We start from the raw sequence: 64,866 nt of genomic DNA, 5'->3' as shown, positions 1-64,866 counted from the left end.
GGGACAGCATGACGGGGTGGAATAGGCCGTGAAGCCTCCTCCCTACCACACCCTACCCACAGAAAATGACAGTGGAGAGGGTCCTCCAAGCTCCCTAGAGCAGCTGCATGGGATGAAGCCAATCAGGGCCCAGCAGGCCTGTATAAAGGGAGCTGCAGGGCCAACAGGAGTTCAGTCTGCTGTGGACTGGAAGAGGAAGAGGTGGTTCTGGCAGGCTGTAAGGGTCAAGGCAGGTAGTTGCTGCTAGGAACGAGGGGAACAAGGAAGGTGCTGCTGGATGGCTGCAGGGACTCAACAAAGATAAGGGTTGTGGGGAATTGACAGTTATTTAAAGGGATGTGGCTGCTACTTAGAGGATTTCTGGGTTGGGGCCTGGAGTAGTGGGTGGGCCTAGGTTCTCCCCCACAATAACCACTGCGGACGTGGCTGTACCATGAGAGAAGGGAGTTTTAGACAGGCTCAGGGAAGGGACTGAACATAGAACTGTTACCCTACTCCTAGAAGGGGGCTAGACAGAGACTGACTCAGCTAGAGGGCCAGAAGACTAAAGGTCAGGTGAAGAGTCATAGACTTGTATGACTGGAAGGGATCTTGAGAGGTCATCTAGTCCAGTCCCCTGCACTCATGGCAGGCCTAAGTATTTTATAGACCATCCCTGACAGATGTTTGTCTAACCTGCTCTTAAAAATCTCCAATGATGGAGATTCTACCATCTCCCTAGGCAATTTATTCAGTGCTTAACCACCCTGACAGTTAGGAAGTTTTTCCTAATGTCTAAGCTAAACTGCCCTTGCTGCAATTTAAGCCCATTGCTTCTTGTCCTATCCTCAGAAGTTAAGGAGAACAATTTTTCTCTCTCTTCCTTGTAACAAACCTTTTAGGTACTTGGGAGGAAGTCCTGGGGGTACTGCTCCATCCCAGAACAGGAACCTTTGCACATAAGCTTGCTTAGTCAGGTACTCAGATAGGCCCTGCTGGTCAGACTGAGGATCAGGGAGGGCTGCAGAGACGTTGTCAATAGAGGGGTAAAATGATGGGGCTTGTTGGATTGTGAAGGGATTGAGCCCAAAGAGCTGCAGGATGTTTTGGAAGATTTTGGGATCGGACCGGTTGGACAGTATACCCAAGGAGGGGTTTGTTTTATTTAGTTTCGTACATGGACTATGTGTAATTTGGATGGAGGGTTGAGTCACTAAAGGCTTGCCTGATGACTGCAGCGGCTGATGCCGGGAGAGGGGGGGACTGAGAGCAGAGGAAAGCGGGAGGAAAAAAAACTGCAGACATACTCGACTGGAAAGGGTGCTTGCAAGAGGTGGGTGTGACACCACTATAGACAGATTAATCTCTACTGTAACAAAGTCCCCAAAGTCAGTGTATTCAGACCAGAGATGCATTCTGTTTGTTTGTTTTGTTATTGCAGGAAGAATGAGGGACTGTGATAAGGAGGCCATGTAGCTGTGTTGGGGCACATGATTTTGAGGGTGGGGAGTAGAGAAGCAAGGGGGACTGGAAATTTGGCTTCTGATCTCCATTCTGTGTTACTTTGTGACCTTTATCAAGTCATTGAGTCTCTCTGTGTCCCTGTTTCCCCCCATCTGTAAATTTGGGCTAATACTTGTGATCTCCCCCCCCCCCCCCCCCCGGGGGGGGGTTGGGACATTTAATCAGTTAATATTTATGAAGCGTTTTAAATGTTTGGATGGAAGGTGTTTTAGAAATACTATATATTACTATTACTTGAGATTAGACAGATACAAAGTTCTAACCTATGTAAGTATAGTGGGTGATTTACCCAGGATGGAGCACTAACTAGCCAGTCAGGATTTGCATTTTCCAAATAACACATTACTAGGTGCAAGGTCATTCCAGGATATCCATTTGCCCGTGGTACTTTGTGAGATGTCATGAGAGAATAAATATGTGACAGATATTAGTCATGTTTCTTAATGCACTTTTGGTAGGTGCTTGGATATTATGGTGATGAGCATGGTATAAGAACCTATATAAGACAGAACAGAATCTGGTTTGATGCAGTGCCAATGTATTGCAACAGAATGAGATTCTGAAACAGCAGCATCTCACTGCATTATCATGTGGATCTTTTGACACACAATCAGTACGGTGTGTTACATTTTGAAGTCCTGTTGTAGATCTACTTGTGTGAATGTTTGAGGCTGCACTATGATTATCTTGGTGTGATCAGGTTTTGAGATGGTGCTACCTTGTTGTATCTCATAACAATGTTTTGAGGCATCCTGCTGCAACACAACGGTAGCATTTTGAGGCAGTGGGAGTCATTGCTTTGTTACAGCATGATGATAGTCTTAGGTGGGTATGGTGGTGTAACTGTTTTGAGGTGGTGGCCTCACATTGGATCACAAGAATATGACCTTTGGAGGCAATGACATGGCATGAGATCATGACACCATGGTGTGGTGACTTTCTGAGACAGCACCAACAGCATGAAAGCAGTTTTGAGACGTTTGGTGCAGGGTGGTGCTTGGGTTAAAGATTAAATTTGTGGGCCCACATCTCAAACTGTAGTGCAGCCAGGCCAGACCCAGTCACTCGCTGTGTGGGGGATCCAACAGTTCCAACTTTGCCCCCTCATAAGGAAAAAGCTGTGGAGAGAGACTGGGAATTTGTCTGGCCTTATGTAGTTGAGCCAATCAGAACGGACTCAGGTGAGTGACAGCCAATCTTTCCATTCAGCAACAAAGGGACCCCGGCACCAAAGGCAGACGATTGTCTGCGAGAGGACGTATTTCTCAACCAATCAAGTTTAGGGATAGGAAAGAGGGCGGCCTCTTACCACTCAGAATACAGGCTGAAGCAGGACAAAGCACAGAGTGGCGGCTCTTCGCCCAATGGCGGATGGGATCGCGTTTGAACCGTCCAATGAGATAGCCGGAGGGCGGCACGTCTTTTTGCGGGTATAAAACCAGCTGCTGGGGCAGGGGCTGGCGGCGGCTGGCATTTGTTGGCGGCGGCGGGGAGTGGAAATTATCTCCTGCCGGCCTCTCGCTCCGGAGCTTTCGCCTGTCTCTCCCCGCCATGACGACCACCACCACCTACAAGGGCGTGGACCCCAACGGCAGGAACAGCTCCAGGTCGGTGATGGGGGTCAGTGCGTGCCCCGGAGCCGTGGGGGAGCGGTGCGGGGCCCGGGGCTCCAGGGGGAGGCGGGGGCAGGGGCAGGGGCAGGGGCAGGGCTGACTGGTCTCTGGGACCGTTCACCGGGGGGAGGGGGGGGAAGACCAGTGGCTGGGCCGCCGGAGTGAGCCAGCGGGGGCCGGGCGCTAAGGGACCCCCCCGTCCCTGGGGTAATGGTGAGGGGCTCCCTCTCCCGAAGGATGGGGTGCATCCGGGGTTCAGGGGGAGGCAGGATGCTTTAAAGCCCCGTCCCCGGGGCAGGAGCTGGGGTGGGGGGGGAGATCTGGTTCAGCCGTGCGGGTGCCTGGGCTGCTCTCCCGGGGCTGGCAGGCGGCGGGGATACGGCCGCACCCAGCCGGCATGTGCTGCCCGTGGGATTCGCTCTTTCTCGCTGCGAAGCCCTGACGCAGTTGCCTGGGGACGAGCAGCAGCAGGGCTGGGAGCGCGGCAGACCCGCCCCGGGCTGCTGCGGGCGGCTGTGGCTGCTCGCCGAACAAAGGAAGGAAGCTCGCTGCCCAGCCACGCAGCCGGATTCGCCTCTCAGTCCCTCCCCAAAACCCCGGCACCGTCCTCCCTGCAGTCCCTTGTGCCGCTTGGCCTTTGCTATTCGTATCTTGTTCCTTACTCTAGCGGAGCTGCCCCGGGAGGGCTTCCCATACTGGGTGGGGCTGGAGCAGGCTCTATTGTCTCTTGTCTGTAGCCTCTCTACCTGTTAACCTTAGCGGGGGGCAGTGGTACACTTGTAACTCATCACGCATTCATTCATCTAAGAGGCTGCTCCTATTCGGAGACAGTTGCTGCAACTTTATGGAAGATTTGATCCTGCCAGGGTTTAAGGTGTCTATGTTGTTAAGCTCATTGTGTACCGTTATTTCAAATGGATTACGGGCAGATAGATCTCAAAGAGCGTGATCCAGTGCTGGGGGAAAGTGAAGGCACTACACTGCACATCCTTTCTCCACTGATCACAACCTGCAGTGTTGCATTGGCTATTCTTGGAGGGGGGGGGATTCCCACATAGGGAGCCATTTTGAGGGGGCAGCAAACAAGGGCTATGAGACTGCTGTAGAAAAAGAAAGGGATAAGGGGACAAGAGAGAGCATGCTACTAGATCAGGGAAGCCATGGTTTGTCTAGAAACAAAGAACTTAATGCATAGCATTCTATAAGAATCCTCTCAAACTAAATTGAACTCATGGATTTCAGTGGTGCAGTGTAAGATGAGGCAGTGTATAAATCATGCTATTCTGGGCAGGGTGGAACTGAGGCAGATGTTTTTTGGTAAGTCATTGTTTTAAACATGCAGAAATTTCCTGTTGAGGATTTGGGAATTTAAAAGGTCTCTCTGTTGCAAGAGCTTTTTCTTCATGGCGCTTATGTTGGTTTCGCAGCCTGTTACACATTTCATTGGATTTCATGCAAAGAGGGAGCAGTGCCTTTCTGAAAGTGTGGCTGTCAGCTGTTGCAGGGCAAATGTAAAATCCTGGGATTTGGGTGACCACTAAAAAGCATTTCAGTTCACCCTTAGCTGGGTGACTGAATAGAATATCAGACCTTATATGGAAGCTACGCTTAGCAGTTCGCTTGGCTACCCTTTTGTATTTCTGCTTGATTCACCAGGATGTCTTAAGTCTGTTTGACATCAGTCTGCGGAGGAAATGATTGTCACTGCCCTGTAAAGTGGGGGGGATATGGGTTGTGGATGCAAGCCCTTGTTTGAACACTCTGCTCTAAGAACTAATAAACGTGGCAACTGATGATATGGAAGACAATAAAGGAAGTTTTCACATTTGAACACTTTCCCTAGAAGGATAATTTCTCTCTATCAAATATAGGAGTCCATTAAAAATCATCTATTGAATATCTGAACAGTTATACCAAACTACATACCTCACAAAGGGGGAGTAGGAAATCATAAAGGTATATGTGCATTCTTAAAAGCTGTTACTTTTGATCTACTTGGTAGTTTGTGGATTCCCCTACTGTATGTTCCGTTTGTAGGGGAGAATTGGATGCTGTACAGAATCCCCCACCATACACTAAGGAGCAGTGCAAATGTTAGGTTTTCCCTGCTAAAGATTTCTTACAAATAAGTTTAAAAACTCAGTTCAGTTCTAGGATATTAAACAAATGAATTTTTAGGTGTTGTGTTGCTTGCTCTTATACTGTATTTGAGATTAGCAGGGTAAAGAAGTGATTGATGTCTTGTGTTCTGCCTTTAGTGTCGTAGGCTTAAGGCCTGGAAAGATCAGAATTAATTCCTGGCAGTGAACAGCCATATCTGAGTCAAAGGCTCACTATTCCAGCTGTGTTTGAATTTGTGTTTGAATTTTTGCATAGTGAGACTCTACAGACCTCTTTCTACTGTAGGCTAAGGACCAAAAGTTTAGGAAACTGCACTAAAAAGGATTGGGATGCTGTCCACTTCACTATCGTAGAATCATAGACTGTCCATTTTTCATAACTTGGATCTGAACTTTATATGAAAGCAACTTCATTTGATACCCTGAATCAACAACTTTGTCAGTATTTTGAACTTCAACTGAGTGCTGTTCATGTTTCTTATGTAGCCTCATAAGTGGTGGTAATCTTGAGATTTCTTTGGTTTCCTCAGCTGTTACTTTTGATGAGCTAAAGGGATGCTATGCTGAAGAAAATAAGCTTTGAATTCCTTCAGCCATGAAAGTGTTGAGCTTTCTTGCTTTCACTTCTTGACTTCCAGGAGGAGGTACCAAACAGGCTTCTTCATGTGTCTTCCTGATCAAGATCTCACTGCTAGATTTTATTTATTTTATTTTTTTTTAGCTCTATAGACATGCCAGGACTCTTTTGCTTTGCAGCTAAACTCTGCCCCTTAATAATCCCTGCTCAATACAGATGGCACTCAGGCAATTTTTACTTTAAAGCTTTTTGGTTCATCTCTTTAATTCAGGAACCTGCTGCATGTTTGGGTTTTAAAAAAGTTGGAACAGTTACAAATAGTCTGGAATCTAGACATGATCAGTCATGCAAATAGTACAGTGGTTCATGAGTCAAATGTTGGTCTCTGCCACATTGCTTATTTCAAGATTAATTTCGATGGGGTGTTCTAATGAATTTGGCTGTTTAGTAGTTGAAAGATTGGACTCTAAGATAAATAGAAGGCTTTTTTGGCTCTGAGTTTGAAAAATGTAGCATCTTTCACTGATCCTGGGACACAAGGATAAATGGAGCTGGCTGTTCTGTTTTTCCTTGTTTGGCTGTCTTTAATATTTAGTGTTGTAAATTGTACAGTATCTCTACAGTCCTCCGATTAGCTACCAAAAATATGAATAGCAGTGACAGAACAAATGTGTCTGTGCTGTCCTGAAGTATGTTGTAGGTCCAGGAGTGAACTACAAGTGTAACCCATTCTTGGTGCCAGTCTGGTGCTTGGCTTCTGAGTGCCAACAAGTACAGTGCTGGTCAGTGTTATTCACCTGTTCATTGTGAAGACTAATTGCCTTATGAGTAGCTTTTAGACCATTATGAAACTGGGCTGAATTTAACCCTTTGTTTAACCCACGTGATTCTATTACATTACTGTTCCCAGAGCCATCAATCCCTTTGCTTACCCAACCACCTTTTGTATAATACTTCAGTAACAGTGGTGGTAAAACTCTTGAAATATAAGATTGTCACACTGAATCTTTCTCCAGGGTATTGCGCCCTCCAGGTGGAGGTTCCAATTTCAACTTGAGCTTTGATTTGCCAAAAGAGCAGCCTGTGCGAAGGAACAAAATGGCATCCAACATCTTTGGTCTTCCTGAAGAGAATCCAGTTTCTAGGGATGGCTCAACAGGTACAGCTTCACTTTGGTTTCAGTGTCTATTCTAGTGACTATATTCTAATTTTGTAATGCTTTATGGAAAAGGCTGTGGGTGACCCCTGGAACTGTGGAGCAGAATCATTAGCATCCTGTAGTGGATGCAACTGATGACTCCTAGTACAGAGGAAAGATGGCTTAGTAGTTAAACCACTGGCCTGGAATTTGGGCAATGTGGATTAATCTCCCATCTCTGCCACACATTTTCTGTGTGATCTTGGACCTTAGTTTCTCTGTGTAAATGGGGAAAAAGTAGTACTACTTTCATGATGGTGAGACACTGAGGATAGATTCACTAATGTTCGTGAGGCATTTTAATACTGCAGTGATGAGAAGCCTAGATGCCTAGGATGAAATCTTGGCCTGCTAGGATTTTGCTAGTTCATCAGAAATAAAGCTTTGGATAACTGTGCCAGTCTGCTTTCTTGTAGGCTGACTTTACATCCTAACTAAGACAAACTTCTGCTTTCAGGGGCCATGCCCAGAGGTGTCAGAGAAGATTCTGAACCGTCTGGACCCCAAAGGAAAAGCTCTTCTGATGCAAACTGTGGGGACTCTGTAGATCCAAAGGTCAGTGACTATCAAAAGCTTGTGCTGTGCTTGTGGCTGCTTAACCACTGCTAGTAAGGTTGTATGGTAGGAAAAGGGCTTAAAGGCAGGTAGGTGGCTTTATTGTGGCCTCTTACTTTCTACTTGGAGAAAATATGAAATCTCCCTGCATCTCTAACATGCTGTGGGCTTTCAAACTAAATACAGAGTTCGAGATTATTTTTAAACTGGGTGCTCAGTAAAACTTTCTGGCTTGTCCCATCCTAAAATCCGGTAATGGTGAGGAAATCCGTGCCTTAGCCACAAGTTCAATATCATTACCAGCATTTTTGCTTGTAAAGTTCAAGCTGCAGGGCTCTTTAATCGGCAGGGGGAAGGGGTGACAAGTGTTGGGGATGCCAGCTTTGTGCTGGAGTGTAAAACAAGTAGCCTGGATGCTTGTGTAATGAGTTCCATGGCTGTCATCTACAGGGAGCAGCAGATGCACTAGCCTCTGTATGTGGTCTGGCTTCTTGGGGCCGGGGGGACGACAACAAAACCATGCTACTAGCACAGGTTTTTGCTTAGTATGTGATTCCAAATCCTGGAGAAATAAGATATAGAATAGTAGCTTCTCTGCAGATAGCAAAATTGGGGAGGCTAAAGCAGACTTCACATCTGTGATTCAATTCTAAAAACTAGTCCTTTCACAATCTAAAATTCAGTAATTTTCAAGAAAAGATAAACTGGGTAAAGTATAGCCCCCAGGTATGATGATAGGACAACAGATAAGTGTCTGGAGACCTTCTGTTACTCCTATTTAAATAAAAAGAGAAGGAGTACTTGTGGCACCTTCGAGACTAACAAATTTATTTGAGCATAAGCTTTCGTGAGCTACAGCTAGTCTCGAAGGTGCCACAAGTACTCCTTCTCTTTTTGCAAATACAGATTTTAAATGGCATCTAAGTCACAAAGACAGATTAAAGTTGGCTTTTTTTGATCCACAACAAGATTTATGTGTGTAGGAAATGTCTTGCTTGCTAAATTGGAACATAGCAGCTGTAAATTTCATCTAGTGATTACAGCAGAAAACCAAAGTAAGCTGTTTGGTTTAATTCTATTAGCTGTTTAATTGTATTACATATTCTGTAGCCTGCAGAGGTTGACTTTGTGAACATAATTCCTCACACACAATCCTTCACTTGCACAGTAGCTGTATCTGCAAACAGTTTAAACTTGTCTAGTATAGTCCAGTCCAGAATTTAAGAGGTACATAGACATGCTTCAGCCTGTCTCATATAATTATGTTGAGATCAGTGGAGCTGTGTCAGCTTACACCTTAGCAACACGCACACAATTCTGATAAGACTCATTAGCTCACTGTGTTAAAGGGTTGATCTGCATCAAGGAAATGACTTAGTAGTGCCAGCAACAGTTTAATTTTGGGCCCCAACCTGGTGTTAAACTATCTCCTAAAGCAAGTAAGGAAATTTTCAATGCTGTTACAGAAAATGTAATTGGGACTGAGTGGAAGGTGAGCCACCTTTTGAGAGAGCCAGTGTCAGGAGGGGTAAGCTTCCTAAAGCAGAGGGGGACAAACTGAAAATAATTACCCACAATATATTTAAAACTAACTTCATTGCTTTATGGCTGTAAAATGTAACTTGTGTAAAGTTATCAAAGTAAACTCTTTCTAATGAAAGATGTTAGATGAACAGTATTGCACTAGTGCTCTAGCCATCTGGTTCTTGCACACATGGGCACAAGACAAGTTTCTTCATGTCATTGTAATCCTGGCCTTTAGAGTGAGTAGCATCTATGCCCATTCAATCCTTACCACTATGCTCTTATAAACAGACATGTCTGTATTTAAAAACACAGAAATATCTAATTCGTTTCCCTGATCGGTTAGCAAAATGTCATTCTAGACATTTGGTTGAATTGATCACCTCCGTAGATGTAAAAAGAAAAGGAGTACTTGTGGCACCTTAGAGACTAACCAATTTATTTGAGCATGAGCTTTCGTGAACTACAGCTCACTTCATCGGATGCATACCGTGGAAACTGCAGCAGACTTTATATACACACAGAGATCATGAAACAATACCTCCTCCCACCCCACTGTCCTGCTGGTAATAGCTTGTCTAAAGTGATCAAGCTGGGCCATTTCCAGCACAAATCCAGGTTTTCTCACCACCACCCCCCCACACACACACACACACTCGCTCTCCTGCTGGTAATAGCCCATCCAAAGTGACCACTCTCCCTACAATGTGCATGGTAATCAAGGTGGGCCATGTCCAGCACAAATCCAGGCTTTCTCACCCCTCCCCCCCTTTTCCCGGGGACGGACGGACGGACACACTCACTCACTCTCCTGCTGGCAATAGCTCATCCAAACTGACCACTCTCCAAGTTTAAATCCAAGTTTAACCAGAACGTCTCGGGGGGGGGGGGAGGAAAAAACAAGGGGAAATAGGCTACCTTGCATAATGACTTAGCCACTCCCAATTTCCCCTTGTTTTTTCCTACCCCCCCAGACGTTCTGGTTAAATTTGGATTTAAACTTGAAGAGTGGTCAGTTTGGATGAGCTATTGCCAGCAGGAGAGTGAGTTTGTGTGTGTGTGTCCCCGGGAAAAGGGGGGGGGGAGGGTGAGAGAGCCTGGATTTGTGCAGGAAATGGCCCACCTTGATTATCATGCACATTGTGTAGAGAGTTGTCACTTTGGATGGGCTATTACCAGCAGGAGAGTGAGTTTGTGTGTGGGGGGGTGGAGGGTGAGAGAACCTGGAATTGTGCTGGAAATGGCCCAACTTGATGATCACTTTAGATAAGCTATTACCAGCAGGACAGTGGGGTGGGAGGAGGTATTGTTTCATGATCTCTGTGTGTGTATATAAAGTCTGCTGCAGTTTCCACGATATGCATCCGATGAAGTGAGCTGTAGCTCACGAAAGCTCATGCTCAAATAAATTGGTTAGTCTCTAAGGTGCCACAAGTACTCCTTTTCTTTTTGCAAATACAGACTAACACGGCTGTTACTCTGAAACCTCCATAGGTGTGACTGGCAATGTTTCTTCTGATCAGCAGAATACATGCATTGTCCACGGTGCCGCCTTGACATCTGATTGCTTCCTGTTTCTGCATTCCCACAACTCAGAGGGCTCTGCTAGGCATAGAGAAGCATGCTAGACTAGCTTTGTTTAGTAGTCGTTGCTAGGTGGGGCCTGGGTGTTCAGTGCCGCACACTGTATCTAATATTGAAAATGCATTGCAAAGTACAGGAAATAATATGTGTTGTCTCTTGTAGGATGGGGAAAGCGGTGAAACTTTTGGTGAGTAACTCTGTCCCTTTCTGGTGTCTAACCTGTAAGAAGTCTTTCAGGAACAAATGAAGTTCTGGTGCATTTGAGGTGTTGGAAGGAGATATCTAATATAATCCAGCCTGCGGTTACCTCTTGGGTCCTTCAAAAGGGTGGTTACTTGAATATTTCCAATATTTGATTAGATGTAGATAGAGTCTAATTGCAGAATGCCTCCTCCCCACCCCCCCTTTTTTTTTTTTAACCCATTGGATTTGGGGTCACAGCCTGTTCTTTTGCCAGCAGTAAAGTTAGAGCCAAGAAGTCTGCATTTGGGACTAATATTACAAGGGAAATAGAGTTGAGGAGGGACAATCCCTAGGTCTATTAACTGCTGCACTGCACCATTTTAAGTTTAATACCTACATTTTATTTAACCTAAATCAAATAAATCTTTAATGTGTGACTATAGGAGTTATGAAGTTTTCTAAGACTTATCATTAGCTTCCTTAATTATCGGGGATGCCACAAATGGATCATTAGTACTAGGATTTTAAAATCAACGAAGATGAAGCTTTGTAAATGACTTTTAGTTTCTGAACATTTTGCTGACACTTCAAAGATACTGAGTTCAGACACCATGTAAATATTAAGTTCTGGGTTTAGTTTTATTTAGCGTAAATTCAAAATAAAGTGAGATGAAATGTGACTGTCTTGCTGATCTTTGTAGCTATTTGTCCAGTATATGCCGTTATACAGGCAAAAGTGGTCTCTTAGCTGTTGAGCCAGGTGCACAATATGGATTTGCTTGCAGCAAATCTCCTAAATGGAGACAGAGTGAAGGTAATTGCCAGTGTCCCAAGTTGGCAGCAATCACAAGAAGCAAAATCCATCTGTTTAGTGCAAAATGCAACTTGCAAATCTGTTCCAAAGTGAATATGCAGCTCCTAACACTGTCCTCTGATCAGACAGGATTTGCACACTTGAAATTGAACACTTTAAAGAGCCACACTTGAACATGAGTCAGTTTCCTGCTTCCAGAAAAAACTTTCAGAGCACGCATAAGGTTCATATTTTTGTCAAAGCTGAGCTTTCTTCACTAAGCCAAATGGATACTCAGTAACAATTGGGATTTGTGCATGATTCCTTAGGGCAATGGTGTCTACCCCATGCCCATTAAGGCTCTTAATTATGGCCCTTGAGGAGGGTGACTGTTAAGTGGAATTGGTATTCGATTATAAATTGAAAGTGCTATTAATATTCATGTAATCTTTTAACAAGCCCCTTGAAATCCTGGGCTCACTCTCTTTTCATGTGTATTCATGAAACTTTTAATCTGATTTCAAGTTTATAAAGCTAATAGTTTTTTCTCTTGGTCTAGCACTCTACTTTATTTGGACTATCATCTGAATAGCCTTGCTATTCATGTACTGAGGGCATGCTTCCTCCTGAAGCTGATTTATAGTGCCTTTTCTCCACCTGGAGGTAACTGAAAGCCTTGTGGTCTGTCATTAGGGGCACTGGCAGCTTGAATCTGTTCCTCAGTGACCAAATAGATTTAGCTTCAACTCTGTTAATCGATCTTTTCACTCAGTATCGTTTTGGCAGGGACATAGTCTTAAATGCTTTACACAAAACCTCTCCAGGATTGGGCAAGCCTAATGTCCTTTGAAAAAGCCAGATGGTACTCAAGTAGGTACTCAAGTAGGAAACTTGCCTTTCCTTGGTGGATATAAATGGTTACCATCAAATTAAACAATACTTGTAATTGTTTTCTATAACCTGATAAGTTTTCTGTATTTTAAATTTTGTGTATTGGATGACACTTGGTAATTATTTTCACAGATCTACCAGTATAGTCAGTTTCCATTTCCATGTGGTCCTTTCACACCAACAGATTTCTTTAAACATAGAGAAATGATTGCCAAAAAATAACACATTGGCAGGAAGACTCAAAAACAAGTATAGTTGTAAAGTGATTCTTAACTCTTTATTTTTAATGTCTTTACCAACTAGTTTTGCTGAGCAGGAGTTTATTATTAGCAAAATAGCCCATGTAAATATGGAAAAGCATTCATACCTTCACCTAGACCCTGGAGGAAAAGACTATTCATGATTGAAGTCTAATGCCTTTCCTACCTTCGTAAATTTACACTAGAAATAGCCCATTTCCTGATTTAGAACAAATATTCATTTCTTTTTACCCCAGTACTTCCCTCCGTGCTACTTTTCACACCTGTAAGCTTTAGCTTCAGGATAAAGATCAGCAAACCTGTTAATAGATACATTTCCCGAAGAAAAATCTTTCCTCTTTGTTCTTAAGTAGCAGCTATGGGCTGGGCTTGACATCTGATAGCCATATAGCTAGTGTTGCTGTGGGAAGAGTATCTAATGCCCCTGACTCAACTATGCAGCTTTCCTTAATGTTTTCCTATGAGCCATTACTAATGTGGTTTAATTAGCATTGCAGTGCAACCAACACCATTACTAGCAGAAAATTTGACTAGTACAAAATATTAATTTTGTAGCTCTGCTTGTAATTGAAACGCCAGGGCTACTGGAATAGTTACTTCCAATTGCACTGGATAGTCAGTCAACCCATTTCTCACTTCTTGGTTCAGTTCTTGTAGGTGGCCATGTCCGTGAAGTAAACAGCTATTTAAGCGGCAAGTGAACTGGAGTTGGTTTTCCTGATGCAACATTAGTGGAAATGTTTTGGTTTAATAAACTATTGTGACTGGCCAGAATAAGTTGTGAAGACACAGGCAAACCACTCACACTTAAACCTAATGCCATTGACGTGAGTTGTAGAGGTTCTTACACTCTTCCAAAGCAAGAGCAGAAATGCTAGGGAGGCATCTCACAAAGTCCCTTGTGAACCCTGGCAAATCACTCAATTTCTCCTCTTCTTCCCCCCACCAGTTTGCTGTGGATACCCCGAAGCAAATAGAGTATGGTCAGAACTGCACAGCAGTGTCACTGAGCTATCTCACAATGTCTTTTGATATTCCTATCATGTGAAATGTTACATCAGTCATGTAGGTGAATGTTCCATGTCCCACGTTGCTCATACTTCCAGTCTTGTTCTGATATTTATTGTATTATCTGTCTTTGGTTTCTGAATGGCTCATGGAGGAGTGAGTTTAGACACCTCTGAAGGGGAAAGCTTTCTCTCTGCATTTAAAGTTCCCCATCTCAGTTTGGGGTGGTGCTAGAGGCGCTAAATCCTAATGGGTAAGTGTCTCTTAAAGGATACTCTCTAAAATGGATCATATTCAAATCTAGACCCTCCCCAAACCATTCTTTTTACTCTTCTGAATTAAGACAAGCTGCTTTATGATGAACAGTGCTGCTGTGAGTGCTTAGTAAATCTTCAGTTTTTGCTTACATGGAGTAGACCCTGGTTTTACATTGATCAGGTTGCATGCATATCTTCAGGACAAAATCGAATGGGGTCCTCAAGGAAAAACATGTTTTCAAAGGGGTATAATCTGTCTGCATCATGGCTCCTAGAACTGGGTTCATAGGATTCATTTACTCTTTGCTGCAAGTGCAGACAAGAGAGCATTCAGTTCTCAACATGAATTGTTAGTCTGTCATAATATTTCTCAGTTCTGCTGAGTAGTGTGGCAGGTTGGTAGCATGAGTCAGCCTGAGGCTTCCAAAGAACTTAGAAGTCTGCTGCCTGGTTTAAATGTGCCTATGAGCTAATGGCTCTGGAAGTAAATCATTATATTGTAGATTCCCTTTCCATTTTAACATCCACATTTGCTCTTTCAAATAAATTTGTCTTACTGATATTTTAACTAGGGCTATTTTCTGACAATGTCAGGAAGAAACTGTCAGGGTCTACTTAAGCCAGTGGCTCCAAACTGGTCAGTGAACTGTCAGTGGCCTGGAGAGCTGCTGGATCTCACTTCTAGCTGATACATCAGTGTAAACCACTTATCCACAAGCAGTGGCTCCAGCTGCCATAGGAGCGTTGATGAGACTTAGATATAAGATATGATCAAGACTGGAAAAGCTTGAGAACACCATTGCAATAAATAGCGCTTGACTTTCCTGTACATACTATTGTATGTAGTGCACTGGTCTGAAATAGTGGCTTTCTGATCCCTTTCAAGATTCTGCTGCTTCAAAGGAATATGGATGTAATCTGTAATTCTGCAGGATTTTGTAAAGTGTGGTATCCATTTATCCAGTCAGTTTCAAATCATACATTGTTACTGCGGATTTTACTATATAAGAGAAGCTTAATCTCTTTGCAAAAAGAAAAGGAGTACTTGTGGCACCTTAGAGACTAACCAATTTATTTGAGCATAAGCTTTCGTGAGAGCTGTAGCTCACGAAAGCTTATGCTCAAATAAATTGGTTAGTCTCTAAGGTGTCACAAGTACTCCTTTTCTTTTTGTGAATACAGACTAACACAGCTGTTACTCTTAATCTCTGCTGGATCATTGGGACTTTTTATATATTTCTGACATAAGAATTAATTCTTTTCCCTGTGTCTCATATAGGTGAGGTTTGCTTCAAGATGTTTAAAATGCCCTGCTCAAAGCTGTGCTCTTGATTAAAATTTGCTGATCAAATACCTTTCATTTAGTCTACTGATCTGAGTAATAATCTTTGTCCAGCAGGAATCTTTCATCTAAACAAGACTTGATTGACTTGTCAAAAGGAGTGGGGGTGGGGGGGAGGTGTGGTTCGTGGTTTTTTTTTTTGTTTGTTTGTTTTTTGTTTTTTGCTACCACTGATGCTTATTGCCACTCAACCTTGACCTATTCTGTTTAGTAACAGCAAAGCCCACAATCCTCTTCATACTTCCAAAAATACTGAAATAAACTAAGTAATCAAGACTAGACCTCTAAATAACTGATAAATTGGGGGAAGAAGGGGGATGCATTTTCTGTTAGCTTTTTTCTGGACTTCATGGTACACATGGCTGGATTTTGATCAAACATGTGACATCCTTCCTCTCTCGCTCCTGTTTGTAGGAAAACTTATTGTAGATTAACTATGTGAATTGTCCTAAGAGAGCAGAGGGTCTGATGTTCTGGGACAACTGCATGGAAGCTGTCCCAGGCTGCAGCAGAAACTGATCTAGGTGCATCCCTCCTTGCACAAAGATTCACTTAATTAAAACTCCTCTTCCCCAGAAATGGCTATGAATGAGACAAGCTGCATAACTGACTCTAATGAATAGAAAACTCAGTAGAGTTGATACCCTAGCAAGCAGCACTTTAATGAATGTGCTACATGTGTAGAGTTCCTGCATGTGTGTTCCTGTTTAGGGTCTTTTAACAGCATTAGAACTAGATGAAATGGCCCACTCTTTTCAAGCAGGCCCACACACTTTAATGTGAATTTTTGGAGGCTTGTAGACAAGTGTAAACAAAGACCACAGAGGTTTAGGAAGGGATTAGGCATTTTATCTCACTCAGCCTAGATTCTGTGGCTCCAGTTTGTGTATTATGCTGTGAATGTAGCATTTAAAACTGTTAAATGCAGAACTCGGGTTCAGACCTGCATTAGTATTCAACGCATGCTGAGACTTTTCACTAGAAGCCGTTAACAGGTTTGATGATCCATAACATGCATGACCACAGGGGTGCTGAAACAATTTGTATAGTGAGCATGCTGAGATTCATTGAACCAAACTGTAAACCCCATATCTAATGGAATCCACTTCCGGCTGGGCGTGCAGCAGCACCCCTAGTTACAGCACCTATGCATGATCATACTAACAGGTTACTACTTGCCATGAATTGCGGGCAAGTACTGTTTTGATGGCAATGGAACTAAATTGGCCCCTAAATGACTATAGTCAAGTGTACGATGTGACCGTAGTCTCTCAAGAAGATGTACGTGTTACCCACCAAAAAGTTAATGCTGTCTTGCCAGCAGATGTTGAAGCAGAACGTGGGGGAGAGGTGTACCCTAGTGGAGGGGGGAGTACCTGAGAGAGCAGGAGATTTCCCTTTCTTCTTTTCCATATCAAACACCCTAAAATCTTTTCTTCTAGAAAACATTGAGGCTGATGTAGAAGCTGCTCCAGGCCAGAGTGAAGAAAAAACCCTGCCTGCTGCACCTGTTCCTAGCCCAGTAGCACCAGTACCTGCACCATCCAGGAGAAATCCACCTGGTGGAAAGTCCAGCCTAATCCTCGGTTAAACCCGTTCCTTTCTGACTGTTTTGAACTCGTGTCTGTTTCTTTTCCCCCATGCTTGTGAACTGCACAACTTGAGCCTGACTGTACATCTCGAATTTCTTTCATTAAAAAGAAGCACTTTATGTACTGCCTTTTTTTTTTGTTTTTTAAAAAACAAGTTTTTTTTCATTTCTGTTTGGTCTCCCCTGGATCTACTGGAAATGACGTGTTTTCTAGTAGTAAACATGAGGGAAAGCTTTGAGGGATAGTAATTGGCTCTAAGTGTGCTTAGAGGGTTTTTGTACGGAGATTTTTAGAACCTCTTATAGTCAGCCTTTACAAGGGTTTAGAATTCTAGTTGACCAGGCCAGCAAACAATGAACGAGAGCAGACCCCCTTCACCGCACACAACTGTTGGTTATCCAAAACTTAATTGACTTCCATGTGGTAAATGTCTAAGAACAGTACAGAAGTGTGATCTAGTGTATGCCATGCTGCCTTTAATAAGGAGTATCTTAGAGTTGGACCATTATGAAATCGGGCATGTGCCATATTTAGGGCTGAGATGCCTGTCCTAATACTGGGGAGGGGTTTGGGTGTACAGCAGAAACTTAATCCAGTAAAGGTAGAATGAGGTGTGGATCATACCAAGTAAAAATTACAGGGGCATTTTATTATAAATGACTCAATGCTGTGCATGATCATGCTGGTGCTTGACCATGAGGTGAAAATCTCATCCTTTTAAAATGTGTGTTGTAACTTCACAAAGCTGGACTGTTGCTTAAAAGTAAATAATATAGAAGTTTTGAAGCAGTGTTTCCTGTGTGGGTTTTATTTCTATGTTCTCTCTACTACTGGTACAGCATATCTGATCATTCCTTTGAAATGCTTCCCTCTATTGTTATAGCAATAGTTTAATTAACCTCCATGTAAATAAACAAAAACACATGCAGGTTGTAAATCAAGGAACATCTCACCAGAGTTCAGATAGAAATGGTAGAAGGGTCATCTCTGATCACCCTTGTACTCCACCTACTTAGTATCCTGTCAACTAGGGCTAGCCCATGATCTGAAGCACAATGGCTTACATTCCCTTTAAAAAGTAACTAGATGTGTAATTCTCTCAGAAGGGTACTAAGAGCTTAGTCAAATGACAACTTGTGGCAATGAGTTCCACGGGCTAATTACTTCTCTGCAGCCATTTTCCTGTGGGAGGGGAGGGGAAGGGAAGTAAGTGGCTGATGGACCAATTTTATACCAATCACTATGGTCCAGAGGCAAGCATATCAAGACTTATTTTGTTGCTATTTTTTTCCTCTTATATATATGCTAACCTCTTAATTTTTTCAAATGGAACAGAGAAAAGGGGCTCTAGTATTCCTTGTCTAGCTTCATCACTTTGAAGTTCCTTTGCAGTGGTCAGATTTAGCACAAGCCTGCTCTTCCATCACTATACAGGCATGTGTTACACACAGAAAGAGCAAAACAAACATTAGTGTTAAAATCAGAACTTAATTGGCTTTTGGGACAGACTAGGAAAAGTCAAGTAATGATGTTGAGGCTCTTCAACAAGTGCTGTGGAAGGGCAGGTCAAACAGTGATGGGTTCAGCTTGTGTAGGTGAAAAGCTCTAGTTCTCTTCTCTACCAGGTGTGAGGCCTCCTGGAAGCCAGGCCTGAAACGGGTTAGGCCTAAAGTTCAGGCAGCTGCAGGAGCACAGGGCTGGTTGGTGGTTTAATGACTTCAGGAGAGGCATGGGCAAGAAAGCACTCCCACAACTGATCTGGCCAAGCCTGCTACCTCCCGAGCCCCACGTGCTAGCCCCCCAGCAGGACCTGGCCCGGCTGAGCACCCGGTCCCGGCTGAGCTTTGGCACGATCTGCAGGAGCGGATTGCAGCGATGGAGGATTTCCCCACTCGCTGCTCCGGAGCCCAGCCTCTTCCGTGAATCCATCCATCCATTGGGAACCCCGCCTGCGCGCCCCGCCGGCCGGGCTTCGCTGCAGCCCCCAGGGCCGCGAGCGCTCAGATCCCTGCCGCCGGCGGCCTGCCAGGGACGGATGAATATTCATAAAGACAAGCTCCGCCCAGTCCTATTGAATAACAGCCTCTGGGGGCTCTAGGAGGCGGCTGCTACCGCGTGGGTTCTAGTCTAGACCCGGCAGCCGGCCCCGAGCGCTATGGCTGGGTCGACCGCGTCCCGCCTCCGCGTGCTGGTGGACATGGACGGGGTGCTGGCGGACTTCGAGGGCGGCGTGCTGCGGCATTTCCTCGCCCGCTACCCTGGGGAGCCCCACGTGGAGCTGGCGGAACGGAGGGGCTTCTCGGTCCGGGACCAGTACCGCCGCCTGCGGGAGGACCTGGCGGTGAGAGGCCGGGGGCTGGAGCTGGGTCGCGGGCAGTGGGAGTGGGCAGAAGTATCCCCGCAGCGTGGCCCGTGGGGGCCCCAGCTGGCCGATGCGCTGCACTGCGCGGCGGGCCGGGGGCCGCGTGCCCCGTCTGGGCAGACGGGCTGCCGGGGCGGGGGAGTGGTAATGCGGGGTAGGTGTGTCACAGAGCAAGGGGGACAGTCCGATCCCAGCGGATCGGCTTTAGAGCAAACCCAGAAGGAGCGCAGCGTGAGTGTCGTTTGGGGCAACTGAGCGGTTCTCTCTGCTTTAGTGGAGAGCGAGAAATGCGCTGTTCCTAGACTACCGGTAAGGGCAAAATGGAGGCGACCCTGTAGTAGAGAGGATTGTTGAATGCTACCACTGTTAACCTTCAGTTGTAGCATAATCGGCTCACCGTGAGCGTGCCAGCCCCTTCCCAAGATGGGGGGGACAAGGACGGGACGAACAGTCTTGCCTCCTTACTCAGCCACAGCCAGTAAAAATATACTCCAGCTGAAAATCTGTCCACAATAGCATCATCATTGCGTTCATTCACCCACTCGGACAACCTGTTATTGCTACACAGCAGCGGTAATGAAACCATCCATCCAAGGATCTCTAAGTACGCTATAGAGGTTAGCTGAGTCTCGCACCAGACCTGGGATGGGGGTACTGGGGAGGGAACTGCAGTGCACAGAGCAGCTACGGGAAACAATGTATTAAAGCTGCAAATGAACCCAGATCTTTTAAGCTTCCAGTAGCCTAAACTATTGCCTTTGGTGGATTCCCCTAATGTCGGATACTGAATGAGAGTTTTCAGAGTAGCAGCCCTGTTAGTCTGTATCCGCAAGAAGAAAAGGCGGACTTGTAGCACCTCAGAGACTAGCAAATTTATCTGAGCATCAGCTTTCGTGAGTTACAGCCCACTTCAGCCCATGCATTCAGTGGAAAATGAGAGTTGTGGCTGTGTGTTTGTTTGTTTTTTAAGTAAACTGTAAACATTAAAGAATAAAACTACTAGGAGCATGGATTTGAAGCCTTCTTTTCTTTACAGAATATTTAATGCCCTCTACAGATAGTAAGAGGAGTGCTGGACCAAATCACATCCCATACCTTCCCTGAGACATCCACTGCTTCTATTTTTAAAGTCCCAAATAGGCTAGAAAACCACCCATGCCTGTAACTGGCAGTTAAAAGACCATTATTCATGTTCCTCTTTTTCTCTGTCACCAGAACTAGGTACTTGGATCACTCAATTCAGGTCTGATTTTTCATAGGTTTAATCTGATCAGGCTATTCACTTGTTTGTAGTTTGTGGCTATTTTTAACAGATTTAATAATTTTATGAAGATGATAAAAAAAATGGTACAGAGTTTAAGCGTAGAAGTTTCTGGTTATCAGGGAATAAGGTACCGATTATCAAGAGGTGCAAAATTCAATTTAGGATCGGATGGTGTAAGGAATACATAATCTGCAATATCCCCGATTGGGGGAAAAAGGTTAACGGGTCAAAGTACAGACACTGAGATATGGGGGTATGTTGTTCATATAATGGCTATGTTCAGGTGTGGAGCACGAGTGGCTACGATGATGAGGATGGATTTACCCTCATTTGGTGAGATTTAATGTTCAGTGAGTTTATGGTTCCAGTTCATATGGTCCAATGGAAAAAGTCTTTCGGTCCCTTTCTCATAGTTGATGCACAATGTCATACTAGAAACTTTTTGGCACCTTCCTTGTCCCCTACGTTTAAGTAAATAGGATCCCAACCCAATTGAAATGAAAATAGTTTGTTCTCTGAGTGAATCTGACCCTGGTATCCAAATGCTTTGGGGCAAACATTTTTCTTCTAGTAGGCTAAGTGCTCGTCCGTGTTGCTAGCCTATACATTATTATGTGGTGAGTCTGTAATCCACCTCATGGTGGCAAGATGGATTGTGGCCTTTTTGTGGGTCTGTCAGCCCGTTACTGATCCATACCAATACTGCCCATGCCCCCAAAACTCATTGGTGCCAGTGGGATACAGTCAGTCCCCTCTAGATCACTGGTTTGAATCCAGCTGAGGTCAGGATGAAAGAAAGCTGTTACCATCTGATTACTGTTAATTTTAATTGTGGTTGTTCTCAAAATGTGCTTGGTGTTGTACATGCATGTAAGAAGAAACTGTCTCTGCCCCAGGGCGGGTACCATGTCTTTGTATGTGTCTGTACCCCACCTAGCATGACTGGGGGTACTAGCTGCTACGCTGATTTAAATTATTTGATGATAGGCACGTGTCTTAGTTCCATATTTAAATAATCCATTCTGCCCCTTTACTGAATCCCATTTTGTACCTTTTGGTGTTTAAATGTCAGTGTTTGGTATTTTAATCCTTGCCTAATCAATAGGTATTTTATTAACTGTCCATTTGTTCTGAACTTTAACCATTGCCTACTACCAAGTTTTAGTTGTTAATTCTTGTTTTAATATTAAATGTTGTTTCCTTTCTATTAATGGTCATAATATAAGATGACCTAATTCCACTTTGTAAATGCTTTGTTTTTTAAAAGTTATTTGTGTTTAACTCCTTTCTCTTTACTGTACTTGACTGCCAAGTTGTCTGTGTGAAACGATCTGGGTTCTGCTTCTCAATTGACAAGTGTTCACAATACAACACCTGGATCCTAGCTTAGCCAGATTCAATAAAAGGATTTGACATCTGCAGACATAACAAGAATACCTAGAGTTGCAATAAGTATTTAAAAAAATAACTCAACAAACAACAACTTGGGGAAGCCAAGAGATGGGGGCAGTTTGCTGCAGGCCCCCAAACTGAGTTGTATTGTGACATGGCGCACCAGGACGCAATACCACTCACTAAAATTTGGTGATGGAAGAGCTGTCGGACCAAACCTGAGGAGCTGAGCTGCTGCTGCAGAGTGAGTGCAATGCAGGCAAGTGGCATGACAGGCTAGCCACTCCAAGTACAATCCTGTCTAAAACCCTAGGCATGTACTTGGGGCAGCTAGCCTGTCCCAACACTTATGCCACCGTAGCTACTATTTTTAGAACACCAGCTCAATCAGAGCTAGTGCATGTATGTCTCCTGGAGCTGGAAACTACACCCCAAGCTCCCATGTAAACCTACCCAAAGTGTGAGTGGGAGCTTAGTCCCCACATTCTATTCAATCCTTTAGACTATTGTGATTGCTAACGAGAGGGTGAAGAGTGGTGGTGGGTTTTGTGATGTGAGTAGCGTTCTGCTACAACCAGCATTGAGACTCCCCAAGTGATTTCACCCAGGTCACTGACCAACCACCCAGTCTTAAGTCAATTACCAAAAAAAAAAAAAAGAAAAAAAAGTTGAGTTGGATGCAGACCAGTTATTTCCAACTAAAAGGTGCATGAATGACCCTTTTAATTTTGTTTGCTGTGTTTTAAATGAGGAGGAAGCACATCACTAAATGAATGGAGGGTTGTACCCCCACCTCAGGCAGTGTAGCTTCTTCGTAGGGGACAAAGGTGCCTCTGAACCATATAGCAAACCATACAGTACAGCTGTATTAACTCACCTTTTCTGTGCCTTTGCCTCACTTCAGGCCCTTGCTACCCTTAAACGATTCTCCTCTGAAAGTGAACTTTCTCCTAGCTTATGATCACTCTTTTAAACCCTGCCTGGGTGTAGGTCAAAAGCTTCCTCTGTTCCTTTTAAAGGTCTGGTTTCCATTAACTGCAAAATGTCTTTGTCACATGTTATTCCCCCTCCTCCCCACATCATCACAGCTTGGGCAGCTGCATGAAAACACTGCCTCTTGCTCCTTTTGCTGAGGAATGAGCAGTAAATTTCCCCTCCCTCCCCCACCCTGAAAACTGTCAGTTGTGGAGCTGACTAGGAGAGTCCTGTTTCTGGCAGGGGAGGGACAGCATGGAATAGAAGCAGATAAAACTCTGATATTATTACAAGCAGGCTCATCCCTGTGCCTGGAACACAGGCACCAGGAGCAAGGGGGAAGCAGCTTGTGCTCCCATACTAATGGGCTGTGGGGGCCAGTGGAGTCCCCCCATGCAAATGAGGGCTGCTGTAACTTGTTCCCCTCCTTCAATGAGCAGGGGAGCAGAATCACCAGGCTGCTGGTCTGTCCTGGCCAGGACCTTCATTCATACCCCCTCCCTGCCTCCACTCTGTTCCAGAACAGTCCCTGCTCCTGTGGCTGCTGGAGATGGCTCTGCACCTGGTGTAAGAGTCTCTGAGCTGGGTGTTCTCCAGAGCGGCCTTCTACCTGCCTTGCAGCACTACTGTTCTCCAGCCTACCTAGCTAGCACAAAGGGGCCAGAGCACAGTGATAATTCTGTCACTTATTTACTTCCAGAAACGGACAAGAAAAGTCAGCATGGTCTCAACTATGCATGAGACTGGGAACAAGGACCTCACCAGACTCAGAGCCAGTTCTGCCATTTGCAGTGACCACAGACAAGTGCTTTTAATCTCCATTTCTTTATCTGGAACAGTCAGGATAAAATCTACCTTGCAGGGGCAGTGAGGATTAAGGACCAGGAAATGCCCTGCATTATTGAAATGTCTTTATGGCAGCAAGTCACAGGAGGAGGCTGCATTATATTAAAAACTACATTCATCATTGTTCTGCCTGGTCCCTTTCAGCCTCTAAAATCAGGCCCTTGGCTACAGGTATATGAAACAAACAGTTAGTGACAAGCCTCTCATCCCCGTTTCAGAAAAGCCTGTCATCTCTGTTGTCTTTCAAATCTGAACCAGTCACTTTGTTCCAGGTGGGTGGTGACTGGCCTATGGTGGGTCTCTGCCAGTGCACAGGTGCCCCTCCCAAAACCCACTACCACAATTAGTTTTAAGTGGCACCTTTATTGTCAGGGTCAGGTGAGATGGGGTTGGCAAAGCTTGTGCAGTTGCTCTCACTGCTGAACTGGTTCTGTGGATGAGGGACTCCAGTCCCTAGCACTGAATTGCACAGGACTGCTAGAAACACCCCACTCTATTGCTGAACTTTCTAGAGACTAATTTCCCAGCCTTCACACTGCCTACGCTGACCCTCACGGTACAAGTAACTATCTAAGCTTTGAATTTCCTGGCTTTGGTCATTTTGCCACTAACTTAAACATCTTAAAATAGAATTTGCACTGATGTTATCACCATGGGGAAACTGTTACACTGAAGCCAGAATCTGCTCTTAAGACATTTTAATCTTGTTGCCTGAGGCTTTAGAGAGCACATATACAACAGCATGGAGAGCAACACAGCAACCCTCCCTCCAGTATGCTTCAGTTGTGGTCTGGCAGGATCAGTGGCAAGGCATGAGGATGACTGAGTCTCTGTGTCCCAGTCTGTCCTTGACCCCTCTGCTGAGGGTGCCAGTTATCATAGTGTGGTGTTCTGGGGTGTTCGTCTGGTGGCACATTTGTTTGTTTTTGTAATGAGGTGGATATATATCTACTGGGAACTGGAATGAGATCCAACTCCTCACTTCACACAGGCCACCAGATGGTAACAACTTCCAGTCTTTATCTGCTTGGCCTGGATTTGTCCTGGCAACCAGTAGGTGAGACTGTGTAACCCATTACCTCAGCCACTTGATCTCCCTCTGAAATGTGGACAAAATAGATCCTTTTGACGTTTAATAACACCCCTGGGGTAAATTCAATAGCTATTATGCAGAAACCTACAATAAAAAAAATTGCTAATTCTCCTCATCTCTCTTCCAGGCTAAGGTAGCCAGTGTCTATGAGTCACCTGGCTTCTTTCTGGGGTTGGAGCCGATTCCAGGAGCCATTGAAGCCATGCAGGAAATGATCCATATGCAGGAGTAAGGACACTTTGCAGTACACAGCTCTTTTCTATTCTCCATGTTTGATGATTACTAATCAGGGCTGTTTCTTTTTAGCACTGAAGTTTTTATTTGCACGAGCCCCCTGATGAAGTATGAGCACTGCATCCTGGAGAAGGTTGGAGATCTCCCCCTACCCTCGCTTTAAGACTGCTATTGCAGAATCTAGCCTCTTTCAACTGTTAGTACATGCCCAAGTACCATACCAATGTGAACAAAGCCAAGCTGCAGCCTGTGAAGTCTGTAGGGCCCAGCATGCAAAAATACTCCATGTGAGTGGCAGCTTTTCAGACTGAGAGGAAGTATAAAAGGCCAGGAGCAGTACTGTGTCATGCCTTTTGCAAGGCATCTGAGTCTTACGCAATGGAAGCCAGAATATAAAACTTAAAAACCAAACCAGACAAACAAACAACAACTTTCAGCAACTCATACCCACAGTTGCAAGAAATGGCATGGGAAGAGTGGGGGAGGGTAAAAGAACAGATGCAATATGGTCAAGTAGACGCTGCCTTGACTCACTGCATACTCCAGAGGCAACCAAGGGGTTTCTGATGCACTGCACCGGGACGGTACTGCATGCCAGAGGCTCCTCCTCTGAGAAAATCCTGACTAAATTGAGAGATGATCACTGCCAGGCAGAAATGTAGGGAGAGAGGGGTTACTCAAGTACTTTGGGGTTAGATAATGAAGGGCCTGGTATATGCCCTAGGTTGACTTCCTCTCATGCTGCTTTACGCCAGTGTAACTTCATGGTACCCAATGCAGTCATGAGCGAAGGGCACTGAAAGTACAGTTCACATCAGTCCTTTTAGTGGCCCGCACCACGGCCCAACTGCAGGGTTCATAACACTCCTAGAAGAGATTTGGGCCTGTAGCATGAGATCACTATACTATAAATAGTCAAACTTGCTACTAAGTAAAATTCTTCTAATGCTCTACTTCCTCCCCTAACAGTACAGCTGGGTGGAAAAATACTTGGGTCCTAAGTTTGTGGAGCGACTGATTCTGACCCGGGATAAAACCGTTGTGTCAGCTGACCTCCTGGTTGATGACAAAGACACCATTAAAGGTTTGGGAAACTTGAGGTGGAGATTTCACAGCAGATGATTTACTGTTGTTTGGAGAAAAGAACGACTAACTTCAGCTTTCCATTCTGGCTCTTCTCAGGTGCGGAGCCTAAGCCAAGCTGGGAACACATCTTGTTCACTTGCTGCCATAACAAGCATCTAGAGCTTCAGACCCCACGCAGGCGGCTACAGTCGTGGGCCGATGACTGGAGGGGGATAGTGGAAAGCAAACGCAGAAGCAATGTGGAAAAAGAATGCTATGCTAGTCTCACTGCCAATGGGAACTGATAAGTTAGGAACTGGCAACGAAATCCCATTTAAACAAAGTGCACTGACTTGGGTAGGGGCAGTTTTAAGGGCCAAAGATACAAAGCTTATTTTTTTAAGATTTGTATCTTCTTTAGACTATTTCTGAAATGTAGTTGCAATTAAATTACTGACTCTTTATGGAGAGTCATTAATGACGTTTGGAGGGAGAAACTTGACAAGAGATGAGCAGCTGCTTATAACGCTAGGTAGCATGTTTTGGGTTGGCAGGAAGGGAGGATGAAGAAATTAGAAAGAGGAAGTAGGGCTGTAAAACTCCATGAAAGCACTCTGCTCTCTGCCCATTCACTCAAATACCTGAAGCTGTAAGTATGAGGGACACCATCATGTTAGGAAAGGAAATCTTGTTTTCAACAGTTTAACAATTTTAATAATCTCACATACTGAGCCAGACTGGCTGTTCAGCACCCTTCCACTTTTTACCCTACTTGGCTCATAATGAAAGTAGATAGTTTCACTTCCTGGTTCTCCTGCATTAATATGAGCTGCTAAGATTTAGGTTGCAAATGCTGTAGTTGGTGAATGTCTGATCCAGAACAGTTTACACTTAATAAAACATTAACTTAAAAAAGAACGTAAGAGGAAGTTTTACAAAAGCTACCACAAGACCAGTTGTCCTTCTGAGCTGAAGTCTGCTGTTAGTATTCCCTTTTAAATCTTAATCTGCATCTTTCCCAACAGCTATGTTGTGGTGAATATATTATTCCTATTGATATTTAACATCAGTAGGGCTAGTCCTGTATCCTAATTAACTGGCCAGGTGCCTGTGGTATGAGGATGCTGGCTCATACTTAGTTCTGAGGTATGTGATCAAACTGCAAATTGTAGGGGGAAGGAGGAGTGTTCTCTCCTATTGAGAAATAAAGACCATATGATTTAAACATATTTCAAAGCTATAACCATTGAGAAGACGGGCAGCAATAGTTGCAGCTACGGTGAAGGTGATGCAAAAGAATTGTGTTGGGTTTAAGTTACCTGACAACCACACTGGGAAGGGTAACATCAGAAATGGTTATTTGGGTGATGGTTCAGGAATTGCTTGGCCTGCTCTCTAACAGCCATAATATGTTTTGTATTAACAACAGTTTAGCTGCTAATCCTGACTTCTGGACCCATGTCCTGGCTCCCCACCTGCCCCTTTCAAACTGAGGCAGAATTTTAGCAATGTCTTTCACTAGTTTCACCAGTCCTGCAGGTGGAGGGGGCTCTAAAGATGAAATCAAGAATATCTCTTCTCACGCAATAACAGTCTCAAGCTACTCCCTCTGCTCTGCACAACATCAGTCCTTTGGGAGCGGGATCCCTACAGCTGTATGTTTGCTCAGGTTCCTGGCCTCCTCCACCTGCACAGGAGAACAATAATCCTCAAGGAAGACCCTTGCCAGGTTGCTTAGCCTCCTGTTAGCTGAGAGGGAGAAACGTAACATGCACTCCACCACCGGGAGTGCCGTGGTCTGCTGGCGAGACTGTGGCATGGTCAAGTACATCAGAGTAGTCACTGCCGACATCACTGTCTCCTCATTTGAGCTGGATAAGCAGTTTATTACAGGTGCCACCCCATCTGCCTCCAAAATATAGTCCTTGTTTGTCTTATCCAGACAGAGGTTACAAAGACCACCTGAAATAGAAAAGAGAGGGAGTGTGGCACCAGCTACCACCACCTTAGATCCTCCTCTTACTAATACCTAACTAACTCCCTGTTGAGGTTAAGTGGCATTGCTTCACCCAGGATCCTCAGCTCTTTCTTAGGGCTTGTTTACATGGTAACTGAGATCAAAATAACTGATCGTTGCCATTTATGCCTTTAGTTAGTTCAGAGCAAGTCTAACAGTTTTCTTTAAAAACAAAAAAACCCCAACAACCTACTTAAGTTAGTTCACAAGAGCGTACTATTGTGATATAAGTGTGTCCATACATACACTTGCACTGAACTAACTACAGGTGTTAATTCCACCCAATTTAATGTGCTTATTACTGGTATAAAGTACATACAATACCAGAAACAAAATACTGGTTTGCACTTCACTGAGACCCTTGTCCCCACATAGAATCAACTGCCCAGAATATTTTTATAGTAGTTGGAAAACTGTGTCTCCCCTGCTCCCGGGCTAAGTTTATTCTCAAAAGTCAAGGTGATTTTTCAACCAAAGCACTCATTCCCCTATATGACATTAGGGGGCACTATGCTGTTGGAGGTAACATCTTTCACAAGAGATTAAACAAACAGAACTTGTCATTTAAAAATCCTCTGGTTAAAAGACTTGGTTTTCTGTTAAGGAACTGCCTTATTTCACCTCTACGGTGGCTATAATCCAGTAAAGAGTGTGAGATTCCTAGAAATACCTTCTGTACTGCACAGGGTCTATAGTGGCTTAATTAGTTATGAGAAGTGCTATTAGAAGTAGCATGGCATTATTAATACTAATTAAGATATTGTAAATATGATTTCTATTGGTGCAAATACTAGTATGTATCCTGTACTAACAACACTTTGCACTTAGGGTGCAGCCATACTAGCAACATTTTGATCGATAACACCCCCAGTGCAGCTCTGTCAGTGGAAGCTGTGGTAAGTACACAGGGCTATGTGTATTTAGCCATTACATCATCTAACCATTCAGGATTTGAATTTGGCATGGCTGGCTCCCAGTGTGTATTGAATCCACCCTGACTGGCTCTAATGAGATTCCTCAGAAGACTTCATTATATTATTTAGAACTGGTCCTTTTAGAGGATTAACTGTCAAAAATAGCCATAGTAACAATACTGGACCTGCTCATGCTCTACGGAAAAACCTTAGTTGTTCTCAATGACTGTATCATTACAATAGGGACATGCATTACAAATTACCATTGAACTGGAGTTTTTGTTCCAATATTCAGGGTTTTACCTAGTCTTATAAATAAGTTTGTTTATTTTTCAGCACTGCAGCATGTTAGTGGAGTGAAGGGGAGACTTGCCTTAACGTGAAATAATTCACCTCAAGCCCCTATCCTGATCTCTCTCACCTGTTCCAGCTATTCTATATAGGTTTTTATACTGTCCTCATCACCATAGTATCTGAGGGCCTTCCAGCAGTGCATTAAGCAGTTTGTTCAACATCTGCCACAGATGGTTTGTCATGTGTGGTTGATCCTCTCTCCCAAATTCAAGTGGACTACAGAATCAAAGCAGCGATATATCCAACCAGTGCTTGGAACTGCTATTGTTCATTTTACAAGTAGTTTTAAATCCACTCCTTACCAATTGCAAACTCCACAAGGGTCTCATTATCCTCTGTGAGCATATCCAGGAACAGGTCAAGGACTTGAAGCTGTCGGAGATATTCGTAGTTCTTGGGATCGTAGGCGAAGTTGGCTAGATTAGCCAGTACTTGCTCCTTGGCTTCTGCAATATATAAGCAGCATTTAGGTGACAAAAGAGGCAGCTGAGATGGGCTGGGCTCTCTAATTCCTGAAGAAAAAAAATCAACCAGCAACTGATGAGCCAGTTATGATCCTGACATTTGGAATATACTTTAATAAAAAGAAAAAGGTTTATAAGCTCACCTGGACTCTCTGTTACCTGGAACTCGGTGACCAGCGCTTGCAAGTATTCAAGCCGCCCCAGTTCCAGCAGATCCCGCTGCTTCTGGGACATGGTGCTAGAGAGAGAAAATTAAGTTTTGTTCACAACAATGTCCTGAATGGCCCCAGTTTCACTGCAAGGTTAATAAAAACATTTTAATAAGTGTAAAATATTCAATTGATTTTCTTTTGCCTCCCTTCAGACTCACTGAGGGAACTGCAAGTGGCAGGATTACAAGCTCAGGCCCTGTCCATGTTTGGATCAGAACCATGCTAGCTACAGTGGGGTTTATCTGCACTGAGAATAACTGATAATTGTCCCATGTTTGGTCTAGCATAGGTGCAGCTCCATTAGTGGTAGCATAGACTAGCCATGAGTGTTTTTACTGTAGTGTCTTCTAACTCTTTTCTGAGTAGGGCTAGATGAATGCTGGTAAAAACCCCTGATCCTCACCTACACTACAGTTTCCATCATTGCAACCTTTGGTGGATTTATGATGTTGATTTCCCTAGAGTAGATGAGGCCAGTTTGAATGGGGCAGAAGCTCCCTCTAATCTTAAAATGCACTATTGCCAATCCCAAACATTCAAAAATTATGAGTCAAGATGCACAAAAAAATGAGATTGGTTTAAAAATCACAAGATTTGCAAATAAAATAATACATTTTTTGTTTCTTTCTATTGGCCATGAGGTTTCTGAACCTTTGGGCTGCACTAGGGGCTGGGGGTGGATCACATTTTCATGCTTTTCTCCGCAACAAGGGATAGAATCTGACCTTTTTAAAAATGAAAGAGTCTCACATAGTCACAGGACTCCAGGAGCTGGGGCTTTAAGAACTACCCCCAATTATTGCAAGACTCCCACTGAAAATCAGAAGAGCCGGCAACACTGCGACGTGGTCCAGGTCACCACCCAGGTGCCTCCTGAACCAGTTACAGGGGGAACCTGCTTTGCAATCCAGCTCGGGCCTTACACCGTCTCCAGCGCTGTCCCAGACCCTGCGCCCAGGGCGCTAGCCGTGGGCGGTCGGGTCAGGGCCTGTGGAGCGCAGCTCTCAGCCCAGCAGCGGCCCACATGCCCCGGGCACAGACTAGGAGGACAGGGACCCGGGACGGGACCTCCTGAGCTGCTACCAGGCCCCGGGCTCTGTCACCCCAGGCTCCCCCGCCACCCTGCCCTCACGCGCACAGCGCCCCGCGGCGCCACTAACCGCTCCCGGCGCCACACGCACGGAGACCTAGGCAGCGGGGCGGAAATGACGTAAGGGCAACCCTGACAGACAGGCGGCAATGCTGAGCGCGCGGCCGGATGTGACGTTTGTGGAGGGCGGGAGGCCCCGAGGCCCGTAACGGGGCCTTGCTGCTACCCGCCATGGTGGGCCGTATGTCGGCGCGGAAGCGGCTGGCAAAGCCCCTCCTCTTCGGCAGTATCCTGTGTGCGTTGGCCACCGCCTTCGCGTACAGGTGCGGGGAGGAGGGACTTGGCCGGCAGAGAGCGGAGGGGAGGTGCTGGGGGGCCTTGGCTGGCAGGGATTGGGGGGCACTGGGGGTCTTGGCCGGCAGGGATTGAGCGGGCTCAGCTGTGTGGAGGGCACTGAGGGCTTGGCTGGCAGCGATGGGGATCTCAACAGCTTGGGGGGCACTGGGGGCTTGGGGGGCACTGGGGGCTTGGCTGGCAGCGATGGGGGGCTCAACGGTGTGGGGGGCACTGAGGGCTTGGCTGGCAGCGATGGGGATCTCAACAGCTTGGGGGGCACTGGGGGCTTGGGGGGCACTGGGGGCTTGGCTGGCAGCGATGGGGGGCTCAACGGTGTGGGGGGCACTGGGGGCTTGGCTGGCAGCGATGGGGGGCTCAACGGTGTGGGGGGCACTGGGGGCTTGGCTGGCAGCGATGGGGGGCTCAACGGTGTGGGGGGCACTGGGGGCTTGGCTGGCAGCGATGGGGGGCTCAACGGTGTGGGGGGCACTGGGGGCTTGGCTGGCAGCGATGGGGGGGCTCAGCTGGGGGGATACTGGGGGCCTTGGGCGGCAGGGAGGGGCTCAGCATGTGTGGGGGACTTAGATGGATGTGGCGGGGGCACGCTCAGTTCACTGCGGTGACATCTTTCTCTGTCTCAGGCACCGCTTCTTCCCTGAGGTGGAGGAGCTCCGTGCTAGGGAGTATGAGCGCTATGAGAAGAAGCGTCAAGATGTGGTGGAGAGGCGCCAGAAGCAGCTGGCTGAGCTGGCAGAGAGGAAAGCTTCCCCGTAGGCTGTGATGGGAAGGAGATGCTCTGCTCCAGGGAGCCTGCTCCTTCAGTGGGGATGGGGAGTTGTGTTCGGAAGTGAAGAATATATGTATACAACTCTTGCACATGGCTCACACTGACTGCGTGAAGTTTCCATCAACCTGGCAGGGATGTTGGCTGGTGGTTTTCCTCCCTCAGCTTCCTTGATCTGCATGAGTGATGGCTTCAAATATCTACCAGGTGGTATCATGGTCTGCTAGTCAGATCAGGGCTCTGGCAGTCTGGGTTCAATTTCTAGCTCTGCCAGTGATCTGCTTTGTGTGATGTTGGACAAGGTACTCAACCTCTCTGGGGTTCTCTCCGCTAGGAAAAGTACTTGAGTTTAGTTTGGACTTAGCTAACGTGCTAGCTGAGCCTAACCTAAATTTGACCCTTTTCCTACTGTAGACACATTTAGCTAGTCAAATTGTAGCCTAGAAGATGTTACCCTGCATCTACACTAGGAAAAAAAGTCAGGTTTCGCTAACCTGTATTAGCCAAGCCTGATCTGAACTTGACCACTCTTTCTAATCAAGAAAAACTCTCTGTGCCTCAACTTTCTTATTTGTACAGTGGGTAATAATGCTTGCCCACTTGTATGACGCATTCTGAGATCCTTGGATGAATGGTGCTATATAAGTGCTAAAATAACTGACAGGTGGTAATATACCTAGGCTAATTGCCAGGTAGGGTGTGAGGTATCCAGAATTCTGGATCTCTTCAATGTAACAATATTGTATATATTATCTAAAGTGATTTTTGTAATCTGTTCTTTTTGCCATGATAGTGTTGCACACCACCAAATAAGACTTTAACCACAAAACTTCTGTCTGATGAGTCATCTTTAAGAGTGATTGATGAGCTTAAGTTAGGCATAAAATGACCAATCCCTGGATGCAACCCACTGGTTATTTATTGCTCTGTGGGGCATTCACAGCAGGCTTCTTACTGTTAATTGGAATGTTTTCTTCCCTATATTTTATGCTGAAAAATGAAGGGACCACTCTCCCTTGAAATTACAGATGTAAATAAACAAATACTATAATGTCTAACCCTTCCTGTAGTAGAGAACCTTGGGTAGGAGCCTTGTCATTGCTGTAGGAAGGGCCTAAACTTCCCCATGCGAGGAAGAGTTACCCACACATAAGGCTTTCGCTCATTATCTTTGTATTTCCTTACAACAATATTTTTTAAATCTCCTGTCCCGTCCTACTTCCCCAAACTGCTGTAATATCTGCATTCATAAGAATGGCCATATTTGGTCAGAGCAGTAGTCCATCTAGCCCAGTATCCTATATTCAGCCTGCTACTAGGAGGGCAAACAGCTTCATTCCAGGCTGTAACTGTGTTGGCCAGCCGTCTTGTAGACAAGGAAAACAAATTTCAGACCTCTCTGGACCGAAATGGAATCTGTTCATCCACCCCTTTTGGGTTTGTTTACTCTGGTAAATTATTAGACATGCTGAGTTGCAAAACAACGGTAAAAGAAAATTACATGGGATACCTGTGGCTTCAGTGGATAAGAGTGTGTGTATGTGGGAATAAAGTTTTTGAGACCCTTGGGAGAAGAAAGGAGAGAGAAAACATACAGGAGATGATAGAGAACGGAAAATAAAGTAAGGAAAGAAAGGGGAACAGGGCAAAGTGGAGGGAAAGAGAATGAAAAGAGGGAACAGCACGTGCACGGCAAGATACATGCTTTATAAAAGGAAAGGAGAAGTGGAGTGAAGCCAGGAGGGGGAGGAACATCTAGCAAAAGGACAGGAGATAACTACGCCAGGAGTACAATGTCCTGGTCTAAATGCAAAGTTGCACAGGTTTAACTAAAGGTGTGAGTCTAAACCAGTTTACTTAAACTGGTGCCACTTTCTGTATGAACACTCTTAAATGGACTTAAACCTGGCTTGTGTCAGTTTAGCTTACACCTATATTATTTACTTATTTATATTTTATTTTTGTATTACTTGTAAAGTTATAGGTGTGAGCTAAATTTGATCTAAACAGCCTTAAGCTGATGAGTGTCCACACAGATTTACACTGGTTAGTTAAATTGAGTTTTAAACCAATTCAAGTTAAACCAGTGGAGCTTCAGTAGACAAGGCTTAGCATAGGAGTCAGAATGAACTGATTAAATAGAAAGATGATTGCTACAATTAAATGCAGCACCCAAACAGCACCTAATCATTTAAAAATTATAGAAGTGTGGCTAGTTGTGTGTGTTAAAGTGCAGGTATTTTCACCTATGTTTGTAGGCATAGGCCAGGTTTGCACTAGAAACTTTTGTCAGCATAGCAGTGTTGGGTAGTGGCACGATTTTTTTTTTTTTTAAATGACACTGTTACATTGGCAAAAACCCTACTCTATAACCACTGCAGTTATACCAGCATAAACATGCTTCTGCAGCATAGGTTTTCACTCGGGGAACTGGTATAAGGGAAACCAGCAAAATCACTCTTTTGGTGGTATAAGCAGCATCTCTACTAGGAGGGTTTGCTGTTCTAGTATACCAGCAATCCTTTTTCTAATGTCCACTAGGCTTCTGTCCTTAAGGTAGTAGTTGTAGTATTTTCAAGCCCTACGCATCTGTAAATGGAGAGTGTGTGTGTGTTGAGATGGGGGACAGTAAGTGCAGGGAGCTAGCCAGTGTATGAATGTGAAGGGGGGTGCGGGGAAGAGTATGTGAATGAGAGGAGAGAGACGAAGAAAGATTGCGGGAAGACGGAAGTGATTAAGAAGAGTTAGACTGAATGTAGGGGATGGAGAGGAAACGTCCTGAGAAGGTGAATAGGGATGAAGGAGCTGCACTCAGAAGTATTAAATCTGTGCTCAGTCAGCCTGTAATTCTGCACACAGAATTAGAAGGAACATTGGCCAGTGGCACGTATTGGTTTTGCCCAAGGAACAGGGAAAAGGAATTGTGGAAATGGCTTGTGTCCATTAGCTGAAGCTGAACGTGTATACTGTAGGGGCACACTGTTCAGTTCGTGCTATTCACTGCAAGGTTGGTGGGGAAATAAGGCAACAAACCATCCATAATATCTGGAGGAGGAGCCCAACTTTGCTTGTCTTTTTGAGACCTGCTAGCTCTGTTTCCTCTGGCCGTAGTCTTGCTTCAGCATAAACCCAAGTTTGCCAGAAGGTGTGGGAGTGTTTTTTGCATTTAATAAGGAGAAGCTGTGTGAAGGTGGTTTAATTGTGTCCACCTGGCTTATGAGTCTTGCAAGGTTTACATAGCAATTGTGGGAGGGAATTCACAGACCACACTAGTACTCTGTGACAGGACTCTTTTCAGGGCAATCCAGGTGCTTATCACCTTCAGGCTAGCTTATAGCAATGAGCTTGACTTGGTTACCCATGAAGACCATTTGTCAGCTTCAGCTAGTGCAGAATGGTCCTCTGTGAACATGTCACGCTGATGCTCTGTGCTGGCTGTTTACTTATAGTTGTTGGGTATGTTCTCTAAACGGCCGAATGCGCCAAGTACCAGGTAGTTGACAGGGTCATTAACATCTGTTGGGATAATATTGCTAATAGGGCATTTACAACTGAGGATCTGTACCAGTGGAACTGGTTTCTGCTGGTAGGCCACCAGAGCTGGAATTTAGTGAGTTTTAGGTTATAACAGGCATATGCTCATTAAGAATTTGATGCTTAGATATCACAGTGATGGGTGTCTTTAGATTCAGCCTAAACTCAACAGGTTGCATTGTGCGGATCTGATTGCAATACTCTTTGTTACAGGACCACAGCAATGAGTACATTGTTTAAATATCTATGAGAATGTTTATTGCTATGACATACAGATCAGGAGTGCAGATTTAAGAATGTTTCACGATTATGATCAAATTTAACAAACAGGCATATTGCAAAAGTGCTTAGCCCATAAGGGTGGATGAGACCTGCAGTGACAATGGGATGAGGGGGCTGGAAGGTGTGGATTTATTTCCGGACAATTTTGCCTGCTCTGCCAGTGCTCAGTGGTTTATAATCTGGCTGAGGCAATAATGTTTGGACATAATTAAAACTGATTTCACTTTCCTGTCTTTAGGAAGTCAATAGAAACCAGTTGTGCTTCGGGGGAGACGTGGTAATTAAGCTGTGGCTGCATTGCATAAGTGGGTGACTTTAGGTCGAATGAAAGAAACCTTTGTTACCTTATTTTCTTATGACCTCAACACCCTCAGGGCTTGAGTTCTAATCTGTTCTGCTGTATCGCTCCAAAGGGGCATTTTATTGTTATTCCTACTGCGCCATCAGTGTGCATGGCCCTTTACAAATAAATACAAGGACCCAGCCCAGAGGAGCTTATAGTCTAGGTTGAGAAAAGAGGCAGAAGGGATGTGGATTAATGATGGGGGAGGAGGACAAGGGCTAGATTGTAAAGGTGAAGCAATAACTATCAGCCAAAATCCAAGAGGAGCTGTGATCCCTGGCCTTATTAATCCAACAGGAAGAGACATGAAGCCTGGTCTCACATGGCAGCACAGTAAGGAGCTGAGTCAGTTACCAATCATTCATTTAATATGCCATCTCTTAACTCTATACACCAGGTTTTTTCCTTACCAGAAAAATGTCTCAACTTGTATGAAAGCCAAACCAAACAAAAACTAGGGCGCTGGCCTTGAAATTTAGGAGTAGAGTAGCAAAACACAATTCCCCATACTTGGTTCTGGATAAATGTATCTTCACTCTTTGCCCTAAACTGTTGTGTAATGTTGCTGCTTGGGTATGCTCTATTAACGTCCGTCCCCGAGTTTCTTTCAAGTAGTGGAAGAAGTGATCACTGTCTGTCAGTTTTCTGAGTTTGTGAAATGTTAGTTCTTTTTCTTTATCATGTGGGGAGCAACATGCATCATACGGTTCGTTCCCTTGTTTGAGTGAGCCATGATGAGTAGCACTGTAGATGCAGTACAGTCAGCTCTTGAAAGGGAGGGAGATGCCGTCCATTGCTCCTTCAAGTGACTATTCTGTCTCATTTAGGAGCAGTTTTGATGGGTCCACATCCTGTCCTCCTTGGCTAGGATATTCATTACAACAGGGGACATTGAGGTAAGTAGAGATCAGTTGACTCCACCTCCGTGGGAGAAGAAAAAGTTAGGAAGGAGTGGCAGGAAACACAAACCACTGAACTGAATTTAGAATTTAGAGATCATGTGAAAAAACCCAAACCCCTACACATGCTGCTGCCTAGCTCCTTTATTCACAAAAGCTAGAACAGGTCTGAGACTCACACCCTTCTTAATGGTTTGTTCTGACGCACGAGGAAAACTGCACATTTCCTTAAGGATCAAAGAGTGCTTGTGTATAACCAAATTGAGTGGCAACGGTCCCAGCTGTTTGCTTTGTGGTTGCTGGCCATTTACACAAGTTACTAAATACATATGACTAGAGATAAGACATTTTTTTAAAAGCACATGGCTGCATATAAACATCTCCCAACTGTAATCTTATTTAAGGATATATTTGACAAAGGAAGGCAAAGTGTGTTGGACCGTTGTCAAAAGAGGCACTGCTAGATGGTGGGATCCTCGCAAACAATAATGGTTAGATATGAATGCATTTATAGTCTGGAAAGCCTGGAGGCTCGGCTTTCTAGTGGTTTAATGCATTTGTTTCTAGGCTTGTCAGGTTGGAACCTCATAATCACATCATTCTAACTAGCAGCTGGTTTTTTTTCATTAGAATTGTGACATGACTTCAGTATCTGTTATCTTGGCAACCACTAAAGCTAGAAGCCAATGCTTCTACTTTCTGAGAGCATCTTAAACTCCCATCTTTCAAAGGGTTTAAAGCATTAATCTCCACCTCCAATGTTCTGTGAGAGATCTGCTGTTAGTCATTTCAGAACTGAAGCAGAGTAAAAGCAAAAATGTATTTTATGTGCATTATGATACTGGTATCTTGGGCCACATCCAGAGAAGAGTCTAAGCTGGCAAAGTGATAGCTTCTTCCGTGTTACACCATCTTAGATGTCCTTTAGACTCCTTTCCATTTATATGGGGACAACCCATTTACCAACAAGTAACTTATACCCACATTTAGCTTACTCCTCATCTCTGAATTTGGTTCACTAAGAGACCAAAGGGAGGTCAAGCTGGTATAACTCACATGCTAAGGCCACAAAAAAAGGAATGTAGCAAGAAAGATCACTAACGGGAGTGTGTAAGTAAAACTAAATTTCCCCCACACCTCCCCGCCCCAATTTCTTCTGACTCTTTGGCATGTAAATGACACCCGTGTAGACTCCCTTTTATACTGGAAAATGGGTGTAATTAAGTCTGAGAGTCTGGATGAGGAGCTGCTCCCATTTATATAAGATGAGGATCTGGCCCTCTGAGTGTAACAGAGTCTAGCTTACCCTGACTCTGAACTTGGCCCTAGGTCTGGACTAGTGCAATTGCTTTCAGGCCTGGTACATTTTTCAAAGTACTGCTCCTGGAAAGAAAAAATGTCCATCCCTGTATTTGCCACTCATTCTCCCAGTTTCTAAGTGCATTTACACTGGCCATGAACTGTCACATTCTTTCTTGCAGCACACCTTGGTAAAGGTGGAGAGGAGAGAGCTTAAGACATCATGGCACAGGCTATAAAATGTAGGCACTTTGAGTCTGTCCAGTTTTATTGGGGCTTTGGATTTGAACCTTTGTTTTCCTGAATATGCCCTTGAAATGCAGGAATGATTTGGTTACTAGCTTGTAAAAAATTAATTTGGCCTAGACACAAGTGATAGCAGGCGCTAGCCTGGGTTCTACAACCTGTGTAATATTCCATGCAATATCCAGAGATGGGGGAGAAAGCAGCAATGCATCCCCCAGGAAAGGGGTTTTCCCTGCCCCTTGTGGGAGGCAACCAGATGACTTCACTACAAAGTTAGTCTTTGCTAGGTTGGCATGTCCAGACAAGGCGATTCAGTGGTATTTTAGCTCTTTCAGGACTGACTGACTGTCACTGTGTCAGGGATCATTGTAGTGCATAAGCTAATAAATCTTTCTAGTCTTAAAAATTAAAATATACAAAAAATGTACAGCCTTAAAAAAAAAAAAAAAGTCACTGTCAATTTAATTCTGTTAGCTTAAAGTAACACATATTAAGTCACAGATCTACTATCCTTGCCTTATGGGCTTGCACCAGGTATAAGAAGTGCTCCTTGTTCTTTGGCTTTCTGGCTGTTGCAAGGCTTTGGGCTCTGCCTCTGATCTGGATCTTCCATCTGGAATCTGAGGCAGCGCTGCTGAGTAGATGCTCACTGCAGGACCCAGATGGGTTATTGTGGAAAGCAGGCATTTCCTCCCATCTTCCTCCAGTTACGCTACATGTTGCGGTTGTGTGGGTCACAGAATTCTATGGGTTCCTCTTCGTTTAGATGCTTGTGATGTACATGACGGCAGGAGCAGCTTGTTTTTCAGGCCCTGGGTTAGTTGGCACTTCGGTGTATTGGTATCTGGAGGGGCTATTGGAGGTTGGCTTCAGAGCCTCTTTCAGTTTGTTCTTTCTGTCCAAAGCACAGAAGCTGAGACCCATGAAGAGTGCAGCTGACACCATGAAGAAGCTGGAGGCATAGAAGACATAACTGAACTGGCCAGTTATATCCACCAGAAGACCTGAAACAGAATCAGAGTTCAGTCAGAGCAAAGTTGCATACCAAAGAACAGTATCTTACATTGATATAGTCCCCAGGGACCCATATAGTTCATAAACTGCCACATACACAGCACTCAGTTCATCCACCGTTGAAATGCAGCTGCCTCTGAAATGGAACAAAGCAGCTGTTTAATAACACACAGGAGTGCTACCCAGCCTGGTAGGACAAAGTGGTGATATCTTTTCTGAGCAGAATGCCAGACTATATTGATGCTGATGTGATGTAATCACAGTCCGTGGGGGTAGGTCTACACTTCAGCTGGGAGCAACCCTGGCTAGACAGATTCATGCAGCTCAGCTTAATTTAGCAGCATGGGATTGGCAGAGGCTCTGGCTAGCCATCTGACTCAGGGCCAGGTGGGTCCAAGCTCAGGGATGTAGTCCAGGTCTCTGCCAGTGCTGCAATGGCCATGCTGCTATTTTTTAGTGTGCTAGCTTGAGCTGATCTGAGAGAGTCTGTATGCCCGGGTTAGGAGGCATACTCCCAGGTGCAGTGTAGACCTCCCCTTTCGGGGGGAAGAATAATGAAGAAATTAACTAAATAAGGATGTGGCATAATGGCTACTGCAGGTTGTATGTCGTCCCCCATTCCCCCCCTCCGCCCGAAATAGCACTTATAGCAAATATTGCTCTGAAATAGCCCCAAAAAGGCTTGGTCTGTCTCCTGTCTGAACCAGGCCAACACTCAAAGTGTCCACACATGGATTAAGTTCTTCTTTGTGTGGTTTGGCTGTGCTTTCTGCTGTCGCCATGACTGCTCCACAAGAGGACACATCATTAAAGAAGAGGTGGGGGGCAACCCAGTTTCCATCTCATGCAATTCATTTATTTGTTTTGTTTCTGCAACTGGGGCCCCATAACCCTTGCTGCTGATAGTCACCGAATAGAGGAATGTTTTGCCTTGCGAACTCTGAGCCCAGGATAAAGCAAGTAAGATAACGGTCTGTACAAATCAACTTGTTTTGGCCTCTCTGCTGAAAACACTTTTAAATGGCTCAGTCAGGATGGGGAAACTTTTCAGAGCAACAGATATTAGCTAACCAATGCTGTTAACGTGGTGTAAAAATATAAAGTCATCTTGAAGGGTTGTTGGCCATACTGACCATTAAAATGTTGATATTTATTGTGTGCAAATAATTAACCCTCCCAGAAGCTAGGGATGGAAAGAAAAAGATTTAGATCAGGCAGTATTCAGCTGGTCTGTACGATGTTCCTATACGCTTGTGTGTGTGTGTGTGGTGGGGAGAATTCTGCAGTAACGTTCATTATTTGCATGCATTAAATGCTAACAACTTAATTAACGGCACCCTTTGTAAGGATTTCTCCTTGTACTGGTATAAAGTGTCAGTACAAGTGCCCTGTGTATAGGTATAGGAGCAAAAGTAAATATATTCCTACTGTTTTATTAATAAGGCTGGGCCCTGCTGCAGCACCTCCCATCAGAAGATCTCAAAGCAAATAACAAACGTGGATGCCATAAGTTTCAGGACACTCTTGGGAGATAGAGACATACAGGAGATATTATCATTCCCTTATTAGAATGGCCCCAGAGTTTGCAGGCCTGCCCTGCTGAATGCACACTTGAATGCTGTGTTCCTGTCATTTACAGCCGGAGCTGCACTTGTACAGTGGGGAATGATACAGTACAAGACAGTATAAAATAGCATGGACGTGTGCCATATATGTAAAATGAAGAAGGAAGTGAGGTCAGTGAGAGAAAGGCATCCTGATAAGCCTGGGGAGAGGCAGGCTGGCATTTCATCAGCGTTAGGTGCGTTATAAGGCATGGGGCAGAATGGCATGAGGCTCATACCAGTGTAGCATTAATTAATCAACTCTTGATTTTTCTGTGGCTGGCATATCCCACCCAAACTCTCTTCGATCCTACATGATCCTAATCTGATTTAACCATTGGCTGGGCCCCTTTCAGGCTCTTCCAGGTGGGGGCAACCTGTTCAGGAGATTAAATTCAGGCTTGAAGCAGCAGCCTGTTCTGGCTGCTGTCATGCTGAATTGATGACTCCGTACGCAGCTTTGCATCTAGGGCACCATTAGAGGATATCAGTGTTCTCAGAATCAGTTATTGCTACTTCTGTGCATCCAGCATGGGCTACTTCAGAACAACACAAAATTCACTCCCTGGGGCATATCAGTGTCCTCTCCATAGCACACCCAGCTCCTACTGAGTCAAGGAGTCAGACCCTAAGCCAAGGATTCACAGTCAGTACCAAGTGTTCCTCTTGATAGTCAGCCATCTGAGTTATTTGCTGGGTTGTACCACAGTACGTTATGCAGAAGGAGCAGAGATACTGATAAGACACCTAGGGTGAACTGCCACTTTACTGGAGGGGCTCAGCACCACTAAGCGTCTTTGTCAGTTTCTGTCCTTTCTGCATAGACTGTTGCAGTACAACACAGCAAATAACTCTGATGACTATCAAGAGGGAGACTGAGTAAATTGTTCCCATGGGTAATTACCCTCATTGTTAATTTCTACTGTATTTTCCAGTCTGATTTGTCTAGCTTCAATTTCCGGACATTGGATCTTGTTACACCTTTGTCTGCTAGATTTAAGAGCCCTTTATTATTAATCTTTCATTCCCAATATAGGTGCTTACAGATCATCAACTCCTCAACCCTTAAACCACCTGTGAATAGGGGCTGATAACTCCCTTCTGACTCTCCTGTTAATGGTGCTTCCCACCCCATTGCCTATGGGGGTTTGATAGCTCCTCACTCCCTTCTTGTTACATTCCCCAATGTCTGTCATCAGAGGCATAATACCCCCTGTCCTTTCCCCAGCCTGCTGTCACCGGGTCTCCAATAACATTTTTGCGCTCTCACCTGCGAGTGGGGGTCCAAGGAGGATGGTGACGCTCTCCAGGATGGTGAAGAGGCCTAAGGCACTTGAGAACCTGTCCATCTCCACCACATCCATCAGCACCTGGAAGATCAGTGCCGCAATGCCACTCATGGACATGCTGTAGATGAGGCAGTAGAGGATGAGCATGCTGAAGTCGGCAGAGATGATGCAGATGAGATTGCTGAGCCCATTGAGCAGCATGGCCAGGCTGAACAGGTAAATCCGCTTCCCAGTGAAGATATTGAGTCCTGAGAGCAGCCCAGCCATGGGGCGCATGAAGATATTAATGAAGCCAATGATGGAGATAAGGAGGGCGGCCTTGCGCTCCTCCACCCCGTTCCGGATGGCATAGGGCACCAGGTAGATGAGGGGCAGCACAAAGCCCATCACCATCCAGGCCACGCCAATGGTGTAAATCTGGTAACCTTTGTTTTTGCAGAAGATATCAAAAGCCAGGTACTTCTGCAGCGTCTGCTTGCAAGCAGCAAACCTGGCCTGCTGCGGGGGCTCCACCTGATGAGGGGTGGCTCCGTTGGACAGCTGTGCATCTTCAGCTGAGTTGCCTGGCTCCTGTCCAGGGCTGGGCTGCAGCGGTGACCTGGGAGGCCCAAACTGGACTGGTCTCATCACAGCCCCACAGACACAAGCATTCAACAGCACACCGCCAAAGATGAGAAAAGTGTTTCTCCAGCCCATCTCATCCAGCAAGTACTGAGAAATCAACGGCCACAGTGTGAGGCCAATGGAGGCACCGGTGGATGCTAGGGCATTGGCCAAAGCCCGTCGACGCACAAAGTAGTAGCCCAGCACAGTCACTCCCGCCTGGAAGCCAAAACAGGATCCTAGGCCTTTTTTAAAAAAAAAAAAAAGCAAAAAAAAAAGCAACAGCTTATTTCTATATAGTGCTTTTTTTGCTGGAAAGACCTCAATGACCCAAGCACCCCTTCTTCCACCACTGAAGTACTTCTTCTGCAGTGCAGGATGTCAGCTCTACAGCAGCACACAGAAATGCTACTTGATAGTTCAGGATGGGAGGTGAAGTTGAATGCTGTACCTAGATGAAGTTGCAGGCAGCCTTCGGCTGGCATACATATCTAAACTGAGATGTGTCCAACAAGACACCCTATTCTTACTTCAATTGCTATGAGTTTGTTAATGACCAGAAGTGGCCATGACTTCCATTTTACATCTCATGCAGCAGCAGCTCTGTGCCATACACAACACCATTTTGAGGCATTCGTTCACTAGGGGTTCAGAGAGAAGAGTGACGCTTATTGAATCCTCAACAGTACTAGGGCGTTGTTTGTAGGTCTCCCATCCAAACATTGACCAATTCTAACCTTGCTTTGCTTGTGAGATCCCATGGGATCAAATCCCAAGGTGATCTGGCTGCAGACATTCATTGTTTTATGTTACAAGAGAGCAAGAGTCCAACACCACCTCCATAAGAGCTATTGAGAAGGGGAGAAGTTAACATAAGAATGGCCATACTGGGTCAGACCAAAGGTCCATCTAGAATCATAGAACTGGAGGGGACCTTGAGAGGTTATCTAGTCCAGTCCCCTGCACTTGTGGCAGGACAAATTGTCTAGACCATCCCTGGCAGGTGTTTGTCTAACCTGCTTTTAAAAATCTCCAGTGATGAAGATTCCACAACCTCCCTAGCCAGTTTATTCCAGTGCTTAACCACTTCCTAATGTCCAACCTAAACCTCCCTTGCTGCAATTTAAGCCCATTGCTTCTTGTCCTATTCTCAGAGGTTAATAAAAGCAATTTTTCTTCCTCCTTCTTGTAACAGCCTTTTACATACTTGTACTTGAAAACTGTTCTCATGTCCCCTCTGTCTTCTGTTTTCCAGACTAAACAAACCCAATTTTTTCAATCTTCCCTCATAGGTCATGTTTTCTAGACCTTTAATCATCTGTGTTGCTCTTCTCTGGACTCTAGCCCAGTATCCTGTCTTCCGACAGTGACCAATGCCAGGTGCTTCAGAGGGAATGATCAGAACAGGTAATCATCAAGTGATCCATCCCCTGTTGCTCATTCCCAGCTTCTGGCAAGTTTCCATTTTTATTACTTCTGTACAAAACCCCACCACATTTTTATGTTTGTTCTTAGAAAAAAGGTGTCTCCATCCCTCTGTAAATTGGGAGGAGTGAAATATGGATATACACAGTCCATCTGGATAACATTCCCCCCACACACTCCATTTCAGTTCCAGGGAAATTAGGGTCTGAAAAATGTGTTGCACTGTATGGGATATATGCTCCCTCCCTCCTCCTCAAAAATAAATCACCAGCCAGCTTCTAAAAGTGGTAGTTTTTATTTACTGATTGTCCCCATTTGGGACCCTTAGCCCTGTGGGGCTCACAGGAGAAGCAGTTCCTAGGGATCCCAGCGGAACAAGGGGTGGAGTAAAGGGGAGTGGAGAAGGGTGCTGGCTATTCAGGATATGAATCCTACTGCGCTGCAGTTCTGATCTTTCCTGTTTGTCAGATGAGGGAAGGAACCTATGCACTCATTCTTCCCTGGACACTAGCTACATCCAAATACCAACCACAGTGATTTATTTTTCACGTCCGAACTTGGTACTCACCAGTAATGAAGCCGGCTGTTACGTAAAGCTGGCTGATGGACTTAGAGAAGGAGCTGGCAACCATGCCCACTCCACTGAGTAGGCCACCCAGCATCACAGTGAACCTGCAGCCAAATCGCTCCACCAAGATGCTGCAGAGGGGACCTATAAAGCAACCAAACAAGCATCAGGGCAGGAATCAAGGATGGACAAGTTGTTCTGTCTTGGGTTTTACCCTAGTGGCTGCAGGAACAAAGCTCCACTTGTTCTGAGTGCACAATATGATTTAGTTTGGAATTCCCCTGTGATTGTCCCTGGTCATACAGGAATAAAACCCAAGTCTCCTGATACCCCCCCCCCGGCCCTTCCCTCATCTTCTGCTTCACTTACGTCAGTAAGGGAGAAGACTCCTTTGATCTGATCATCCACTGGCCGTTGATTAGGGTACGAACAAAAAAAGGATTTCCATTATTCTGTGGGGTGGATTCTGGGTTGAATGGGGGCAGAGGAGAGGTTCTTCAAATGGAATTCTGTGTGCACATGGTATAGATTCTGGGCACATTCTGGAAGAGGAGAAGAACATGACCTGGATTTCTGTGCCCACCGGGAATAGATTCTGGGAAGAGCTCTAGCTCCATTTACAGGTCTCTAAGAAGGGGGATGGAAGAGTGTGGCTTTTTATATGTTTTGCAATTAAATCTTACAAACATCTCTCCGCCTCCAGTTCCATGTCGGGGCTCCCCCACAAGCTCCCTGGGTGCACAGGGGCTGGAGCAGTCCACAGTGATACTCCTAACCCCCTTTCCACTCCCATGGCCAGGTTTGCGCCAAGTCCAAAGAGCTTCCAGTTGGCTCCCTGCAGCACTCTGATCCCCTATAAAAGCAGAGCAATGGCTGGGGAGGGCTCCCGTACTGCAGGGGGGAGGGACATATTAGGGTGAGGGGGATATGAGGAGAAGAAGAAGGGATGGAGGAAGAAGAGAAGAGGATGAGTAGGATGGGCAGATACTCCAGATGCTACTCCAGTATAAAAAAAGAGAGAAAATGGTGGAATGCAGCACCCAAGAGACAGAAACAAGAGGAGCAAAATATGGAGAAAATCCACCCAACCAGAAACAGATGAATTCTTGTGCAAGTGGGCTCAGTTCCCAGAGACTTCCCACTTTGCCCAGGCTGACTTTGGCCTGGAGTCCCTGCCAATCACAGCTGGGAGGTGCTGGCTTAAGGAGAGCCAGTTCAAGCCTCAGGAAGTCCAGTAGAGTACTGGCTGTAAACTCTGAGAGACCCAAACTGGCTCATCGGGCACCAGCCTGGGAAATGGAAGATTTGAGCCCAGCTCTGACACAGAATTCTTGTGTAACCCTGGCAAGTCATTTAATTGCTTGAGACCTCAGTTTCCCTACATGGAAAAGGGGATAGTGCTTATTTCCTCTCCTACAGGAATGCTGTGGGGGTTAATTTGTTAATATATGTGAAGTGCCCAGATGCTGCACGGCTGGAGGCCTTAAAATGCTTGTACATAAGGCTAGTGAGAGTTTAGAGCTGGGTTCAAACTCTGCAGTGTGGGTTCAAATTCTGATTAAAAGATCACAGCAGCTGGTCAGAAGTTTCCCTTGCTGGATGTAATGACTCTGACTCTGAGCCTCCAACAAAACCCTCTTTATACTGTTCCTTCCTCTCTCTCCAGCTCCACTTTCTTCAGCATCCGTTATGGAGCCAGTGCCTGCTGACAGTTCCCTGTGAGTGCTTTGCTGATGGGTCCCACTGGAACCTAAGCAGCTTCCAGGTCCTATCTCTTTGGGTTCCTGCTTGAAAACATTTCAGTAAGTGACTCTAAAACACTGGCAGTCCCAGAGCTATCTCTAAGGGCCAGCTCAGTGCTCTGCTTCCTGGGAAAGGAGCTGAAAACAACTGCAGGGCTAACCCGGAGGCACCGAGCCAAAGAGATGGAACGGCATTCCGAGCTCTCAGCAGTTTATAGCGAAGTAACAGAGTATCCAGTGTTTCTGAAGTCTAGAACTGGGCAACATTCAGCCAGGGCTGAGATTTCGCACTAAAGAAAAGACAGATCAGTCCCGAAACAAGTCAAGGATGGGAGAGAGATAGGAAGTGTCCTTGCAGATGATCATGTAGTAACAGAATGAGGGACACATTTTTGTCTGCATTAAAGTCAAACCTGTTAGGCTTACAGGCATTTAAGCTGTGGCCTGTGGAGTTGTGCATCTGCCCTGCAATTGCTCTGCCCCGGACAATACTAATGCTGTGTTGCTGATGCAACTCCTTATGTCCATCAGTCCCAACACACTGGAAAATGGCGGGGGGGGGGGGGGGAAGGGAGAGGGAGTGTCATCAGCTCTCCTTTGGGGAGGGAGAAACTGAGCAGTGCAGTGATACAGTGAGAGATGTAGTCACAGAGTATAATGCTTCAAAGAGGCCAGAGCCCGTGTCTGCTGTACGTCTCCAGTGGGAGGGCTGGGTTTTATTGTTTACATTGCTGGTGAACATTACATTGTTCTGCTAACAAGCGATTTCTATTCATCTAGCAAGGAAAAATATAATGCACAAGCAGTGGCCACTCTAGCTATAGGCAGTTGTAAGGGTGGTAGGGGATGAGGCTGCCCATGGAGGGGCAGCTACCAGCTGGGGCTCTGGGGAATGGGAAGCAGCCAGGCTGCCTGGGCAGCATTTCTGCCCCCTCCCCAATAGCTCCCTACCCCTAGCATGGAAAGACCACAGCCACTGAGTGCTTAGAGTCAGGGCTGCTTCTGGTGTCGCTGCAGGGCTTCCCCCACAAGTGCAGCGACACGCCTGGCCCTATGTCAGCGCCCAGCCCATGTGGTTCTGCTGCCTAGGCAGCCCCCAGCTCCTGCCTCGGCCGCTGCTTCAACCCGACCACGTCTATGCTCTGGAGGCGCTGCTACCACGCAGGCTCTGAGCCCCATAGCAAGGAGCTCATCTGGAAAGGTGTGGGGGTTGCTGGGGATGCACAGTGCAGGGGGTGGGGTACAGGAGTCCGGCTGATGGCCTGGTGATATGGGGGGCCAAGGTGTGGAGCTGGGTGTGGGGCCAGGCTGGGGATACAGGGACCCCCACTCTATCCAGTGGGAAGGAGTCTGCCACCCCTTTTGTGAGGGGGATCAATGCCCCCAGCCTGGGTGGCTTTTTGCGGGGCGGGGGGGAGGGAAATATGTGTTGCTCATTATCCAGGGGCCAGGCTCTACAGGCTGGGAGCTGCCCTCTGCCGGTGCCCTGGTTTCAGACTGTTCCCATACCACGGGGTCTGTCACCAGTGCCCAGCAATCTCTGCAGCCCCGGGCCAGGATCTGGCCCATCAGCCTCCAACTCGGCTGCATGAGGTTCAGGGGTGGGGGTCACAGCAGCAAGGGAGGCACTGGGGCATCTGCCATGAACTCCCAAGAGGGTCAGTGGGGGGGCAGAACTCTGAAGTTTCACCCAGGGTGGCCAATTGTCTTGAGCTACCTCTGTGCACAAGCAAGTTTGGATGCGTGCATATGTGGTCAGTTAAGTACATGTAAACTTATGCAGTTTTGGGGCATCTCATAGGCTCCTGGTAAATTGCTGATCTACCCCTTGGCATTGCAAATTTGGGTCACTTCTCTTTAGGGCTGGGTAAGAATAGCAGTGACATGCCGGCAAGTTGCTGGGGAGGAACATGCTCCTCTGTTTAAAGGGCCTGTGTTCTAGTGGAAGAGGAAGAGATGCTAGAGTTTCCCTTTTGTTCCTAAGAGGAGGCCCAAGGATTTTCAATTGTTTTTTTTTTTTTTTAATATAATGTTACATACGTGAATCTAAAATGGTCACAAGCTTCAGCATCAGCAACTGATCAGAGTGGGAAAATAGCCTGGCTCATGTTTGTGGCCTAAGACAATTCGCTATTTGAAACAAAATCCACAATTGTCAAGCAAACAGCTGAGTTTGATTAAAATGAAGGCTGCAGCTGCCTATATTTTGATCTGCTTGAGAAACTTCACCTGTTCATGGCTGAATCAGCCTTTGAAAAGGTCATTGGCCAGCTCAGCAAACTGAGGGTGGAATTTTATTTCTGAGTGGGGGAACTTACAGGATGGTGATGTAGGTTAGCCAACCCCAAACATGTAGAATTAACAAGTCCAGCCCCCTAAAACCACGAGACTGGCTTAAAAATCATGAGATTAAAAACAAAAAAAGCATGTTAGGTGTTTTTGTTGTTGTTGTTGTCTTTTGGAGTCTGAGCCTTTAGAATGTGTGTTCTTCATGTTTTCAAGCTTTTTTCTGCAACCATGAAAGCTAGAGATTATTAATTTTTTTTAAATGAAAACTGAGACTCTCATAAAGGCTCATGAACCCAGTAGTAAGGAAGGGCTTGAAGAAAACAGTTAAAAAAAAATCACACGATTAGTGATTAGTGCGTAGAGGCTGCTCAAGACAATCTGCTGTGCTGGGCAATACTGATGGAGACTGTGAGTCAAATTCTACTTTTGCTTACAGCGGTGCAAAGCTGGGCGTAGTTCTTTTGAAGTCAGTGGAGTTTTGCAGCCCTACAGTGGGGTGAGAGCAGACCAGAGTGCAGGCAAGGTTATGTTTGCTTAAACCAACAAACCTTGAGGAACAGCAAATCTGGGCAGAGCCAAACTGTTAAGAGTTTTCAAACACAGGGGCAAACTTGGGTGATAGAAGGATCATTTTAGAGATCTCGAACAATATTCATATCTATTGATCTCTCTCCCATAGAGATTTCTATAGTGCCCATTGGTGGTCCATTGAAGCATTGCATGGGTGAATTAGATCTGTGTGCCAAGGTCTGTTGTGAACATTAGTGAGTCTTCTGCTCTTCCCGGTTTCTCGAATGTTCTGCTTGTGGGTGTATATATGTTAGCAGCGTTTTTGCAGAGCTGCCTAGCAGTCTTAGATGCCCCATTCCATGTTCAGCTTTGAAAGCCTCAGCCAATGCATATTTGCATCCTTCCAGTTATGGTGAGTAAACTATAAAAAAGGTGAGTCTTACTGCATGTTTTAAAATGTCAGATTTTTTTATCAGAAATTTCCTCTGGTAGCTCATTCCACAGCTGTGCTCAAATGAGGACAACCTACCATCAGTTCCCACCCACTTCATCCTGCATTGCTCAAGGCAACACAGCTGTCCTGTCAGGCCATGGATGGAGATGCTGGAAATCACTGATATAGCTAAGTCCTTGCCTGTTGGTGGTGTTGCAGATCAAGGCCTTGTATCTGGACCAGTATCGGACGAGGAGACTTGGAAGATGCAATAGTACAATGGTGGTGTGCTCATGGCAGCCCGTCCTGCTAAAGAGGCAGCCCATAGCATCCTACATAAGCAGCCTCTGTACTGCTTCCACCTTCCTCCATCTGGTCATCCATTGAAGACCATTGTGGCTACTGAAGTGGCATTGATGGAAGGTCACAATGCATACAGGAAGTGTTAAAAATTCTTATGCAAGTCTGCTGAGGAGTAACCGACATGACCAATAGGTCATGAGGATTTATTACTGGGGAGGACTTAATTTCATACAACTCTCCTGAGCATGAATTTTCTTAACAAAGCCAGTGGATGGCAAGGAATATCTAGGGGTCGATTGGTTCCCTCATGATTTTGTTTCCTTCTTTTGCAGTAAACATACTGGAGTAGAATTCCCCCGTTAGTATGAGCTGGGCAGAACAAGGAAGGGAGAAAGAACAAGCTGTAACAGATGCTTGAAGCACTGTAATCAGGTGGCCTTCTGCTTTAAGGGCTGGAGGCCTAAAGTCAGCCAGCTCTATCCAATTAGCCCTGCCTGCTGCACCTGGGGTGGGGTGTGTGGTTTAATTAGTAGAATCAGCTGACTATGGAGGAGCTGATTTCCCCCTATAAAGAGCAGCTGGAAGCTGGGTGGGGGGGTGTTGCTTGGGGGAAGAGAGACAATGAGAGGGAAGTGGGAGTAAGGGACTACAGAGACTTCTGGGAGGGAGTACGCCCCAGGAGGGAATGCTGAGCCTTCAGGGAAAGGGCTTAAGGTAGTGAAAGGCTGGGAGTATGGACTTGATGGGCAACTTAAAACTCTATTTTGGGAATGATTTTGTTTTAATAAATCTAGTCCCAAGGAGGAGTTGTAGCTGAACCAAAAAAAGTTTTAGTAGCTTGATTGAGAGAGTCCTGTAAAGTGGGGAAAACGAGGCAGAGCGACCTGAGGTCATGAGGGGGTGCTGTGGAGGTGGCCAGGCTGTTCACGAGCACCTTTGGAAAGTGCTCCAACATACCCTGAGGTTCTAAGGCTATGTCTACGCTATGGGGATGATATCAACATAGCTATGCTGCTGTAACCCTGCAGTGCAGATGCAGCCTACAGTGACAAAGTGTTTTTTCCCTCGCTGTAGGAACCCTGCCTCCCCAAACAATGGTAGCTAAGTTGATGGAAGACTGTTTCTGTCAACCTTGCTGTGTCTACACCGGGGGGTTACGCTGGCATAGGTCCGGTGTTCAGGGTTTGGCTTTTTCACTCTGCTGACCAGCATAGAATTCAGGTTGTCCTATATTGTAGGGGTAGAGCAGGGCTTAATCAGTGCAACAAGGGTGGAAAGGCACAACAAAAGCCACACACACTCACTCTGAGCCTGATTCTCTTCGCATGTTGATTTCACACCACTTTGACTCCACTGAATACAGTTGCGTTACTCCTGCTTCACACCAGTGTAAGGAAGGCAAAAGCCAGTCCCTCTGTACTGTAGCTGACCCCAGGCTGAAATGGAGAAATACTAACTGGTATGCAGAGTAACCACAACTAGCTTGTAATTTACTGGTTACATAATGTCCTATAAAGTGCACCGGAGTTAGTCTTCGGAGAGTAAATTTAATTAGCATGAGCCAAACTGTTAAGAGCTTTAATTAGCATGAAGCTGGACTTTCCTTATCAGTTGGATGGCTTTCCGATCAACTTAATGTCTTTGTATGTGACTTTGCACTGTAGGCCTGAGCTCCCATGAAACAGTTGTTTGTAGTCAGGAAAATAAGAGCAATGGTATTTCCATCCTGATGTGCACCAAGTAAGATGTTCCCAACAGGATCTGGATAGAGATTGACATTAGTGCTGTGCCTGGTCTAAGAGAGCCTTTTAAAGCCAGTGGGCCCTGTGCTCTTTCCCACTGATATCAGGAGATGCTGTGTGCACAGATGGAGGGCAGCGCATGGAATGCTCAGCTGTTTCCTCTCACATCTGGAGAAGGTATCCATCTGTGTCAGGAGAAACCCTTGGTGAGCTCTATGGTCCTGTCTTTATTTTCTTTTTGGAACAACTCTGCCGGAGGGTTGCTTTCCTGCCAACTCCTGATGCCTCTGGCCCCTCGTTTGCCTTTTCTTAGGCCTCATCTCTGTTACGAGGGGTTGATTTTCAAAAGCACTCAGCATTGGCCTACTTCTGCTGTGCAACCTGACCCAGTTACAAGTGTTGGGGTCAGTCGGATGTAATTTGCAGAGAATATATTCAGGCTTGGGTCAGGTTAAGTAGCCTCTTATCACTGAGGGCTTGTTTAGGTGAACAATTAGTATGGGTTTCAGAGTAACAGCCGTGTTAGTCTGTATTCGCAAAAAGAAATGGAGTACTTGTGGCACCTTAGAGACTAACCAATTTATTTGAGCATGAGCTTTCGTGAGCTACAGCTCACTTCATCAGATGCATACTGTGGAAACTGCAGCAGACTTTATATATACACAGAGAATATGAAACAATATCTCCTCCCACCCCACTGTCCTGCTGGTAATAGCTTATCTAAAGTAATCGTCAGGTTACCACCCTACACTAACTTGCCAGGGTCTAACTGTCCATGTGCATATACACCCTGGTGAAGCGCATATGAACAATTTGTTAACAGGCTTTGATCTAGTCCCGTTTCAAAGATGCAAATGGATACTTAGACCATGGCAGATTAGTGAGGGGTAGATTTACAGCCCAGCTTGCTGCAAACTAATTATTCATGTAGACAGCCCTTAGTTTGAAGTGTGTATATTTTGGATTATTATATTTCAGGAGGACGGGTACAAAACAACTCTACACACTCAGGCTTGGGTTGGGTTTGGGATTGGCTGTAGTCTACTCAGGTTTGGGTTGGGCTTCTAAATTGGGCTGTGCTCTGCTCCAGTTGAAGTCAGGGATAGAGATTTCAGTGGGAGCTGAAAATTCCACCCACCGACCTCAGCCATGCTGGGAACCTGGATATAACGTGGTCAGCCCCTGGACTCCATTACAGTCTGGCTTGTTTTGGCTGGGTACATGGAACAGAGCTAAGTGCAGTTAAGTCCCTATCTACATCACAATGTGGATTTACATTGTAAATGTGTCTCATGATATATTTGACCCTTAAGACCCCATCCATGCTAACTAGAACCTTGTTCAAATGCAGTTTCTGCTAGCAGCATTCTAACACCAATTGACTATTGATGAGAGCAGTTATTTTTTGAGAATCAGGATAGACCTAAAGTTCCATCCATACAGCAAGATGTCAGGGGACAAAATGTTGTAAGATGGGTTGGCATTCTCTGGATAAACATGCCTGAAATGTATAATCATGTTTCTGTCCTGTAAATAACAGATAATTCCATAACCCAATCTGATCACACCTACACAAACAAGATCAAATTGTATTATAATGCAGTCCCTGCTGCCTTCCAACATGGTAAATTTTAGACTGTCCCCAGAGATCATTTTTACCATGGTTTTATAACATGATTATAACACGAGTCTCAAATCAATAATCCCTACATCCCAATGGGTAGGGAAACCATGCTTGCATGCTAACGAATATGTTTAAACATGGCTCTAGTTAGCAGATCTCTGATTCCAGCAAGGACAAAGTATCAGTTACCTAGGTTAGTGGTTTTCAGCTGTGGGCTGCAGACCCCTGGGTGTCTGCAGACTGTCTAAGATTACCTCCATTTGAAATTTTTTAGGGGTTCGCAAATGAAAAAAGGTTGAAAACCACTGACCCTAGTTGGAATCTGCTAATTCTAGTAGGGTGGTTGTTTTTGATATATGAATACTTGATTATTTAGTGCTATTCCAAAGGATGATCATTTAGTTCTGGGCCATATTGTACACAAAGGGGATTAATTTTAATAAGGAAAGATTTTGAGATTTGCTGCTAACGATCCAACATGGTTCATGTCACTTTCCAAGAACCCAGCTTCTGCGTATGGTAATTTAATAGGCATTTCCTGTACTAAGATGTTATAACTAGAACGAACACTCAAGGATGTTTAAAATGCTATGGCCTAAATTTTTAGAAGTGACTATAGTGATTTTGGGTGAGACACTTTGACGGGGCCTGACTTTCAGAAAGTGCTAAGTACCTGTCCTCTGGAAATCATGTGTCTCATGTTGGGCACCCAAAATCTCTAGTCGCTTTGGAATATTTAGGCCTCTGTGCACGTATTACTCTGCTAGATACCAGTGCAATCTAGGTGGAGCAGCGTGAACTGCTCCATCTCCACAGGGCTTTAATTGCAATACCTTTTAAATGAAATAGTTTCCCATGAGGCTTCTTCTGCACCTATGCCTTACATTTTTGCGTCCAGCTGTTTCTACTGAGGTGCAACCTCCTTTGAATGCCTCACCTGGTTGTCAGCTGCCATGTATTTTTCACCCCATTTGGGACAAATCAGACAGCAACTGGTTGCTTCTGACGAGGCCTTAGCATCAGCATGACTCAGTGTTTTGTGGTTTTTTTTTTTTTAATTTTTTTAAAGCTTTATCTCTAACCAGAACGGGGTGTGGCGGTATGCGTGTGTAACCAGGAAAACAGTTCAGATGTTGAACCCTAGGCAGCATGGTCTTCTCCTTTCCCCTAGTACCAGCTCAGATAGTCTGTTTACAGAACAATCACAGGAGAGACAGATGGAGAGAGATACACAAAGAGCTGAGCAAAACACACTCCATTCCAGGGGGAGTTCTGGAGCCAGCTGGATTTTTATTTTATTTTTTTCCTCTCCTGGTCATAAGAGTCTTGAAATCCAACACGATGGGCCCCATTTTAGTTGTTACCCCCTGAGTGTGCAGAGGCCGGGGTGGTGGTGGAGTGGGTTTTCCTTGCACACCTGTATTTACTCTGATCTCTGGTTACACAGGCAGGGGAGTTGCAGTGCTGGCCGTGAGAGGCTACAGCTAGCTCAGGGAGCATGCTCTGCACAGGAGGTGTAAGGCACGGCTCTTCAGGATTGTGCTACTGGAAGCCTCCTATTCCTCTTCTGTCTATAGTACTTTTATGGCCCCCTTGCTGAGATATCTGAGCACCTCCCAACACTCTGGTAAGGTAGAGCAGTGCTATTATCCCTGTTTTACAGGGGAGGAACCGAGGCACAGAAAACCTAAGTGATTGTCTCAAGGTCACACAAGGAGTCAGTGGCAGAGCCAGGGATTGGAGCCACGTTTTCCGAGTCCTACGGTTGCACCTTAACCACTAGGCCAGCCTTCCTAACTCCTTGTGTTTTTCAGGCATAGCGTTCTCTCACCAGGACTTAAGCCTTTCTAGGAGCAATCCAAATAATCAGACGGCTCGCTTTCCCCTCTTGAAAAAGTATGTGTACTTACTAATACCAGAATCTAAAAGTAAGATGGAAAAACCTATTAATAGCTGACCGGAGTTACTCCCCTTCCAGCCCTACCAGTGACAGATTGTTCTCTCCAGAACATCCCTGAGGGTTTTGTTTATCGAGTTCAGCTGCTGGGGCTGCCACTGCGAATTGATCAGTCATTGTGATCTTACTGTTGGGAAATCTTTCCTGACATCCAGCCTACATTTTCCCTTGCACCATTTCACCCTTTTATGTAATTATGATCCATGACTCAGCTTAAACCATTTTAATTTCTCTTTGAGTTATTTAATACTCCGAGGCACTTCTGTAGCCAAGATCTGCCAGAATGGGCCAGATGTTTTATGGGTGCAACTCCATTAGGATCACACCAAGCCCCGTTGTAGCGGGGCAGTCACCCTGCTCTGGCTCTGAAGTGGTGAAAAGCCTTGGCTGATGGGGGAAACAGCCACAGCTTGGGCCATGCCCCAGTCGGGCCACACCTGGCCCTATAAAAGGAGCTGAGGAAGAGTCTCTCTCTAGCAGTGGAGAGAGAAGGACCTGGCTGCCTGGGAGCTGAGCAGGGTACCTAGAGTGGAGCAGGACTGGGGGAAGGCCAGAGGAGCTGGGGAGCTCTAGCCTGGAAAACACGCAGGCTGCAGGCCTAGCTAAAGGCCAGGAAAGGTACTGGGGCTACAGAGGGGTAGCCTGGGAATAGGCAAAGGCAGCAGGTCCAAACCCCTTTGCCAATGATGAGTGGTTTACAGACTGCAGTCTGCCCCAGTGAGTGGGGGGCTAGATGGTGACTGGCAGTAGCCACTGAGGCAAGGTGGGGATAGAGGGTTGGGGGTTCCCCTGGATGGGGAGACCCAGAGTGTGGGTGTTCTGCCACAGGGCAGCACCCCAAGGTAAAGAGGCACTGGGGTCCGGGAGGGACAAGGGGACCAGCGGCAGGCGAGACACGGGCCTGCGGAGGGTGCTCCGAAGGCTGGAAAGAGCTAATTCCTGAGACTACCAGCAGGAGGTGCCGGACCAGTGAGTCATCGCCTCGCTACACCTGTTCTTTTAGCTTCTTCTTACAGGTCAGTTTCCTCAGGCCCTTAGGGAGACTTGTTGCACTGATGGACTCCACAAGTAAGACCAAGGATTTATTTTTGATTCTTAAACATCTAAAGCGTCCCTGGTTTTCTGTCACTAGATGGATGGCTGTTCTGCATATGATTTTAGTATGCTATCTCATGATATTCTTCAGCTAGGTAAAACAGAGGAATAAAACTAGCACGTGTCCTCAGAGTGCTAATGAGATCGTAAACACTCAAACTTTGGTCTTGTAGTTACCTAGTTACCATGATTCAACAGAGAGAGAGTTTTTTTTTTTTTGCATGGCCTATATAAATCAGCTTTACCTGTGTAGTATTTCTGGGTGTACATATATCACTGTTACATAATTATAGATACACATTGATAAAGGCATATCTGTGTGTATTATACTACACAGGATATAGAATACTATTTCTTATTTTATAGTGGCTACAGATCAGCTCAGTACCTCGCAGCACAGCTATAAGGACAAAGTCCCTGCCCCAGAGAGCTTACCGTTGTATCTAGACATGACATAACAAGGGCAACAGAACAATAGGCTGGGGGTGGAGGAAGATGGGCAGAGGTCATGGCAATAAGATGTAAGGGCATGTGAGCAGCGTAGTTGGGAAGGGGTTATAGGATAAGTATGCACATATAGACATAATAGTCACTTTGTTGAGTCCCTTCTTGTGCATGTCAGGGTAGAAGTGAGTCTTCGGGAGGGAGTTAAAGGGTGGGAGGACTGTTCTGGCCCCATAAGATGTAGCTCCAACAAGCCTTGAATAAAGAACTCCTAGCCCTGCACTCAGTAAACAGCACGTCTAATCCCAGCTTTATTACTGACTCGCTACATGATGTTGGGCAAGTCGCCCAAACTTTTGGGATCTCAGTCCCTCCATTGGTAAAATGGGGCTGCTAATACCTCCCCCGTGGACTGTGAGGATTAATTAATTACTAACCACGTAGCTCTTTGATCATGTTAAGTGCTGCTAACTGTTGTTAATCTTGTAGCTTTCTTTTTCACCATGGCTCCTCACCCTCCCTGGCCTCCCAACCCTGGATCATGTGTGGATGGCTGTACTCCTTGCACAACCTGGGAATAAGCATTTTAATGCAAAGCGCATTCCTGCAAAGGAGATCAGCTTTCAGGCCTGGAGATACACAAGTAAGTAGCGAGGGTTGTGACTGGGGCTATATGTGGCACAGCTGCCTGCCTGGTGATCGTTTCACAGCATCGCATCTCTGTTTCAGAAAAGACTCCCAGTGACCATGCTCAGGCATTTGGTCACACACACAGCCACAGTGGAATCTGCACCCCTGCTACAGGGGCAGAGTTCAGAGTCCCCAGAGGTTTCAAGCCCCGGAGCTCTGCTGAGGCAGCAGCTCCGGCAAAGCAAAAGGCTGAGACCAAAGAGCATTTTAGGGGCTAAGGAGCCAAACCAGTGAGCTAGAGGAAATGGAGCATTGGCTCTGGGGTGCCAAATATCAGCCAGAACTCGCATTCTCATATATGGCTCAGTCATCCCTGGTTTATGTGGGCTTCCACTAATGTGTCCCAGGCTGCTGGGCCCCTAGCCATGGAAAGTCTGCCAGCCTGTGGTGGCACAAGATGGTCACAACTTCCCCTCCACTAGGAGGGCCCCCCCACCCCCGACAGCAGGGGAACCGCCGAAGTGGGCAACAAACTGGCTGGGAAATCATGTCCAGTAAGCGCCCCCTGCTCCAGCCTCCGTTGGTGTGGCTCCTAGGAAGTACATGGCAGAAACTAAAGCAGCCTTCACTTAGAAAAGATACCCAAACACCCCTTATACCTCCCTTCCGTGCAGGGATGAAACTGGCCCAAACTCTGTAGCTCAGCGTGACTCGCATAATTCAGAGATAAAAGTCCCCTGACCACTATGAACTGAGTCTGAGAGAGCTGGAGAAGACCACAAACTTCTTTGGTTCTGTGAAGCTCTGAATCAGCCCAGCTCCATGAAACTCTTTCCCTGATGTAACTGGCAGCTGCCTGGGTTTTGTGTCACAGCCCAAAGAGTTGCATTTAACACCATTGTTTTGTATTTGAGGATCTAGACTATATGGGTCTAGCAAAAACATCTCAGCATCCCTTTAAACATGGAGGGCAAAGTTGTCCCATTGCACATGCCAGGAGACTTGCTCTCTGGGGACAGAGAGAGGGAAGGGACAGGTGTATCAGATAGGCTATTCAAAGGACTGTCATGGAAGAGGAAATGCATTTTTTCCCATTCTGGAGAAGACAGCGTGAGAAGAAGATTGTCTTAGGCTTTTGTCTCTCTGGCACCTGGCTTACCCTGCCAAGGTGCCTCAAGGCTGAGCTGGAGAGATGAGGGAGCTCAGCATCTATGTCCCATTCAACCTGTGACCTCTCTACTTTGATGCTCAGAAAAGGCCAATAGTGCTGGAGAGACCCACCAGACTCCTTTCATGCAGGCCACTGAACAGCCAATGTTTGGTCACTATTCATGTTTGGGTGTTGTCCCCGTCCCCATAGCCATCAAACTGCCAGTATATAGCTACCTTAATGACATTTTAAAGGCTCATTAACTAAATGAAGCCTGTGTACTGGCTTAGCCAGGAGAGGAAGCTGAAGGCAGCTACTCGGCATGTTACTCACCACCTGCGTGCAGCACTGCTGTCACGATGGATGGGAACCATGACGTCTCACTGTTGGTAGCTTGGAACTCACGCTGCAGGTCTGTGAAGAAGACCCCAGTGGAAGAGGGGAAGCTCAGCGTTAGCCCCTGAAGCAGCACAGTGGCCAACAAGACCATCCAGGCCCATCCCCGGTCCTGAGTGTTGGAAATCCCATGTGCTGCTGCTCCTCGGGACATTTCCACTTTTACCTCCTTCCAAGCCAACCTGTTTGAAAAATCAGATCAGCTGTCAGACGGTAGCACTTGGAGCAATGCAAGGAGAATCACAGCACAGACACCTGCTCTCTGGCCAGGAGAACCAATGCCTGCTAAGCCTTGCTCAAAACACCTTCCCGTCTCTCACCACGGGATCCTGGCACCAAAGTGCCTGGGAAACAAGCCACCTTTCCCTTTTATTTCAAAAGAGGCTGAACATGTTCAGGTACAGTCCTGAACACACCCCCTTTGAGGTATGAATTGGTCTTGCCCAGCTCCCTCCCAGAGCTTGTTTTCCCTTTCACCTGCTTCCAGCACACAGTCCCCTTGCTGAGGGTAGCTAAGGTCATAAAATCCTCATGCTAAGGAGGGAAGGAAGCTCATGCAAATACCAACAGTAGTAAAAATTATATATAGCGCTGCTGAGTAGGACAAGCAGAGCTGGGCACCTCTGTGCAGCCTCTGTCTGCTCCTGGGTACAATTCAAGCTGCAAACCATGATCTTTAAAGTCTTTAACAGCTTGGGATTTGGTAATCTCAGTGACGCGTCTCATTCCACCCTGTCTCGGCCATGGGAGACTCTCTGTGGCGGTTCCCAGGGTTGATCTCTCTGGGTCCTGCAGCATGAAACGTTCAGCTGAGAGCCCCTCCTCCCCTGCAAAAAGTGTGTTCCTCTTTGGCTGCCTGCCGGGCTGCATGGGCCGTGACCTTCAGGGCACAGTGCAATGCTGAACGCTGATACAGGGCTTTTCACCTGTGGATCTCAAAGCACTGTTCAAAGGATGGTCACTGTCCCTATCCTCATATCACAGCTGAGGAAACTGAGACAAAGAGAAGGAATGTGTGTGACTTTACCCAGGGTCTGACAGGGAGACGTTGGCAAAACTAGGAATGTAATGTAGGTCTCCCGACTCCGAGCCTGAGGCTCTAGCCACAGGCCCCAGCCACAGGCCCCTAGTGCCGCCTTGTAATAAATAGTGATCTGGTTTAGCAGTTGGTTGAGGATTTGTCTGGGTTTTAAAATTTTGATTTATTTGTATTCCTATAAAGTAAACTCTCTTATATCCGTTCATGGAATAATCTACGCTAGCTCAGCATTTCAGAGGCCCCACCCTTTACTTTAGTTAACTGGGAGTCCATATTAAACAGCAGGCTGGTACCAGAATAGCCATTCTATAAATGAATATGATTAACGTGGGTGTGTGTACACATATACTGGGTAGGCAAGTTCACTCTATTATTAAACATATATATTACAGTAGCAACCAAAAGCCCTGCTTGAATCTCAGGCCCTAATTGTGCTAGGTAGTGTGTCCACAAACAGATAGTCCTTGCTCTGGAGCCCAGACAGTCTAAAAGAGACACAAACAGATGAAGGCTTTGGTGTGGAGACATAACATACAACCGAACCTGCGGATGATTGGCACCGTTTAATTCTTTGTATGCTGTGGCTGGGCAGAGATAATGCTACTGACTGGTTCATGGTCTTTCCCTCTGGTGTGATCAGATTGTTCTGTATTAGCTGGCTCATGGCCTAATCGCTCTGTATTAGCTGGCTCATGGTCTAAAGTCTGTCCCCAGTAGTCACAGACCCAAAGACAGCAACCCAGAACATTGCAGTTCAACTTGTCTTTGTTCTCGATTGCACGGCTCAGACTGTTTTGTCCAGCTAATGATCCCTGCCACTCCCAGTTCCACCAGGTTTCCTATTTATACTCACTCACTGCCTACTAATTAATCTCTCATTACAATGCACACCTGCTGTAGCTTTCAACCAATTTCTCCATCTACTGTATATCGTTACAGGCCAAGTTTCCCTCCTCAGCAATCTGATTCACTAGTTTGTCTGCCCATGTGCCACTCCCTGAAATAAATGCTGAGACATTCTGCTTATAATATACTGACTAATGCAAGGAATGCCAGTGATCGCAGTGTCATGCCAGCTGCTTTCTGCCTGAACAAAAGTAAATGGAAACAAGGTCATTCTGGTGCCAATTTACCTGGCTCTGCCAAGTGGAACAACAAAAGAAATGCAGCTGTACAAAGCCTGGTATTAACTCTCCCTGTGGTAATTAAGTGATCACAGCAGTAAGTATGAGCACATTAGGACCATGTGAATTGCTGTACTAGAAATCCATCTAGTCCAGTAGCCTGTGTCTCATTAGAGAAAAGTGCAAGAAACCCTTTGTAATTCACCTGGTCACTTGTGGAATGCTACAGCAGGTGGCGGTAATCTCTTCTGACCACATCTGGGGTTCATCTTAAGCCCCTCTGAGGCACAAAGGGCAGCTACCCCCTGTAATATTACTAGCCTTGTGTAAGAGCAGAATCTGGTTTTAGCAGTGTGTCTGTCTCATGCTTTGTTAAAGGTGTTTCTTAGTGTGTTAATTCAGTGCTCCTGGAAGATGCTGGATTAACAGTCCTGGACATTGACTATGCCTTTCTGCATTGACACCAGAGGCAGCTGTTCCTTCACGTTGCCTCTCAGTTATGGTTCAAGGTTGGGACCACTACTGAGGCGAGTTGGTCTCCATGGCTGAGTCAATCTTGGGTCAGTCAAGGTTACCAATATTAGTGATTTTTGAAAATGTACTCTGGATACCTCTCCACTGGGGCTTGAACTGAGATCCAGCAAACACCTTTCACATAAACTACTGAACAGCCATCAGAGGAGACCAGCTGTCAGTCACGGATGGATTGCTCATCCTTACTGAATTTGAACCTTTCTCCCCATTGCTAATTCCCCATGCCATCCAATCCCTTGTCTGCTCCTTTTCTGAAATGGACTGAACTCTTAGCCAGACTGGAAGGTGAGCTGACAGCCAATTGAAGGGTCAAATGCCAAGAGTCCCAAGGGAGTGGAGTTCAGTAGAGCACAGCTTGTTTTCTTTGTAACCAAAATGGCTGGAATTGTAGCTACTGAAATCCAGTGCCTCTTCCCCTGTGGGGAATGTTGCATTCTCAGATACTCTTTTGTGTTATTGCCTAATACATCCTCCAAGGATGACTGAAAAGCTTGTGCAAACTTCATTGTTTTACTCCCGTGGTTAGAATATTGTCCACTCATTTGACAAAGTTCTTTCGTCCTGTAGGGCCTGATTCTGATCCCATTAAAGTCAATGAGAGTTTTGCCAGGGGCATTAACAGGAGCAGGATCAAGCCGCTCATTACTTGATTTTCTTAGGTAGGAGACAGCAGGCCCTATTTGTTAGTGCTCATGACTGAACATCAAGAGACACGGGTTCCAGGCCCAGCTCTGCCACTTTGCTGACCCTATGATCCTACCAGTTGGCCTCTCTGTGCCTCAGTTTCCCCATCTGTAAAATGGGCTTAAGTCTATGTACACACCTGGAGGTCTTTTTTTAGGTGCTCGGCTGTGGCCCTTTGATGAGCAGTTTATGGCAGTGAAGATGGTGGAACAGTGCTGCCACTTCCTTGGGAACAGGGGGACCGGGGTGGGGTGGGGAGAGCAGCATTGGGGGTGAAGTTTTGAGTCCCTTGCTCTCTGTGCTAATGGGCAAGGGAGAGACAAGGCAGGAAAAGATTTGGTGTAAGGTGAAACCCAGAGTCGAGATGGCTAGTTCCAGTGCTTTTGCCTTTAGTTATCCCTGGGAAGGCTGGGCTGTCAGCAGACAAGGATCCAGCCTTCTCTCCGCAGTCATTAATGGTTAGTCAGTGGTTAGAAGAGTGTCCCATCCATGATTTGGTTAGGAGGGATGAGGCCCCCACCTTGTGGGCATTACTCAAACCTGGCTGGAGGACCAGATGTGGCACCCTTGGGTAATTCTACTCGAGATCTCCAGTGCCAGGGGTGTTTCTGGTTCCCTTGCTGAGGGGGCATGGGAGGGGATCAGGGCGGTCGGGTGTGGAAGAGGAGAGTTTCCGGGGAGACTTTGGAGCCCAGTGGCAGCTCTGTTTGGGACTCTGCCCAAAGGGTCCACAGGGGCTTTGGGCCAGAGGGGTCCAAACTCTGGCAGGAGGCTGTTTACCTCCACCCAGGCAGTCCCTGCCCAAAGCCCTGGCCGCAGTCCCCGCTGACTGTCCCACACCTCGCGGGGGGCAGTGCCCTGGCCCAGTTCCAAGGCAGCAGGCGGACAGGGCTCCCTCCTTCAGCCTGCTGCGGGGGATGCCCCGGGGGAGCAGCGCCCTGGGCTGAGCCCAGCCTGCCTCCCCCCGGGCCCGGCAGCAAGAGGGTGGCACTGCCGGCAAACAGCCCCCGACCCCTCCGCCTTCCCTCTCCGGCTGGGTCACTGAGCGCAGCCCCGGGCGCCCCGGAGCGAGGCGCCGCAGAGCGCTGGGGCTGAGCCGCCCGGCTCCCGCCGGGGAGTGGGATCCCAGCCGGGGCCCCTGCCCGCTTGTTGGCGGGACGGTAACCGTGAGACCCCCCGCCCCCTCGGGGAGCGCCCAGCCCTGCGAGCCGGGCTCCCTTCCGCTCTCTGGCTGTGCAGGACCCAGAGCTCTCCTGCGGCTGGCCGCCCCCTTCCTGCCCGGCCCGCTCCGCTTACCTGTTCACACGGGCCCCTCCATCCGGAGTGACTCCCACCCAGAGCCCGGGGAGGGAGAGAAAGAAGGAGGGGAGCGCTCCGAGGGCACCCGCGGCTCTCTCCTGCTCCTTCCCCCGGTCCTCTTCCTGGAAGGGCCGTCCTGGCTTCTCTCCTTCTCCCTGCTAGGGAGGAGACGCGGCGGTTGCAAGCCGACGGAGCAGCTCAGGACAGGCACATCTCTGGCTAGAGGGGGAAGTTCAGGGGCGGGTGAGTTCATCCAGTGGGAGAGGACTGGATCCACTGGGGATTACACAGCATCTGGGGGTAGAGGGGCACTGGGTCTCTTGGTGAAAGGTTAGATCCACTGTGGGCGGAGTGGAGGTAGAT

General features: G+C 46.1%; 4 protein-coding genes and 2 long non-coding RNA genes across 11 annotated transcripts; 4 read left to right on the top strand and 2 right to left on the bottom strand.

Moving 5' to 3' along the window:
- Positions 1-2,814: 2,814 nt before the first annotated feature.
- JPT1 (Jupiter microtubule associated homolog 1) lies at positions 2,815-17,201 on the top strand. The gene is made up of 5 exons (XM_077833883.1): positions 2,815-3,110; positions 6,830-6,972; positions 7,469-7,566; positions 10,837-10,861; positions 16,851-17,201. Exons 1-5 carry the CDS (start codon positions 3,055-3,057, stop codon positions 16,997-16,999), a joined length of 471 nt encoding a protein of 156 aa, XP_077690009.1. The 5' UTR covers positions 2,815-3,054; the 3' UTR covers positions 17,000-17,201.
- Positions 17,202-19,094: 1,893 nt separating this feature from the next.
- Positions 19,095-26,803, top strand: NT5C (5', 3'-nucleotidase, cytosolic). Its single transcript, XM_077834183.1, has 5 exons — positions 19,095-19,341; positions 25,060-25,160; positions 25,239-25,299; positions 26,136-26,250; positions 26,349-26,803. The coding sequence occupies exons 1-5, from the start codon at positions 19,156-19,158 to the stop codon at positions 26,534-26,536; spliced, it is 651 nt and encodes a 216-aa protein (XP_077690309.1). The 5' UTR covers positions 19,095-19,155; the 3' UTR covers positions 26,537-26,803.
- Positions 26,804-26,904: 101 nt separating this feature from the next.
- Positions 26,905-31,401, bottom strand: ARMC7 (armadillo repeat containing 7). Of its 3 annotated transcripts, none has more exons than XM_077834186.1 (4): positions 31,353-31,401; positions 30,124-30,218; positions 29,819-29,962; positions 26,905-28,193 (listed from the first exon to the last, which is right to left on the bottom strand). In XM_077834186.1, the coding sequence occupies exons 2-4, from the start codon at positions 30,212-30,214 to the stop codon at positions 27,856-27,858; spliced, it is 573 nt and encodes a 190-aa protein (XP_077690312.1). In that variant the 5' UTR covers positions 30,215-30,218; positions 31,353-31,401; the 3' UTR covers positions 26,905-27,855. The 3 variants fall into 3 exon arrangements, with proteins under 3 accessions (XP_077690312.1, XP_077690310.1, XP_077690311.1); XM_077834184.1 differs by lacking the exon at positions 31,353-31,401 and adding an exon at positions 30,918-31,337; XM_077834185.1 differs by lacking the exon at positions 31,353-31,401 and adding an exon at positions 30,943-31,337.
- Positions 31,402-31,446: 45 nt separating this feature from the next.
- On the top strand, positions 31,447-33,231 carry LOC144275075 (uncharacterized). Its single transcript, XR_013347979.1, has 2 exons — positions 31,447-31,605; positions 32,260-33,231. It is a non-coding gene; the product is annotated as an uncharacterized LOC144275075 (long non-coding RNA).
- A 3,676-nt stretch (positions 33,232-36,907) lies between these two features.
- Positions 36,908-64,644, bottom strand: SLC16A5 (solute carrier family 16 member 5). Of its 4 annotated transcripts, none has more exons than XM_077834182.1 (6): positions 64,501-64,644; positions 59,761-59,841; positions 52,084-52,221; positions 45,509-45,652; positions 42,894-43,760; positions 36,908-40,009 (listed from the first exon to the last, which is right to left on the bottom strand). In XM_077834182.1, the coding sequence occupies exons 4-6, from the start codon at positions 45,600-45,602 to the stop codon at positions 39,768-39,770; spliced, it is 1,203 nt and encodes a 400-aa protein (XP_077690308.1). In that variant the 5' UTR covers positions 45,603-45,652; positions 52,084-52,221; positions 59,761-59,841; positions 64,501-64,644; the 3' UTR covers positions 36,908-39,767. The 4 variants fall into 4 exon arrangements, with proteins under 4 accessions (XP_077690308.1, XP_077690307.1, XP_077690305.1 ...); XM_077834181.1 differs by having other exon boundaries at positions 52,090-52,221; XM_077834179.1 differs by lacking the exon at positions 52,084-52,221 and having other exon boundaries at positions 59,761-60,005.
- On the top strand, positions 37,321-41,346 carry LOC144275071 (uncharacterized). Its single transcript, XR_013347978.1, has 2 exons — positions 37,321-37,457; positions 39,911-41,346. It is a non-coding gene; the product is annotated as an uncharacterized LOC144275071 (long non-coding RNA).
- Positions 64,645-64,866: the final 222 nt, after the last annotated feature.

This window comes from Eretmochelys imbricata, chromosome 14 (genome assembly GCF_965152235.1).
Source record: "Eretmochelys imbricata isolate rEreImb1 chromosome 14, rEreImb1.hap1, whole genome shotgun sequence".
Classification (NCBI taxonomy): Eukaryota; Metazoa; Chordata; order Testudines; family Cheloniidae; genus Eretmochelys; species Eretmochelys imbricata.
Note: the sequence above shows the minus strand (reverse complement) of the source record. Positions and strands in the feature narration are given on the sequence as shown.

Bases quoted from the DNA above. Each gene is read 5' to 3' on its own strand.
- JPT1 (XM_077833883.1), top strand. From the start codon at position 3,055: ATGACGACCACCACCACCTACAAGGGCGTGGACCCCAACGGCAGGAAC. The intron at 3,111-6,829 runs GTCGGTGATGGG...ATCTTTCTCCAG, and splicing joins AACGGCAGGAACAGCTCCAG to GGTATTGCGCCCTCCAGGTG. The intron at 10,862-16,850 runs GTGAGTAACTCT...CTTTTCTTCTAG, and splicing joins GGAAAGCGGTGAAACTTTTG to AAAACATTGAGGCTGATGTA.
- NT5C (XM_077834183.1), top strand. From the start codon at position 19,156: ATGGCTGGGTCGACCGCGTCCCGCCTCCGCGTGCTGGTGGACATGGAC. The intron at 19,342-25,059 runs GTGAGAGGCCGG...TCTCTCTTCCAG, and splicing joins GCCTGCGGGAGGACCTGGCG to GCTAAGGTAGCCAGTGTCTA. The intron at 26,251-26,348 runs GTTTGGGAAACT...GGCTCTTCTCAG, and splicing joins TGACAAAGACACCATTAAAG to GTGCGGAGCCTAAGCCAAGC.
- ARMC7 (XM_077834186.1), bottom strand. From the start codon at position 30,214: ATGTCCCAGAAGCAGCGGGATCTGCTGGAACTGGGGCGGCTTGAATAC. The intron at 29,963-30,123 runs GTGAGCTTATAA...TATATATTGCAG, and splicing joins CCAGGTAACAGAGAGTCCAG to AAGCCAAGGAGCAAGTACTG. The intron at 28,194-29,818 runs GTAAGGAGTGGA...TTTCTATTTCAG, and splicing joins CCTTGTGGAGTTTGCAATTG to GTGGTCTTTGTAACCTCTGT.
- SLC16A5 (XM_077834179.1), bottom strand. From the start codon at position 59,977: ATGTCCCGAGGAGCAGCAGCACATGGGATTTCCAACACTCAGGACCGG. The intron at 45,653-59,760 runs GTGAGTAACATG...GTTGCTTTATAG, and splicing joins AGCAGTGCTGCACGCAGGTG to GTCCCCTCTGCAGCATCTTG. The intron at 40,010-42,893 runs GTGAGAGCGCAA...ATTCTGTTTCAG, and splicing joins CCTTGGACCCCCACTCGCAG to GTCTTCTGGTGGATATAACT.